The 65,339-nt window shown below is 46.3% G+C and overlaps 4 protein-coding genes across 9 annotated transcripts in view; 2 read left to right on the forward strand and 2 right to left on the reverse strand.

The window, feature by feature from the left end:
• Positions 1–4,885, reverse strand: part of LOC125751827 (monoacylglycerol lipase ABHD2-like) — a 13,424-nt gene extending 8,539 nt beyond the window's left edge. The window contains exons 1-3 of one of the 5 annotated variants that reach the window (XM_049031198.1): positions 4,640–4,885; positions 1,242–1,313; positions 913–1,126 (exon numbers count right to left, since the gene is read on the reverse strand). In XM_049031198.1, the coding sequence (XP_048887155.1) occupies positions 913–1,121 (209 nt within the window). In that variant the 5' untranslated portion in view covers positions 1,122–1,126; positions 1,242–1,313; positions 4,640–4,885. Of the gene's footprint in view, positions 1–912; positions 1,127–1,241; positions 1,314–2,577; positions 2,913–2,963; positions 2,992–3,600; positions 4,039–4,312; positions 4,336–4,639 lie in introns of those variants that run through there. The other 4 variants (XM_049031201.1, XM_049031197.1, XM_049031200.1 and 1 more) reach the window with 4 other exon arrangements.
• A 1,794-nt stretch (positions 4,886–6,679) lies between these two features.
• mfge8b (milk fat globule EGF and factor V/VIII domain containing b) lies at positions 6,680–22,210 on the forward strand. Of its 2 annotated transcripts, none has more exons than XM_048969307.1 (10): positions 6,680–6,919; positions 11,830–11,955; positions 12,094–12,225; positions 17,587–17,700; positions 18,105–18,286; positions 18,887–19,042; positions 19,119–19,263; positions 19,804–20,006; positions 20,085–20,240; positions 20,592–22,210. In XM_048969307.1, the coding sequence occupies exons 1-10, from the start codon at positions 6,847–6,849 to the stop codon at positions 20,733–20,735; spliced, it is 1,431 nt and encodes a 476-aa protein (XP_048825264.1). In that variant the 5' UTR covers positions 6,680–6,846; the 3' UTR covers positions 20,736–22,210. The 2 variants fall into 2 exon arrangements, with proteins under 2 accessions (XP_048825264.1, XP_048825265.1); XM_048969308.1 differs by having other exon boundaries at positions 19,822–20,006.
• Positions 22,211–25,645: 3,435 nt separating this feature from the next.
• Positions 25,646–30,738, forward strand: hapln3 (hyaluronan and proteoglycan link protein 3). Its single transcript, XM_048969525.1, has 5 exons — positions 25,646–25,736; positions 27,314–27,474; positions 27,871–28,239; positions 28,907–29,209; positions 29,414–30,738. Exons 2-5 carry the CDS (start codon positions 27,354–27,356, stop codon positions 29,695–29,697), a joined length of 1,077 nt encoding a protein of 358 aa, XP_048825482.1. The 5' UTR covers positions 25,646–25,736; positions 27,314–27,353; the 3' UTR covers positions 29,698–30,738.
• A 2,966-nt stretch (positions 30,739–33,704) lies between these two features.
• On the reverse strand, positions 33,705–53,180 carry acanb (aggrecan b). The gene is made up of 18 exons (XM_048969521.1): positions 52,840–53,180; positions 43,851–43,936; positions 43,316–43,699; positions 42,693–42,867; positions 41,846–41,973; positions 41,456–41,749; positions 40,954–41,349; positions 40,686–40,860; positions 40,372–40,499; positions 39,999–40,292; positions 39,812–39,907; positions 38,132–39,619; positions 37,848–37,961; positions 35,304–35,462; positions 35,138–35,220; positions 34,568–34,712; positions 34,280–34,462; positions 33,705–33,994 (listed from the first exon to the last, which is right to left on the reverse strand). The coding sequence occupies exons 2-18, from the start codon at positions 43,927–43,929 to the stop codon at positions 33,900–33,902; spliced, it is 4,416 nt and encodes a 1,471-aa protein (XP_048825478.1). The 5' UTR covers positions 43,930–43,936; positions 52,840–53,180; the 3' UTR covers positions 33,705–33,899.
• Positions 53,181–65,339: the final 12,159 nt, after the last annotated feature.

Genomic DNA, 65,339 nt, shown 5'->3' on the forward strand with positions numbered 1-65,339 from the left:
AGTGAACGTCAAAGGGAAGGTATTTACAAAACTATAAAAAATATATATATATCTGTGCCAGACAGTGAAAAATGTAATGACTAACATGATCTGGATCCATGTCATCTTGACCTTTTACCTATAAAACACTCCCTGGGCAGTGCGCTGAACTAAAAGATTAAGAGGTAATCATCTGTGTGGGAACCGGGCTAAAGGTCCAAGACGCCCATCTGACTGATAACACGACCAGCCACTTTAGTTTTGGGAAACGGAGGCTCCGAAAGAACGGTTTCCGGAAAACGACGAACGTAACAAAGCAGCTGCCTGAGAAGAAGGATGTTATGCAAGTGCCGTCCCTCTCAGCATCTTCGTGCCGGAGGATTCCTGCGTTTACAAATAAACTGCCTGCATTATTAATGGAAACAATTAAAAAGCTTCGCCAAAGCAAGCAGAAAGCAAGTGTCAGATAAAAGCCGGAAACCTCAAAGGTCAAAGACCCTTCGCTTCGAATGACCTGCGCGGCCAAGTCTATTAGTCACAGACGTGCAACGTCTCAACATATCCAAGCATGTTAGAATAACCATGTAAGATAAGAGAGAAGAATCTTCTGCTGAAGGAAACGTGACTGAAAGGAGCATCTCTACCGAGGGAGATGAAACTCAAGGCTGGCAGCAGGATCTCCTGCTTTCCCAGGCATTGGCCAGTTCCGCTGCTTCACCACTTTTCTCTACCAAACAAAATCCCGGCAAAGAACATCCAGTCCTGGATTTTGAAACCATAGTTCCACAGCCAGTGGGTGCGAGTCCTCCAGTAAAAGCATCCAAGCATAAGAATTAAAAACACAACATTGTTTGGGGAATGACCGAGCGATAACAATGATAGCGGCATTTTCTTCACGCATTCAGTATGGGGGCAGGTGGGAAATGGGCTTACTCTTTGGTCAGGAGGGGGCAGGACTTCAACAGGAAGCGGTTAAGGGGCGTGTCCTGATAAGTGAGGTCAGGGGGTGCCGTGGGGCTCTTCAGATTCAGAAGACGAACGATGACGTAGAGCACAGTGGCCACGGCAGCCAGCTTCATCCCGTCGAACATGGCGGGCATCTCCGGAGAGATGAGGTGTCCTTGAGCCTCCTGAGCAGACATGTTGACTGCGGGGGGACAGATAATCGGGAAGGTGAATCACATGACGTGCGCGATCCAAGCAAAGATCTGCACACTCAACAGCAGAAGACATGCACAGCTACAAAACACCGGTCATCTTACTGGTGATTCGCCCTGAATTTCGCTACGGCATCCAGCACGGGGTAGAGCGGAGTCACAGTGATCTGGTCCAATCTGCAAGAGAGAGGAGTACTTCAGTATTACTCAGGTCATGCAGACGAACAGCGACTGGCAGAATCACACTCCCACACAGGAAGCAAGCCGCGTCTCTCTCTGCACACATGAGTAAACAGAAACAAAACCAAATGAAACATCCGATTACCCCAACTAGAGGACATTCTTAAGACAAGTTGAAGTCTTTTAGAGAAACTTCCCTAACAGAAGCTGGATTTGTAGTGGTGCGACCAATTTCCCAGTCACAAAGACTGGTAGAAAACCGGTTCAGATTAACTCAGCGCCCATTATATGGAACCACTGGTAACCAACAGCTCGCCAGTCTAGTCAACAAGACACATGAGATAAAATGCACCAACAACTTGATTCTGTGACTAATCAGGTTTCCTGTGAAATCTCACTTCGACACGCCTTGGCTGCTATCGGGGGTGAACTAAAATCGTCTGTGATGAGGAATGAAATGCCGCAAATACTTTCAAGAGGTATTTTGCTCTTCATTCCAGCAGCTTGGCAGCTTTCACTGCTTCTATAGAATCAGGTTTGCGTGACTGGGATCGTGTCACATTTAAGAACCACACTGAGGACTCCATACTTCTCCAGTACCATCCGAACGGGAAGCAAAGGCAGATAATTCTACAAAATGGGTACAGAAGTTCAGAAGGAAATGGAAATCATTCTCCTGTGCGACGCAACCTGCCAGACCATTTTCTGGAGAATTTAACCCAATTAGCAGAGGTACTTTTTGCTGGACCTGGAAGCCTCTGAACATTCGCAGACTTAAATATCAACAAAAAGACAAACATTCGCTCTCCATAGTTAGCGTGGTCAAGACTGACACGTCCAAAAGCCACATTTACCGTATGCAGGTGCATGTTAGCTGTACTTCTTAAAATCTCTAGTCCCATGCAGTGTTTAAAACGTGAACATTTTAAAATCAAGTTTACAAAGGTATGCGGCCAGGACAGGAAGAAAGAAACAGCATTTAACTTCTAAATAAATCATGAAAACATTTGAATTCATGACTTAAGGAATTTTAACAAGTTAAGCAACGCGTTATTTTGATAAGAAAACGGCATCACGCATATACATCAGAACACGCAGGGGGAAAACTCAACTCAGTTCTCAGACTAACACATATACTAAAAGGACACAAACACATAGCAAAATAAACCACGATTCTGCGTGGATTTGAAAATATCCGCAATACAAAAATATTGCCACACGAAATAGTAATAAATAAAATAAAATGAGACGCTGGTGGGACCTTGCGCGTCGCCGACTGCCGAAGTGCAAACAGCGGGGCACCGGACACACCGAGCTTCCTGCAAAGCGCGGTGCTCCGACTCAACGTGCCTTTGCTTTCCTGTGTTTACCGACCACAGGCTGCCTCCCACCCGATCTGAATCGTCTGTTTGCGGGCAAAGCCATTTTATCGGCTCGGTGGTTAAGAGCCTCCCGCGGGGCTCTAAGGAAACGCCGAGAAGCGCCTTATTGATGTCCTTTGAAACTACAGCCTTTCACTACGGCTCGGAAAGCGGACATTAAACATTAACACGGCATCCAGTAAACACGAGATCCAGGACAGACAGCTACAGGTATGATCAAAATAAAGTCCCAAATCAAGTTAGAATGGAGAACAGAGCTGTTTACCACGAGAACTTCCGGGGCACTAAAAGTTCCACAAGTTCTCAAATTTTTCATTTTCCGCTGCTTTTATTCATTTACAACATGTGTTGCTATTATAACAAGTTGATTCAGGCAGCATATCATTATTACAGGTTAAATTAGGTTGCTATATAGCTTATTGCAATACCTTCATTTCCTAAATATTAAGCCGATTCCAAAAAAAAAAAAAAAACTAACTTCCTCTTATCAAACCAGTCAACAAGAAAACTAGAGACACTTAATAACGCATATTTAAAAAAACCCAATATGCGGTACAGTCCTAACTGTACAGTAGCTTTGGTTAACTGAACTTTACACCATTTAAAACACGTCCAGTTGCCGCTGTGAGCTAACTTACACTTAAATGTTTTCTTTAAAAAAAGCATAACAAAAACAATAAAATAAAGCAATATGGACCCGTTAAACATATCTCTTTATCAGGCCTAACCAGGAGTTTTTAAAACGTTCTTCCAACAACTCACAACCAAAGAAAAATTACGGAAAATTGAACACTATGCTACTTCTGTTATGAAAATCACCACAATAGAAATATCAGGAAATATGTTTTAATGATGATGAGGCCATTAACCGCTCCCGTACGCAGCGCTCCTTCACGCCTTACCTGCCGACACCTCACAGACGAAACACTGTGATGCTCGGCCACCAAACCGATGTACCTGAGGGTGACAAGTCCTTTAACCGTAAACTCCGTCCCATCAAACTCCCCCCAAGTGCATAAGAATGAGAGACGGAGATGGAACCTCGCAACGCAGTTCATATCCGCGTACGAAAGGCTGGTCCGCCCCCGGTATGTTCTCATTAAAGCGCTCGCACACAAAACATCAGCCATTAAATGTACCAGCTCCACACAGACAGCGTATAGAAAAAACTACACTAGATATTTCACGCGTCTTTCAGTTAACGTGACACCAGACAATCGTCAGTTCACATAAAAGAACGTAAACTGATGACTGTCATTTTTTAAATGTATTTATTTTGTATTCCGGGCTAATAAACTAGGACAATGCATACACCCAATGATCCCCTGACAACTGGCATGTAACATTAACCAACTTCGACTGGGAATCACCCAGAAACAGTCTGTTCCGTGTTACATTATTCATCGACCGTGCGTTTGCTAAGTCGGACGTGTAAGCCGTATAGCATGTAACTAAAACAAACGACTTTTAGCCATTTCTAACCACACCAGTCAAATAAAAAAACAATTAATGACACCCCTTCAGTTCACCCAAGCCCACCCTGGCAGACATTTTAACATCCGCCTCGGGGTCCCGTCTCAATTCATTAGTTAAATTGTGATATATTCCGCTTACTTTTCAGATCCCAAATGTGACACCGCATTCCTGCTTTAACTTATTTGACGAGTCTGGCTAACCAGCAAAATAAAACGTAAAGGAAGCTAAGCTACCAAATTAAGCAGATGACATTTTATAGAAAGCGATGCCAAGTCCAGCTGGGGTGAAACCGCCATATATGCAAATCGCACTTTAAAAAGTGTTACAATGTATCCGTATAAATGAAGACAATAGCGCGTTAAATAATAACAACCCAGAGCGCCACCCACCACGGTGGACGCGTGCAGCTCCATAGCGGGCCGATCTCTCCCCAGGAAATCCCCCCTTCTGAAAATGCCCCTTTACCTCCTCGAGTCTCGCCTCCCCAGAGCTCTTCTTCGCTCCTTCCTCTGCAGCTTGATCACTGTTGACCCATAGTTAGCCCTTCGCCGGTCTCTAGTGCTTTCCCTGCCGGAACCTGGGCACTTGCAGCCCACTCCACAACCCCCACCTCCAGCCCAGTCGACCCGGATCGTATTCAGAGGGGGTCCAGTCGCAATCACGTCATACGCGAATCCGTTCCAGACCGTCCTTCAGCAGGCACCGAAGATCCTGGCGTGCATGGAATAATTGCATCAAAACTTTTTGCAGCAGCGGTTACAGCAACTACACGAAGGACTAGAAGAGCGCGTGCTGCCCTGTCTTCAACTGAGAGTTTAATAGTTTTAGGATCACCAGTTGCCTGCCCCATAAATTTTTTACAACGCAAAATACTTTTCATTGTTCGAATCTGGACTTCCTTAAGTAGCACATCATCAACACTGGTGCAAAGCTAACGCTATTTTTATAACAGAGTTTAACAGCAGTTTGCATTTATTTTAATTTTGGAATATGGGCTTAAATACATTATTGTGCCCTAACTTCAGGAGCTGGGAGTGAATAAACAGTTTCGAATAAGTCACTCCTTTTCTCATTCATCCCGTGTCAAACTGATGTGATTAGTAACTGACTTTGAACACTGAAACGACAGATTGGCTTCTTCAATGCGCGACACACTGGGGCATGTTTTTGAAGGACGGCTGCTGCCGGGCGGCCACTTGGAGGCGCTATTCATTCACGTTAAAATCCACCTTCTGTTTCATTCCGGTCCGTACACTTTGATATAATTCCTGTATTTACGAAGAGTAACAAATTCAACTGATGTTCGTCTTTTAATGCGGACTGCTATTTGCTCTTAACACATCGGGTGTAAAACATACCTTTCGAGCGCAATGAAAAGCAAGGTTTTTATGATGTAGTGAAACAGGTGAAGTCATGCCCTGTTGTCTGCCTCAGATAGGGTGGAGCGTTTACTGATTTACTCAAAACCCCAATATTCAACCTAAAGTTGCCCCATTGGGTTAAATAATATTCAAATGTAAAAAGAGGCTATTTGAAAAAAATGAATGACGCCAAAAATCATTAAGCTGTATCTCGTTACCTACGTTAGAATAGAGGGTTGTTTAATAATAGGCCAACATTTTAAATTCTGACGCACTCATATTGAGCAATATACTTTGATCATCCGCAATAAATTAGCACAAGGACAAACTTAACAATAATAAACGTTTTTGTCCTTTATTAGACGAAGTGCATTTACTGACTACTAGTACATTCATTCACAGGGCCCTGCTGAACATTTCAATACACGGTACAGTGTACGATTGCGTATGTGAGAAGTAAAACAAGAAACATCTCTCGGCCACTTGCGCGTCTGGAAACCAAACAGAGAGCGGCGCGTTTTTGAAACACCATCTGGGAAGCAGCAGACAACTTTTTACTGGTACTGAAGAGAAGCATCGATGGAGGAAAATCCTGCCCTTAAAATAACGGCAGCTTTGATAACCTCTAACGCAGGTCCGTATTTCTGCATATCTCACCAATAACAACGCAGTGCTACTACAACGTAATCAATTAAAGTTGCTTAACAGATGCAACTAACGGTTCGCCTGCTTGGCATATCTATCTATCTATCTATCTATCTATCTATCTATCTATCTATCTATCTATCTATCTATCTATCTATCTATATGTGTGTGTATGTGTGTATGTATGTATGTATATATATATATATATATATATATATATATATATATATATATCATCTATACTCTGTGCATTGACAGTACATATTCTTATTCTTATGCTACCTTTAGGCCTATAACTGCTTTGTGCTGGGAAAATAAAATCAATGTTCTTAATATCTAATCCATTAAGGGTTTTTTGTATACAATAGGCCTACTTAGGCTGCCTTATTTGCTAAGGAAAGTTAAGCAGAAAACAATCGGTACTGAAAAGACAGCTGCAGTGTACGTCCAGAATTTAACCCCCCCCCCCCCCCCCCCCTCCGTCCCCACCCCCGTAGCCGCCAGTACTCGGAGGGGAGAGTCGCTGGATGGAGTCCGCTGTCAGTCCGTCGGCCTGGATGAAAGGACGCGCACGGCTGCCCGCTCTGCCGACGCGCTGACATTACCGTCTTCAGGACGCATATTTAAAGCTGCTGTAGTTAATAGCCCAAGTGAAAGCCAAGAAATATGAGAAGTCGCGATTGCTCTGTTTCCTTCGCACTTTTAGGTATTTATTTAAGTGCTATTTATACAGTCCAAGGTAAGTTTTCCTTTCTCTTCTTTGGACTTTAAATTTCAGACATATTCATACATATTTCATACACATTATAGCCTGAAATTGTAAATAGCCCACAGTGGAATATTCTTTATGAATGTTTGATAGTGCAGTCGTGGTAACAATGCGCGGTCGGTGTTAATAACTGTTAAGTAAGTTGTGTACACTGCCAACTTTGCAAGTGCTTACGAAGCAGAGTACAACGGATTGACAAGTAATCCTTAGGGATATCACCGACACGACCTGAGCTGAAATTCGGCAAGATTTCCGACAGGAATCAATGTGTATATTTTCTGCATATCTCTTTGATGAAGAAATTATTTATATTTTTTTCATGCTGTAATATGAATTAATCCGTTACGCGCTGGACTGTAGTATGATTTTTGAATCAGTTTATAAGCGGTTCAACGTTAACAATTAGGCTACCTTTGTATGGGACAACTACTGTATACCGGTTCCTGTCTTAGCCGTTTTGTTTTTTATATATTTGGGTTTAAACACCTCCTTTATGTGCCAAGTAAAAAGCCTTTTATATTTGTAATTTAAGCAGCTATTTGCGCCTTTGTTCTCTTGCATTCACTCGAAAGTTCCTTGGAGAGTATAAAATGAGAGAGACGCTCTCCTGCTACAAACAGTGCAGCATTGAAATGCGCTAGACGTTCTGAGAGCCAGTGAGCAGGGGGATCCAAAGCAAGTTTCTCCGGGATAAACATGCAGCGCCCTACTTTCAACAGAACCCCCGGATTATTTTTGCCAATGTGTGATCTCACGGTCCTTCGATGACGTAGGTTTTTGGGATGATAAACAAGTGGAACTCAAAGACGTTTTGGGGTCCTGGGGCCAAATATTTTCAGAGAGGTACATCTCGGTTTGGCGAAGCCGCCGACAGTCACGGAGATCACCCTGTCCGAGCGTAACTCAGCGCGGGTTCTTTGCACCTGCAGCAGTAGAATATCTACTGGTTTACTAATTAGATGGTATTTTGCAGGTTTTCACGGCATTTTAAGTGTTCTTAAAGAGACTCCTCGATGCAGGAACGTAAAAGCTAATGAGCATAGGAAGGTTATACACTAGGCTCAGAGATCTTATAAACAGGCTTCAGGAGTTAATTTCAACCTTTATAATCATATACTCTGATACCCAGTGGCGTTGTTTTGGTTTCAGTCCCCCTAAAATGTTTTGTAGCCCCACTGGTAAGTGTGTAATAAATTACTTTGCCATCAGCCCCTCGGCCCCCCAAACTTAGACTCCCATGCCCATTCATCTCTACACCCCTGATGATGACAATGCCACATCATTACCAAATTCTTGGCCTCAGAGCTTCCTCAACTTTTGCACAGTATCTAAAACAGGATGGTATGTATGTATAAGGAAGATATGATTTAAAAACCGACTAGTGCTGTGTAGTTACATATAATTATGTGAACACATACATGACATGTGACTCTGAAATCTCACCATTAAGACTCCACGTTCAACGCACTGGAGAAGCGACGTCGTGTGCGGAATTTATTTGTAAGTCTTGGTGCTGTCAAAGACTAGGCCTATTTGTGTACTTGGCAAGCTTGCAGCCTAATGCGATGATCTATTTTTGTTACGGACTGAGGTAACGGTTTGTCCCAGTGAGGCGGAGATCCAGGCTTGTAACTGGTTTGGTTTCCAGTTATCGGTCTTTCGCGAAGGCAGCCCAGCCTGTTTCAGTCCCAGCACGACTGGACACGGAGAAGGAATTCAGTAGCTTTCTGTTGCTCCTTCGCTTTGGAATGAACTGTCTTCTAAGCAACATATACTTCATGCTAATAAAAAATACAGGGAATACTCTACTGATGATTAACTTCTTAGGGAAGACGACCGTAATAATAGAAATTGAAATGGCAAAGGTACATGTTACAATAAAGGTGAGCATCTGCTTATGTCGATGACATAACACCTACAAAACCGATTATAGAGTTAATAGATTGATCTTAATCTAGACTGCGGTTCCTTATGTTCATGTATTTGTGCCATGTATCCCCTGTCCTAGTGTAATTCCATCCATCCATCCATCCATCCATTTTCCAAAATGCTTATCCTACTGGGTCGCGGGGGGTCCGGAGCCTATCCGGGAAGCAATGGGCACGAGGCAGGGAACAACCCAGGATGGGGGGGCCAGCCCATCGCAGGGCACACTCACACACCATTCACTCACACCTATGGGAAATTTAGCAACTCCAATTAGCCTCAGCATGTTTTTGGACTGTGGGGGGAAACCGGAGTACCCGGAGGAAACCCCACGACAGGTGTGAGGCAACAGTGCTAACCACTGCACCACCATGCCGCCCCCCTATCGAAATTAATCTGGCATTTTGCTTGAATTCTTTTCTGAAATGTTAATGTTAAACCGACTTCCTCATGTTTAGCTTACCAGAAAAGGAAAACTCACGGTGCTCGCATTGTACCGGAGCTTTCCTGACATCTTGCCCAGACCCGTCCTGGCACTCTCTCCTCGTTCCAGAGTTCTAAGCCCATTTTCTATTTAAATAGAATAGTGTGGGTGTGATCCGACCTGGGTCAGCCCACAGCATAAGCAATCCTTTACGGATGCTTAGGACCCAGCGGCCAACCAGCCCCTCCCCCCACCCAAAATGACAAAATAATCAAATTTAGCTTAGGGCCCCGAAAAGCACTGAACCAGTTCTAGGTCCGACAGTCATTTTTATTCTTGTCACCTCCATCCCAGCGAACAATTTTTTTTTCTAGGGACTTTAACCGAGCATTACGATTAAGGCATGGAATGTTCAAAGTGTCCATATAGATTTCCTTATGTTTCCTTCTACTATGTCATCCCACTACCACAATTACTACTAAAACTAAGGCTAATAATGTCAAAATGAATAAAGCGCGTGCTACAACAGCGGGTGGCGCTGTTTTGTTGTGCTTTTAAGGTCATGGGTTCGAGACTGGGTGATGTATTTGCAGTATACTAATATTGCATTTTTGGAAAACAATAGTTTTATTACAAAATAGTACTTTTCATCAGTAATTATGCTAGAAAGATACTCAGATAATAATGTTTCTGTGCTAACGCTGAAAGAACCTTTGTTAAAATGTGTAAATAGCATTTCATTAATGTTAAAATGAAAACGCTCTCAGCCAATTTTGTGAAGACCTTTAAATAACATTAGCTAAAGTTCTGGGAGTGCTCCCTGTTAGCTGGGATGGTTTCAGTCTTCAGAAGCTATATTCGGAACAGTTGTACTTTTTTTCTAGTGTCTTCTTCTCTAATCTGATTTATTTCTGACTTGTTATTTAGTGTCAGCCTGATCGGTTCTGGTTGCCGGATGTGTGCTTCCCCCACAGACTCTCTGGGCGTGAGCATGCGTTCGGCTTTGTGGAGAAATGAAGGTTCTCTGCGTAACAGCCCAGTAATCTTCTCTCTTGGAATGCCAAGGTCTTCCCCTCTGGCCTAAAATCCCATCCTTCTGCGTTCATTCTATCAAAATGCTGCGAGACCATGATGCTATAGTCCGACTTGATATGGACTGTTTATTAACTGCCAAATAATAACCAACTGTTTAGTTATGTGCTGTTGGGTTATAGGATACAAAGTAGCCTATTCATATTTTCAAAGTAACTTTTCACTTGTAATTTTAGCATAGTTCAGTGTGATGACACAATGCCTTGACTGGGTGGGTGTACAGTCCTTTGGGTGACATCAAGCAGGTTCTGGAAGATTCTGGAAAATTCTCTGTTCTTGGCCTTGGTACGCATTTGTAAATATTTACAGAAACAGAATCACATATATTTCTTCAGCACATGTATACATATATAGAAGCAAAACAGTATATTCTTATTTATAATCTTGTTCAGAGTCTGGAATAATACTAAGTTCCATGTTATCAGATCTCTCTTAGTTTCCTCTGTTCCCCTGATAGCAGGGTAACACCCTACAGGCTTCCCAAAGCATCTGTGCAAAGTTTCGCAGCTCTTCACATTGCCCGAAAATTATTGTTATTATTCATCGCAGATACAGACAGAACACTTTAGAAACCTCAAACAAGGTTATAATTAAACAGGGCTGGCCAGGGTAGTAATAATATACTGATACTGTTGTGATACTGTGTGGATTTACGGGGAATTAAATATTTTGCAGCTTAGTACCTGAAGTACATAGATGTATAATTAGGTGTTAGATACATTTCATATTTTATCAGAGATGACCACTGTCTTGGACTAAGTACAGTATAGTCTGTGAAGGGAGAATTTCAAGTTAATGAGATAAACTGAAGATCCACTGCAGTGTTTTCCTCAGACATCCCCAGCCATTCTGAACATCTCTTGTGGTTCACCTTTGTCACGACTTCGACTTGAGGGCAGGCGTGGTAGCGAAACAAAAGGTGCTTTATTGAACTCAAAATAACAGAGATTACACACAAACAGGATTGCAAGGGCTCAAAAACAGGAGGAGCAGAGCAGGGAAAGGCAACAAGAGGGTTCAATGTCAGTGACTGGACTGGGGAACACAGGACTGGGAAGCACGTATATATGAAACTAATGAGGGAGCTAGGAGTGACTAACACAAGGGTTAGGAACAAGAGGTAAGATAAATGAGTCGCTTGTTAAGGTCACTTTAGGGAGGAGACAGGAGGGGGGATATTAAGAGAGATGTTTGAGAATCCTTGCTTGGGTTCAGTATGTAATAGTTAGTGGTAGTGGGTGGTTAATTTAAAGTATGTGGTTTAAAGTAATTAGATGGATTTTTTTGTCACCATAACTACAAAAGCCATCTTTTTTATATAAAGGACCACTGTGATAGGTCAGCTTTGTCAAGTAGTCAAAGCAAAAGTGTTTTATTTGTATTTATTGATGTTAACCTTAGTTTAATACGTAATGGTTTTGCTCTGCACTTTTCCTAGGTGACTACTGCGAGTTGAACCTCTGCCAGAATGGAGGGACGTGTGTGACTGGGGTGGGAGAGGCCCCCTACTTGTGCATCTGTGCAGAAGGCTTTGGAGGAGACACCTGCAACGCTACGGAGAGCGGTATTCGTGGGCGGGGCTTGCTCTCCCCTCTTATTGTCCTCTAATGGAAATGTGGCACGTCTGATAGAGGCCTGGCGGTTTTCTGCTTAGCCGAAGCTAACGGCATGCTAACTGAAAGATATGCCCATTTCCTCTTAGGCCCCTGCAGCCCCAACCCCTGTAAAAACGATGGCATCTGTCAGATTGCCACTGAGTCGCGGCGAGGGGACGTCTTCGGCCAGTACGTCTGCAGGTGCCAACCTGGATTCGAGGGCATGCACTGTCAGAACAGTAAGAGATAATGCTCAACATTTTATTTATATTTTATATAGTCCTCCAAAGGAGACCGGTATAAAAAGCTGCTTATAATTTAATGCTGCATGTTCAACTGCACGTTTCCCTGTGGCTCCAGGATCTCGTCCCCATCGGGGGACTTGAACTAACAACCTGCTGAAGTCTGTTGAGATACTTCTTATGTGTCTTTCTGACGTGTTACTCTGAAGTGAGTTGGGTCCCGCTGAGGTCATTTCTTTGAAAAATCCGTGGGTGTGGTCCTTTGGGCAGCCGCTCCATTAGCGGCTGGCAGGCCTGGACGGCAGCCGGTGTGGTTTCCATGCACGACACATGGCGGAAACTGAAGGTGAAGCCAGCGGCTTTAAATGAGTGTTCTCTTCGTTCTCTGCTTATTTGGATTTTATATTTATAGATTTTTTTTTTAAGATATGAAAATGTGGCTGACTAAGTGCACTGCCAGCTGTGATTGGTAGAATTGCACAATGCTGGCATCTCATACGCACACACACACACACACACACACACACACACACACACACACACACTCATATCTTTGTGGGGACCGTCCATTCATTAGTATGGGCAAAACCCTAAACCTAACAATGACACCCTTAACCCCTACCGAGCCCTAACCCTAACCCCTACCGAGCCCTAACATTAATCATAAGTAACCAAAGCCAAAAAATGGTCCCCACAGCGTCAAAATAACAGGTTTTTATCACATTGTGGGGACATTTGGTCCCCACAATGTAATGTATACCTGGACCACACTCACAGACACACATCCTTTCTTTTTTTTATCATTTTACTTCCACATTCTCTCTTTAATTTAATTTATGACTCTTAGCCTCACCCACAATAAATGCAAAAATGATTTAGGAATCATATCAGTTTTAAGACTTTTTTTTAAAGAATATTAAACAAAAAATATTTAAATTTCAAAAGATGACGTCGTACCCCTGAGAGACGCCCGGGTCACAGTCCCTCCTTAAAAGTCTCACCACATGGTTAGGAAAACATGTGCGGACGTACTGCAGTGCCCACGCTGGCCGTGACGCACACACACTCGCACACGCACACACACACGCACACTCTCACGCACACTCAGCAAGCCTCTCCCAGCTACACGCAGCCTCCCATTCCCGTGTTAACGCCAGCTGTCAACCTCTCCCCCCCCCTCCCCCCGCCACAGTCGTGTTTAGAAGTTACGGTTTTTAATTTACCCTCCACGGGTCTCTGTTTCAAAATTTCCAATTCTGCCCTATTTAATTTAATACGTTCTTCAAGCCTATTAAAAAGCAGACACGTTGTGTGTTTACTGCCCCTGTGGTAACTTAAGGAACAAAATGAACAGAATTTGTGGCCGTGGTGAACGACGTCGCCCTCTGCTGGGATTTGATGACTCAGGCTGACGTGGTCAAGGCCCTTTTCTTCATCCTGTGCCCCCTCCTGTGCCCCCCAACAAATCCCAGTCACTGTTTCTGGGCTGCCACAGATGTGCTGTACTGCAATCTGTCCGAGTTCACAGCGGAAACCGCGCCCCGATGCTACTTACAATTGTTCTACCTGACTAACAGAGTGGCGTCTGTGAGCGGTGTGGTGGCATAACGCAGAATTGCAGGCATGTGTCAGCTGGACATCACTGCCCCCACAAAGACCAGTCTGTGGCACAGCCTGGTGTGGGCCTTCCTCAATGGGCCCCCTGGGGTCATGGGGGGTGCCCTGCTTGAACGTGGCTGGCCGCCTGCACTTAGCCTCCTAAACAGTCTATTGTGCAGTGTTAATAGAATAGAATGGCGTTATTTTATCGGTCCCTGTGGGAAAGTCCTCTTTCCTCTTACCCCATCTTACTCTCCATGAGACACAGACACACAGGATTGGTGAAAGCAAGCTTGGATCTCGCAGCACAGGGTCAGCCAGCATATGGCCCCCCAGGAGCTGGGGGTCAAGGACCTTAATCAAGGGCCCATGGCTTTAAGACTTTTCGGGCAACACTTCGATTGCCGATCACCAAGAGCCTGCTGAGCTACATACCGCCCCCAGTAAGAAAATATATGCCTCTATAGGAGCTAATGATGAGCATATGTTTTCATTTCAGTAATGTTTATTATTAACTGTTTGCAGAGGAGTTCGTATTCAGCGTTTTGCTAGAATAACCATCCAGTCTCTGTCTTGTTTCGTAATTATTACGAATGATATTGGTTACTCAAAGCTAACTAGTGCTTGGTTTTAATGGTTGAGCTTTGCTCTCTTTGGCCTTTGAAAGTTCCGAGGAGAAACCTGCAGGCTTGTTGCTGTGAATGAAAACGTGCAGCTTGTGATATTTCATCTAAGTTGTGATGCACGAGACCGTGCATGTAGCTAATCTTCACACACTTATTAACATGTGCAGTTACAGCTATACATCACCTGCTCACTCTGACTGGACAACCTGCAGTGATTATCACCTCAGCACTAGTGTCTGAGATCCAGCTGGCAGTTGGAATTCTGCAGTTTTTAGTTTCAAAACAAGAGCTACTAAAACACAGTGGGCTGTAGGACACTGCAGGTCTCCTGTCACCAGACCTTCAGAGGTTACAGCAGATAAATCAATCTTAGTAATTAAGAGAGATAGTCAAAGTCAATGATTATTTTCATCCCGCTTCTCCTCTGTATCCAGATCAGCAACCACTGCTCTTTTTGCATTTAATGCCCCAACTTGATTAGCATATGATGTAACCTAAACCACACTGATTGGTAAATACTCTTTTTTTATTGATGTCTGTGGGGATTATGTCTACCCCAACATGCTCTCTATAGGTGAGCACAGGCTGTCCATGAAGGGCTGCCTCCCATAGTGGTGCACAGGAAGATGGGGGGTTAAGGGTCTTGCTCCAGGACCTGCAGATGTGCCGAGGCCGAGAGCAAACCGGCGACTTTCGGATCACAGACACAGAGGCTCAGCTCAGTGAGCCACAGATCGCCCCCCTGATCAATCTTGCCCCAAGCATGACTGATGTTGTTTAATGGCCAAGTACCATCTTTGTCAGTTGATTGCGATTTTGGCTTGATTGAAGTGATCAGACTATCAACACCGATATCAACACTCCGGAAGGTTCCGTACCGCCATTAACAGCAGTCAGTGTGACTTTACTCTTTCTACACTTTGCGTCAGTCCAGATTATGTCCCATTGTTTTCCTGGGAAAATCTGTCTTTGCTTAGACCTAACGAACTTGTTGAACTTGCTCTATAAAAAACCAGTCAGTCCGTGTTAAAGGTTTAAAGGTTAAAGTGTGGAGATCACCGAACGCATGTAATGGGGAAAAAACAAGGTACAAAATGTGTGAAAAGGAGTGTAACAATGCATTGGTAAGAATTTACCAATCCCCCACCCTGGGTAATAGTTAAAAATGAACAAAAGGTGTTATCTGTGTTCTGTTTGTGGTACGTAGGACAAGAATCTGGGACCAGGTGGTGTGGGGGAGGGACAGATGTGGCTCTATTTTTTTCTGCCTGGCAGTAGATCATCTCATCTATTGTTCGTGACAGAAAGTCCCACTTTAACTCTCCAAACTGCCGCTGTAGCCTGAGACCCCTCCTTGGGCTGCCTTGTGATGGAGAGCGAGCCACCTCTCTGGGGGGGGGGGGAAGGGGGCTCCGCGAGAAAACGGCTCGTAGGCTGATAGACGTGGCCGCTCAGCCGAGACAGATCCACTTAACCGATCCGGCCGGGGAAGAAGCAACATGAACCTCTGACGTCACAGGCTGTGTGTTAGCAGATTGCTGTTTGGGTCTGTCTGCTGCCTACACTAGGCGTGTAATTCTGCTGATCTGTGCTTAAGGCAAAGGTACTCATTCATATTTATGATATGTTTAAACACAGGAGCAGCATTTTTACATTTACATTACATTTAGTTTTTTACTTAGTAACACAACATACAAGTGAGGCAAATAGCATAAAAGTAGCCAGGCTGAGCTTGCAGCGAATACCCAGGTACAAGTGTAAATAGAGTTAGGAGTAAGAGCTACACAACATCTTCCAAACAATGCAAAGACTATTCGATAAGCAGAGTAGAGGGATTCATGTAACACATGGGGTCAGGGGACATTTTTGAAGATGGAGAGAGCATCTGGTGACTGGATGTGGCTCAGCAGATCATTCCACTGTGTTTTGAGTTACTTCTTTCTCTTTTCATTTTCCCGTGTGTCTTTTTCCATCCGTTTTTGAATGTACGTTTTAAAAACTCAAGTAAGAGTAAATGGCACCTAAGAGATGTTTTGAGCAAGAGCACCACTCAGTGGACGCTTTAAGTAAGTGCAGCAAGCGACGAGTCATGAATTGAATTGTCATTATTGCTGAATGGCGGCTGGACATGCAGAGTCATGGGCTGCGGTGTCTCGAGTTTCCAGAATTTGGTCGTTCCAGGGAAACCTTCACCCATGGCCCAGGGCGGGTCCTCCTGATAGAAGCCATCCATCCATCCATCTTTCCTGGGTAGGGTTGTGGGGGCGGAGTCAATCCCAGGCAGCATTGAACACAAAGCTAGGTTCACACTGACAGGGATGCCAGCCCATCACTGAGCATGCACTCACATATATGTGGAACAGATTCGTGCATAGGGTAAGTTAGACTGTAATCATTCTGTTTTCATAAGTGATTAAATGCACAAACTTACCCAGGGGTCTTTGCTAAAAAGGGCTTTTTTTTAACAATTTAATAATAATAATAATAATAATAATAATAAATATGTTTTATTTAAAGGTGCCTTTTAAGGCACTCAAGGGCACCGTACAAAAAAAACCAATCCACACAACATACTAACATACATACTAACTTCTGTACGTGTATTAATACATTTAAAGTGACCATAATCGAATAAAAGTTACCTACATAAAGTTACAATTAAAGTGAACAAGCAATTTTAAAATGATGAGGCTTGAACTGAGATGTGAATGTAGAGAAACAGTCAATACCATGAATATGTTCATATATTCTTAAATTTATAATGCTTGCAACTGACCTTAATGCATTTCATTGCATTTTAACCTCCTAAGACTTCATTTTGTGCCAGTTTTAATTTTCTTGCTATATATGTTTTTAACCTTCTGTAAAGCACTTTGAATCACCAATGTGTATGAATGCCGCTAATTAATTAAATTCGCCATGTCCAGCCTTGCCTCAAAGTGCCCCCCATCAACACTATTTACCTTTGCCAATGGGGAGGGGGGGGGTCTCTGAATATTCATAAATCCCAGGGACCTCTGACTTTTTTTCCAGGGACCTGCTTTTTATCCAGTCGTGGTAGTTGTCTCGTGACTAAACAGCCGTCCTGGAAGTGTCGTCGTAAAAGCTTTTGACCACCGCTGGTCTCCCGCAGATGTGGATGACTGTGCGATCCAGCCCTGCAAGAATGGAGGAATCTGCCGAGATCTGGACGGGGACTTCAGCTGCAGATGTCCCACGCCCTACGTTGGGAAACACTGTCAGCTGCGTGAGTACTCGCCCCTGCCCCCACCATACCCACGGCCCGCCACCGCTCAGACATGTAATCCCACAGAGCTGTATTCCAAGTTAAGCCTCTTTCGCGGCTGCTGGGGAGGCATCCAGTGAGAACCGGGGCGAATTGAAAGTTTTCCCTGCTGGAATAAGCCCACGTCTCTAGGATGGTAATAGCAGGACATACATGGGAATGCTGGGCTTCCCAATAAGACGATTAATCGCTGATTTCAGGCAGCAAAGGGCCCATTGTGTTAGCAACAAAAGCTAGAGGGAACTGAGCGGCATATTTTGGCCAAATAACAAGCTGTTGTTTTTCAGATGCTGCCTGAAAAAATAATTACTTACTGTTGGACGTTTAAAGAGAATAAGATGGGGGTGATTGTGTCTCTGTTCTAGGGTGTATCTCTCTGCTGGGGATGGAGGGGGGCGGGATTCCTGAGTCTCAGATAACGGCTTCTTCAGTCCACTACGGGGTCCTGGGCCTGCAGCGGTGGGGCCCTGAACTCGCCCGACTCAACAACCAGGGCATGGTCAATGCCTGGACCTCTGCCACGCATGACAAGAATCCTTGGATACAGGTGTGTGGCCTGTAGGTGGTGTGGTGATTCTCAGCACATGCCTGTAGACACATACTGAAGCCTAGTGATGAGATTTGCAGCAGTGGGGCTGCTATTGAATTGGATAATTCCTGTAATATACACAAGGATAAATAGCGAAAAATCTGCTAAAATTCTAAAATTCCTACAAAAATATTTTCCAAATTTTTATATGCATGGTAAAAAAAAATACCATTTACAACAATTTAATTATGTTTAGATTTTATTTGGCAATTAAAATATTTCAAAAGGAATTTTAAATACTTATATGAATGCTTTTATGTAAAATGCTTCAATTATGTTGACACTATTTGTTGTAATATAGTTCATAATATTTGCATACAGCTCCCTCCCACCTGCCCAGTGGGTGTGGCTTTCACACAGCTCTCTCCCACCTGCCTAGGGAATGTAGCTTTTGCACAGCTGTTCACCCTCCTATCTAGTGGGCGTGGCTTTCACACAGCCCTTCACCCGTCTGCCCAATGGGCCTGGCTCTCGTCCAGGAGTCCACGTACCCAATGCCTCCCACAGTTCTCTGTGCCCTGACAGCCCCTCTCCCCTCCTTGTTGTTTCCCCCCGCAGATAAACTTGCAGAGAAAGATGCGTCTGACGGGAATCATCACCCAGGGGGCCAGCCGCATGGGCATGGTGGAGTTCATTAAGTCATTCAAGGTGGCTTCCAGCTTGGATGGCGTGACATACACCATGTACCAGTCTGAGAGCCAAGGGGGCGAAGAGGTGATTAAACGCGGCCTATCGACTTGTTTATCCAGACATGGAGCCGTGGGTCATCTAAGCATGAGCTCTCCGGCAGGTCTTCATCGGAAATGTGGACAACGACAGCGCCAAGACCAACCTGCTGGACCCCCCCCTGGTGTCACAGTACATACGCATCATCCCTGTGGTTTGTCACCAGGCCTGCACACTGCGCATGGAGCTGATGGGCTGCGAGCTCAACGGTAAAGACACTGGAGGCCCGATGACATCACTAACTCCGGACCTGTCAGCCACTCATGTTCCAGTCTTCATCTGTCGTTAATTGTAATTGTAAAGAGCTCTAGCTGAAACGAGAGTGCTGACCTGTGCGCAGCTGGTAATTTTATTAACACTGACAGGTGAGACCGGCTCTGTGGTTAAAATTCTTTTGGTTGGCCCAGGTAACGACGTGAGGGTGTGAAAAATGGCTTTACTGCTCCAGTCTTCCAGCTGCAATGAGATGAAAGGGTCACACGTCCAGATCTGGATTCTTGTTTTGACTTGCGGAGCTTAGTTTAGCCGGTGACAGCGCTTGCATGATGAGAGCAGGCGCTCTCGTTCGTTCATCGCTACTCACAGTGCCCTGCAGCTGCCAGCCATGCCTGTCTGACACGTGGGTTTCTCCGCATGGCCCCCGCTTGCACGCCGGCTCCTACGTTGGTGATTGTGCTTGTCTGTTGGTTTGCTCGTGCCCACATGCCTGCCGCATCCCTATCATCCTTTCTTCACTGTCTTGTTCACAGTGTATTTAAACATGGCAGGTTGCTCTGAACATTTGGGCATGAAGTCCCGCCTTATCTCGGACGGCCAGCTGTCGGCCTCCAGCGCCTTCCGAACCTGGGGAATCGACGCCTTCACGTGGCACCCCCACTACGCCCGGCTCGACAAGCAGGGCAAGACCAACGCCTGGTCCGCGGCCAGCAACAACCGCTCGGAATGGCTGCAGGTGAGCGCGGTCCCGTTGGCCCCGCCCCCATTCTGTGCACATGCCCCGCCCACAGCCACATTAAACGCCTTGCTGCAGGTGGACCTGGAGACACCGAAGCGGCTGACCGGCATCATCACCCAGGGAGCCAAAGATTTCGGCGTGGTTCAGTTTGTGACGGCCTTCAAGGTGGCGTACAGCAACGATGGGCACTCCTGGACTGTCTTTAAAGACCAGAAGACCAAGACAGATAAGGTCAGTACGGTACATCCCTGAACCTGGCCTGCAGTCTGTTGTGCCTCACTTCCCATCATGCATCTGTGAGAACACCCACGCACAGGCATTGAGGCAGGACATGTGGTCTGTCTTCGTATGAAGTTTCCTGTGGGCTGAGAGCGTATGAGCTTGCTGGTTTGTCATGCGGTTTTTAGGCTGGTGATGTGACTGCTGGGATGGGTTCTCTCAGTGCAATGTGGTTTAACCTCATTTTGTGAACTAAAACTGGGCCCTTGAGTCCGTTTGTAAAAACCAATGTCAGCATGTATTTGTGACTCCATCCTGTGAAAGTCCCATCTGGGTCTCACCACCTTTCTTTGTTTGGTTCAGATTTTCCAAGGCAACATTGACAACAACGTGCATAAGAAGAATGTGTTTGATCCGCCCTTCTATGCCCGATTCGTGCGCATTCTTCCGTGGGAGTGGCACGAGCGCATCACCCTGCGAATGGAGCTGCTGGGATGTGACGACTAGCTCCGCCCAGCCGCTCGGGGCCACCACCTTGTCTCCGCCCCATCCTTGCCCCCGCCTTCTGAGTACCGCCTCCCTGCCATGCCTGCACTTGCTGTCCTCAACCACAGGGGGCAGAGTCTCACCTGTCCCAGCTGCCCGTGAAGGTTTCATCAGCCGATTGCATCCTCTGAACTTCAACTTCCTCTTCAAATCATGGCAATAAATCCCAGGATCTCATTTTCAGTGAGAAACATCTGATGAGTATTAATGATATACACAGTCCAAGCTGTTCAGGGCTGGACCGTGATGTGATGTAACCTTTGCTGAGACGTTTGTCATCTTGTCTCAGGGACTTTGTAATGCTGCTTGTTTTATTTGCTGTCTAGCTAAACAAGCTTATATCGTGAGGTAGTGAATCATTATTGTAGATATCAGAGGGTAGATGTTTTCTAATAAATTTATTTTAAAAAGGCTCACACAGCCAGATGGTTCCACTCAGGCCCGGCCTCGTCCACAGATATCTCCCGCTGGAGTTTATTCAGCCCTGGGTAGAGATGAAAGATGGCGGTCCTCCTCGTGCTTTCAACAAAGTCCATCTTCCTTTTCTCTCCAATGTAAACTTCCCGCTGGAACGGCTTCACAGAGCCAAGATTGAGAGTCGGCTGGGGGGGGGGGGGGTGTGTTCTGAGTTTCCGAGCAGACCCTCGCAAAGGTGTCCCTTACGACTGTCTCACAGACAAAGTGAAAAACACCAGATGATGCAGGTTTTAATACCCTTAAGAATTCTGATGTCACTCCCCTGAAGGCTCTCACTGATGTAGGTTGTAGATCAGAGCAATGGGCTTTCTGATACCACTCAATGCGTTCAGAGTCATTCTGGTTAATCGCAGCGAATGACGGCTGCCGGTGTCCGGATGCTGAAGGCCGACCTCCCGGCGGCTCCCTCTCCGCTCGACCTTCTGCGTTTGCTTTACTGCCTGGTTGCCAGTTCCAACATGCCCTCCACAAACTTCATGCTTCGAGCATGACGCCAACCCACCCGCCTCCCGCCCACCCACACCTCCCGGCCTGTCATCCACAGCCCCCGAGGAGCGACGGGCCAGCCCCCATGTTACCTCCAAACCCCGCAACTGCGAAAAGTCGGTCAGAATTGATGATAGTTTACGGGTTTTACCAGCGGAGAATCAAAGGTGTGACAGGAAAAGCTTGGATGGGGATTTGTTTTCAGGGCGTGACACACAGTCAGAGAGATGAAAGGGACGACCCCGGCCGTGCAGAAAGTCACGTGAATTTAATCGGAAATGCCTCCTTACACAATACAGTCACTCTGAAACACACCGGGCGACTGTGTGTTACGCTGTTAAGTGATCCGTTGTTCTGCTGTCTGATATGCAAGAGAAATTTTCAGAGAGTGTGTTTACCCTATAAAACAGTAACATGTTTAGTTACTATAGTTGTTACTGCGCAGAAATGTTTTAATAAAATCACTAACCAGAGTCCTGTTGCTGGTGTTTAATATGATTCATACTTGCATAGTACTAAGGGTCAAGATATATTGGTTGGGGGGATGTGATAGATCTATTAGTGTAAATGCTTTGTTGTAGCTGTTAGACATTAGACAGCTGGCAGGACTGGCGTTGTTGCAGACTTGTTGAGGATTTACTTTATACATTTATTACCTGTTGATTTTCACTGGTGATTGTTCCCGAGTCACACTGATGTATATCTGGTGAAATGAGCCTCAGCCTGTGGCCAGCAGGTGGCGTACTTAGAGGTGAGTCTTCAGGATGCCGACTGCGGTGCCTTCAGGTGAAGTAATGATGCCGAAAGTGCTGTGTTTGTACGGCGCTTCTGATGCAGGTGTCCGCTAGTCGAAGTAAACGGACGGTCTGAGGTTCAAAGGTGTGTCCGTTTCTGTGCATCTCTTGCCTGCTTTTCCAGGTTTAAGTTACACAGACGTCGCCGTTAGTCGCACACAGCCGACTCAACGGGATCAGATCAGACTTTCGTCATGATCCCAGCCTGCCCTGCTGATGCAGGTAGCGGGCCCGGTGCCGTGTGGAATTCTGGGTCTGGGACTTCCTCACGTGAGTTGCGATGGAGGGGGGAGGCCCGCATTCCAGCGAATCCCAGTCAAGAGGCATAAAGAAGGGAGACCCATCTGCTACCACGGGGGGCAGGGGGTTGCTTTCAGGGAAAAGGAGAAAAAGCTGGGCTCATCGCGTTTTATGAACCGTAATTACACACTGCCTCACTCATGCTGCTGCTTCTCTCACCAAATACAAACGAGGTGCGTCTGTGACCCCTGTGAGTTACCGCCTAATCGCCCATAAAGCACTTGCTGGGGTTCAGTCCTTCAGCCTGAGGCTGGACCTCTGGGTTTGACCCAGTCGATGTTGAAAGGCAGGCGGCTGAGGTCACCCTGCCAGGCAGTGACCTTACCAGCATTAAAACTGAGCCCCAACACAGTGTTTGTAACATTCCACATAGAAAGGTCCTGTGTGTTTTTGTCACCGCCTAAAGACAAAAACACACACACACCCTCCAACCACTGCAGTCCCACATCCTTGAGTAACGCTCTGGCTTCCAGTTTGGTTTGAAACCTTTTAATTACATGACCGTTCCACCCTCTTTGGGAAGAATTCTTTACAAAGCCAATATGGGTCCCAGGGTAGCATATGGGCAATGACAAACGAATGCCGTCACACTGTCCCACCACAGGGGGAACCTCTGTGTAGGTCAAAACACACCCATATCCTTTTTTCCCCTGTGAAAATCTGCCTTGCGTCCAAATACTTGCACGACATGAAGTGTCCTCTCAGAGTGTAGTTTATTGCGCAAATTACACCCTCCCACATCCCTGCTATCCGCGGCGTGCCGGTATTCTGGGCCCCCGGCAAACACTTTCATCTATGTCTTTTTTTCTGGAATAGATGGAGGGTGAACTTCAAATATACCTGCCTGTTGTGCCTATGAGGGAGGGGAACCAGGGCCCTGAAAGCCCCCTGCTGACACTGCGCTGGAGGCCCATCGGTACTGTGATATTACATGCCAACGCTCCAGATTTCCTCATGTGTGAGGACCGGTCCCTGTCCTCTTCCTTTATGTATGTCAGTTCCCCGTTTGGCCAGCAGGTGATGCTGGCCATCCCATGGTCTCTAGCTCCTACTAGTGTATTCCCCTGTTCCCCACACCGTTGTGTAGCAAACTGGGCTACGTGGGTGGCCTATAATCAAGCTCCCCTCTTGTCAGGTGTTCAAACTATGTTTAGCATTTTACATCTGTGTTTCTTTGTACATCTTGTGATGTTATGTGTTGGTGTATTTCTGTCGGTTCCTTATTTTCGCTCCCTGTTGTTCCATGTTTGTAGTATTGTTTGGTGGCCGTTGTTATTCTAGACTCCCTGGTGTTTGTCCTTTTGTCTGTTGATTGCCCTCACCTGTGGTTCAGTATTCCTAGCTTACACTGTAAGCAGTGAGTGCCCCACACCTGTCTCCTCTATCATGTGTATTTCAGTTCCTGCCCTTACGCAGTCATTGTGGTTGTTCTTGCATTAGCTCCAGGTTGCTGTTTGCTTCTGTGTCCCTCTCTGCCTGACTCCTGTATGACTTCATGCCAGTGTTTCCCAAAGCACGTCACAGCATTATTTCCCCTTTACACCTTATATTTTACTCCTGCTTTGGTTTGACCCCAGCCCTAACATTCTGGCATTTTTAGTTTTTTTTTTTATATAAAATTGAGGCTATTCTTGTGGGGACCCTAAGAATGTCCCCACAAAGTAAAATGTTACTGGTTTTTTATCACATTGTGGGGATATCTGGTCGCGATGTAAAAATTACACGTACACACTCGGCAAAGTCTAATCCTCTTTCACAGCCTAACGCTAGCAGGTATGGCAGTGCGGGACTGAATGGGGTTTCGGGGCTCAGCATCCTGCTCTCACCAAAGGCCACTTTGCAGCCTTTTCCTCGCTCCCACCGGTGTTGACAAGCAGCCATTGACCGCGGTGGCCCTCGCATTTGTGAATGACAATAGCTTTGCTAAAATTATACCTGCGAGGAACGGCGGCTGCACGCAGAGGAGGCTGCCTGATTCGGGGTCGGTCACTCGCAGCGGCTCCGGGTTCAAATGCCAGCATTGCTATTTCCCTCCGCGAGGCAGCCGCTAATCTCTCGAGCTGTGATAGGAAACCATGTATCTGGAGAAACAGATAAACTCTGCTATTCACACCTAAGAATAACTTTTTAATGGTCCTGTGGTAATAGTGGAATTCTGTCCTGAAGTTTTGCACTCGTAACATTGCATCGACTCAGCTTTACAAAGGATTTCAAGCCATTTCCTCAAAGTACAAAATAGCACAACGCCGTTTTTAACAACAGTCAAACCACAGGGATTACACTTGACGGGGCACAAATACTTCGCAATAATTCATTACTACTGAAGAACAAGGTATTCATGAAGAACAAATCATGAAGAAATATAGTCCTTACTTGAGAAGATGCGTCACAATTCATTAAAGACTAACAAACGTGAGATCAGTATTTAACTTGTGCTTTTCATGACTTGTTCCTTCACTAGTTCATAAAAGTTTGCAGAATTAACAGATACAATAACGAACATATTAACTGCTGGAGATAAAATATGCGTCATGATTCATTAATGATGAATTAACTAAAATGTCCGTTTAATGTATTTTCAGTGGGAGTTCATCCACCCACTTGAAATCTAGGCAATAAAACAGTGACGTCCAGGTGTAATCTTAAGTCAGTGTTACTATTTATTAACAGGGCACTGGGATTTCATAGTGATAGCGTTATCTTGGAGGAAAGGCGCTGCGTCTTTAATAGGCGTTAACTCGCAGTTTGGGGGAGGTGGCGGAGGGAGGGGGGCTGATCCGGCGTATGACGTCATAATACACTATTTTCTCTCAAAGGTCAATTAAAAGCAACGCGGTGACTGTGGTTTACTAGACACAGACACAGCTGGAGGAGCGAATCACACCCGAGGATCCAGCTCGCATCTGTGAGTAGTTAATTCACAGCATATCACTCTTACAAATGCAATGCCGATGCAATGGTCAAAGAAAACATGCAACAGTTTGTTGTCATATATTTGATGTAAAGTGTCGTTGATGTCCGGAAACTTACTGCGGTGACGTTTTCAGCATATATAATAAAATTGTAAATAAATACTGTAGTTCACTTCTGCAAGTATAGCCTACATAACGTTACTTTAAAAACAACGTGTTAATGAATTTCTTTTCGTAATTTTTACACAATTATTATTTCATGTTTAGGAATCAAACATGGCATCAAATGTCATACTCGACGGACTTGTTCTATCTAGGACTACGGCGAGTTTGATGTTAGATATATTGCAATTTACTGGTGATTTTTCTGTTGAATAAAAGCAGAGTAAATCATACCTGCCTAATGGCACCTCGGTAGAGTCCATGTGGTGTTGCAGCTGACAGAATCGTTTATTATATAAGTTTGAATGACCTCTTCCATGCGAGCTCTGCTGATGAGTGACAAGTTTAAAGAGAGCAGCAATTATCGCACTACCTGGCAGGTATCGTGTGTTTATCTCAGTTGTAACATTATAGTAGCATATTCTGCAGTTTGAGGTCAGTGTGGCACAGCCTGGATGGTGCTGCTGCGAATCACAGGTTAATACGCATTTAATAAATGACGTAGTCTATTCATAGAAGATCCATCTGCTAGCAGTACTTCTAGGGTTATATAAAGAGGTCAGTTTGCTGTAAGTCCGAAACAATGCTTTTTTAAAATTGAAATATTGAAACATTAGGCCTGTTATGCAGTGCAGCCAAAATGCACCGCAGCGGAGCTCAAACACAGACCCCTGTACGGCGCTCTTTTAGACTGCCCCATTTTGCAGACTCAGTGAATCCTGCCAGCTCTTTTCTTTCATGCCCCAGCAAATTCCACAGTAATTGGGGGAATTGATTCATTCTTAATTTCACACAACAAAATTGCATTAAAATATTTTATGAAAATATCGATTAATTCTTATTTTTAACCTCTTCAGAATAAAACGTCACTTATCTACAATAACCAACCATAGGTTTGTACTCGCCGTCAAAAGTACTAATGAGTACAAGCCAAGGGCATAACATGGGGTTGAGCATTGGGAGGTGGGGGGGTTGAGCTTTCCACCCATTTATGGTGTAGTATTTGCTGGTTTTGATTATTGAGGGGTTAACCCACCATTCCCCTCATAATTTACCTCCATGCCTCAAACTGTTGAGTGTAATGAATATAGTTGAAAAGTTTGAAATCACTAGCAGTGAGTTGCACCAGCTAAGCGTAAGTAAGGTTGGGTGTAAAATGTACCTTAGATCATACGTTGAAACTATTTGCGTGGTGCAACCGATTATTTTTAGCAGCTAGTAAACTCGAACGCGGGGACCAGTTTACATCCACCGCAGGAGAATTCCCAGGCACGGTGATTTGTGGGCTACTTCTTTCAACGACGACACGCTGCTGCCCCCTAACGGTCACACTCCGCCTTTCAAGACGAAATTGTCTCCTGAGGGATATGATGCAAATTGTTAATCGCGGCATTTGTTACTGCTATAGATCGGAGCTCAGCAGAGTCATACAACGTCGGGAACAGATCATGAGCGCCCGCCTATTGCTAGCTGTCCTGTGGCAGCTGCTCTACCTGTGCCAGGCTGCTCCAGGCTACTCCAACGGCTTCTTCTACCATGACATCATGAACGGCAACGGAAATGGAGAGAGTATGTAGACTAAGCTCTGCGCTTAATCACGCAGCTGTTTTAATGTAATGCAATACTGCAGCCCTGAACTGCCCGTTCCGTGTAAGACCCCAGGGAAGAGGGTTTCGACAACTAATAATAAAGGCTGCAGAGGTTCAGAATAATTAAAAATGTCATTATTGAAATGTTATCCGCCAACGCAGAAACCCTAGACTCCATTGAATAACGATTTATTTAATATCCTCTACAGACCTTCACTGTCATCCAGGCTGTTCAATGAAATCATATAATTTTCCGGTTTGCCCATGAGTGAAATGTATATTTGAAGTCCCCCCCCCCCCCAATCTCTGCATTATTACTGTGAGTAAGGCATGCCGAGTCACATCACTGATCCCCTTTTATATCTGCACTGTACAGTTCACTTCAATGGTGTGAAGCTCATCGTGGAGACTACGGAGTCGTCCATCTTCGCCGCGCAGGGTGGCAACGTGACGCTGCCGTGCCGGTACCGGTACCAGCCCGAGCTGCGGAGCCCCCGCCGCACACGGGTGAAGTGGTCCTGGGTGCCCGCCCTGGGGGGCAGGGAGCTCGACGTGCTGGCGGCCATCGGCCATAGGCATCGCACCTTCGGCGCCTTCCAGGGACGTGTTCGCCTGCTGCAGGACCCCCCCGGAGAGGCGTCTCTGGTGATGGCCGAGCTGCAGATCAGCGACGCCGGGCGCTACCGCTGCGAGGTCATTGATGGCCTGGAAGATGAGAGCGCCGTTGTGGATCTGGAGCTACGCGGTATGAACGGTCGCTATAAGCGTCTCTCTCTGGAGCTGTGCGGTATGGACGGTCGATATAAACGTCTCTCTCTGGAGCTGTGCGGTATGGACGGTCGCTATAAGCGTCTCTCTCTGGAGCTGTGCGGTATGGACGTTCGATATAAACGTCTCTCTCTGGAGCTGTGCGGTATGGACGGTCGATATAAACGTCTCTCTCTGGAGCTGCGCGGTATGGACGGTCGCTTATAAGCGTCTCTCTGGAGCTGCAACTCGGTGGGTAGGGTAATCTATAGTTTAAAGTACCCCCAAGATTGCAGGCTTAACTCTCAGGAAAGGCTAGTCTGCTGTAACTTTGAGAAACATACTTAGCCCGAATTTCCCCAGTAAAATATGCACCTGCTTAGATGTGTAAAATGATGTGGACAATGGCGCCGTAAAGTGGGGACAGAGCAGTCGGGGGCCCTAAAAAATTTGGAATATAATATGATTGATCTGGGTCCAAAATCTCTAATGATACCCCTGTATGGAAATAACAGCAAATCTATCTCAGATTAGGAAACCTAGTTATTAAAACAATGTGTGTTGAAGTAAGTTACCCATTAAAAAGAAATATAACTGCACTTATGCCTTAAGCTATGCAGCTAGAAAATGGTGGTGATTAAAATATCATTTTACACTATTGGTAGGTGTCGTATTTCCCTACCAGCCCTCCAGAGGGCGCTACCGGCTGAACTTTTCATCAGCTCAGAAGGCATGTGAGGAGCAGGGTGCGATGTTGGCCACCTTCGACCAGCTCTTCAGTGCCTGGGAGGAGGGACTGGACTGGTGCAATGCTGGCTGGTTGGCTGACGGCACGGTGCAGTACCCAATCACGGCGTCACGCACACCATGCGGGGGCCAGGGCTTGGCCCCCGGCGTGCGCAGCTACGGAGCCCGTCACCGGCGCCTGCACCTATATGATGCATTCTGCTTCTCCCCTTCCCTGTTCGGTTAGTGTCCTGCCTGCTGTCTGATTTCTGTGGGGCCATGGGAGTGGGTGGGGGGGGATTCAGCAGGTGTATCTTTAAAAACATTAAAACAACAGAAATATTCAGCCTACAATTTGACATATATGTGTTTTATGCTAACTGGGTGGACTGTTTCCTTCCCTATGAGCTGACATGCTTGGTGTCTGTGTGCTGCGCCCCCTACAGGTGAGGTGTATTTCCTGCAGCACCCTCGGAGGCTGAACTTCACGGAGGCCTCGCAGGCGTGCGAGGAGGACGGCTCTGAGATCGCCAAGGTGGGTCAGCTGTACGCGGCCTGGCGCTTCCTGGGCCTGGACCACTGTGATGCGGGCTGGCTGGCGGATGGCAGCCTTCGCTACCCGGTCTCCACCCCACGCCCCAACTGTGGCCCCCAGAAGCCGGGGGTGCGTAGCCTGGGCTTCCCCGGCCAGCATCAAAAGTACGGCGTCTACTGCTTCCGAGCCCCTTAAATGCTCCTGCTCGCCTCACCCCACCACACCAGTGGGGCCTCCGGGACCTCATCAGTCCCTCTACAGCTGTGACATCACCCTGAACCTTCCTCTACTTCTGCCGAGTTGCACTGTGGACTATCCCCTAACCGCTGGTGCCCCTGGTGGTCGCCTGGGTGCACTGCATGTTGTGTCGGCACCATCCCACTGATGTCATTCCCAGTGGAAACTTTGGAGATGGAGATGAACAGAACCAGAGGACATCTGCTTCGGGTGATTGTAGCTAAAATCTCCTACACGGAATATTCATGAATGTTTGAAAATGTTCTACCTATATTTAACCTCACGTGTCTTTATTGCTGTTCTGAACGAGTGAAATACAATCTATCCTTTGTTTTACCACTAATAAGCCCCCGATACAGACTATATTAATTTTTGCTTGCTATACCTATTTCCAATCAATTATTACCTGAGTATTTAGAAAGAGAACCTGTTTTCTTTTCAGAATTATCTGTGAAGTATCTCTTAAATACTACGCTTCTTAAAAAGTGAAATTTTCTATGCTTATGACTTTTGTATAACAAAATGCTCAGCCACCATTGCTGATTAGCCGGAAATTGTTTTATTGCCTTATATTCTGTGTCTCCTTTGGGTGAAGTAGTGTTTTTTTTTAGACAGTGGCATTATCTTTTGTACACTTCAAAATATTATATTTTTGTTACTATACACTGTGAACCTGTACTGGGTAAGCAGTACAGAATATAGATGGATGAATGAATGATTACAGCATATAAGTGGACACTGTGTCTGTGATTGTATCTCTAATTATTTCTGGAAAAGATTATTACTCAGCTTTAATAGTATAATCCCGTATGTCATATCTTCTAATCATCTTTATGCAAAAATGTATTGCAGTAATAGACATTAAATATGCAATATTCAGGTTTTAATTAGGTTAATAAATACTTGTAATAAAAGCATGGAGATTTGATAAGTACAGAGGAAACAAAGCTGAATACCTTTTACAGATATTAAAGAAGATACTCGTGTATTTTTCATTTATCTGTCTTCTGATCAGATCTGGGGGGGGGGGGGGGCTTACAGACAGGATGCCAGTTACATATATTTTTGTGAAATTAAAATCAGTTTTAAGAACATCGGTCTTTGCAGTTGTGTGAGGCTGGGAGTTTAACTTTATGTGCACTTCTTGAATCCGCCAGCTGAGGGCACTGTAGGCCCACAGTAGAGGCAACGCGGTGACGAGGCGCTCCAGGCTAGCGAGGTGAAACGGCCGAACATACAGACGGTCAGTGTGCGAATCTTAAGAAGGGCTCCATTCAGCGTTGGGGGAAGTTAGCGACTGCGGCCCACCTCCCTCGCAGAGCAAATAAAACCTGTGTAAGGTTATTCTTATAACTAGAAGACACGTCCTATTTACGCCGACCTACCTCACAAACACTGCTGAAATTCAGCTTATGGTGAAATAGACACTTATATTCCATACCCTGCCCATTTGAGCAAGCTGAAATTAATGAACGTGTCCACTGTGGCAAACCTGAATATTTATTTCATGTTAATGGTCTGAGCAGGAGAGGGGATGTCGGACAGGCAAAATGCAACGCATGCCTGCAGGTTTGTGACTTGACTGATTTTTTCCCCTCAGTGATGCTTGCAAACCGCCACTTTTCACAGTCGCCGCACAATAATGACACGGCGGTTGCGTCGGCGGCCTAGAACCTGCCGGACTGACGTCCACGTGCCCTCTGTCACACCGGGGCAAGGCGGAGAGTCTCAGAAGCGAGGTATCAGCGTCTCATGTCATGTTCTGCGTCTTGGTTGTGAAACATACAACAAATTAAGTGAAGATTATGTGATAAACGTCTCTGCATCGCATTGTGTACATGTGAGGATGTTTGTTGGAATGGACTTTCCACTGATGCCCACATCAAAGGCCACACACACACACACACACACACACACACACACACACACACACACACACAAGGCCGTCCATTTCATTTCTATAGCCTAAGCCAGCACTAACCTTAAGTAACCAAACAAAATACAAGACTTTTTGGTATTTTTAGTTTGTTGATGGTAGTCACATATTTTTATAGAATTGAGTTTCACCTTGTGGGGGCAGAAAAAGTGTCAAAATAACTAATTCGGTCCCTACAATGTAATATACACATGACCCACACACACACACACACACACACACACATACAGAGTTCAGTGTTTATGCTCCACACACCAAGGCGAAATTCTGGCCGGCGTCAAATACAGAACATTTTATTTGGCATTATTTGCGACGTCCGAGCAAATTGTCACACAGATATTCAAGCACAAACAGTTTGGCTCTCGCTGCCCCCGGGGACACCCCTGTGCTCGGTGGGACGCTGGCCGATAGCAGCTGCGCCCCACGAGCGTCACAGAAAGGCAGCAGAAAGGCCGCGACCGTTACAGCAACCCCTGGCAACATGGGGGTCCAGGCACATCTGACTCTAGCCACGCCCCCCGGGATCTGACAAGAAGGCAATGCCATAGCCGCCTACGGCAGGATTTTGCCCGGAAACTGGACGTATCATTATAGCCTTGGGCAGGAGTGCTCTTGGTCACCCCGTTGTCTATGCAATGTACTGCAGGTGGATGGCGGCCATCTTGGATGACAGCCACATGTAATAAAATCCTTGGACAGGCTACAGGACAGAGTGAGAAGCAAGGAAAGTACAGGATCTGTACTTGCTGAACCGGTATGTACAGTGTCAAAGAGTATTAGGTGTTTGGGGGGGGCCCTGCCACCCACAAACTGCTATAAACGAGTGTATTTCCGCAGACGTGAAAGCATGGCTGAGAGATTCTAAGCAGGCTAGCTACCGCTGTCAGATTCCTTGGCGTGGCTGGGGGCGCTGGGACTGTACACCGAAAATGTGAAGCCTGTACCCCCCCCCCACCCCCTGTGCTTTAGAACGGTCTCATCGTGACTGATGGCCTCGGGAACTGAGGGAAGCAAAATGAAAACTGCAGCGGCTGGCTGGGTGGTGTAGGTTAGTTGCTGTAACGGGATTCCGGCTTGTTTAACTCCCCATGAGAAATGCTGTGCACTGCACGAGCTCCCCCAAGAGTCGGTAAGTAAAAATGGGTGGGGGGGGGGGGGGGGGGGGTCTAACAAATAACAATGGGAAGGGAAGCGTCCCGCTCTCAAAAACATGGAAATAAAGACAAAGAAGGTGTTACTGGTCTACCTTTGGGTGAGAGACGGGCAGTCTCTCACTCTGCTCGGCAGAGTGCAGGGCGCCACCAGCCCTTGTGCCAATCGCACCCTGGCACTGGGACTAATCAATAAATAATTCAGTGTTCACATTTCCAGATCTACCTGCCCCCAAAAAGCCTGAGGACTGAGCAGAGTGGATCCCCGAAGGCTGAGATTAATCGGCTGGGTCCCTTCCATGCCCCTTACCACTCTCAGGTAGGACTTACAAGTTGTTTCAGTGAAGGGTAACATAAAACAAGCTTATAGAAGGTGCTGAATCAACTACCCCATTTCTCTTCCCACCCCGATTCCCCAAAACATTGTTCTGTTGCTAAGTCTTAATTTAGTACATATAATATTATAATTCCTAAAATTTCTCCCTTCCTGTTCCCAGGTTGAGCCAGCAGGTGTTCGACACACACCTTCAGATTCCCAGATTCTGTTGTCCTGCTTCTCCCAGCTTTTCCGCAGGGACTGGAAAGCCAGGACTCTTGTTGGCGGTGATCCAAGCTAGTCTGGTAACCACAGACGGCACGGGCTGACGGAGGCTGCTGTCAGGTGTGCGTGAACATGAAAGGCTTCGTTCCGAAAAAATGCCGTTGTGGAATAGCGTTGGCGAGAGGTCCTCGGCAGTTGCGAGATCCAGGACGCACCCGTCCTACAATTTTCCAAAGCTCTGTGGTCAATCTACTACACTCAAAATAAAATCCAAATAACAAAAGAAGGAGTACAACAGGTGTTTTTGTGTGTCAGGTGTAAGAAGAAGAAAACCAAATTAAAATCATCACTTTTTTATCCGCAAAGAATGACAATCAGAAACCCAAATGAACTACACAATTATGTCTAACTTGTTTTGGTGTTTGTATATACAAGGTGGGCACTCATGTTATAATCTCTTTGTTTTCAGAAAATGACTCTTATATAATTGTTCGTTTTAAAATGATCTTTTTAAACCTCTCTCCTCCCCTGCTTAGCGGAGTTTGCCCCAGGATGTGCTGCTGGCTGATTCTGATTGGGTCCTGACGGACCTTTTCCGTAGACTTTGCCCACTGCTGCTGCCCGTCGCTGCAAGGAGAGACAAATAAATACATTTCCCATCAGCCTCTGCGCCCAGCGAACCCAAATCAACATCCTATTGGTCGCCATTATAGACAGGTATGTTAAATTAGGGCTGTAGCTGAACGCTACAGGGTGGTGGATCTTCAGGAGAAGTGATTGTGACCACTGCGCTAAGCTAACCGTGTACCCATGTCTGTCACAACACCTACGTACTTGTGCGTGCTGTGTTTGTCGCAGGAGTGGGCGGAGTTTGTTTACAACGGCGGTGAGTCGAAGGTGGCGCGTACTCACGCCCTTTGCACTGCACCCGCGGCTTCTCCCACTGCCCGTCCTCCAGGCAGCGGACCACAGGCAGGTGGCGCTGCACGAAGCCGGCTTCACACTGGTAACGGATCACCGAGTAGACCTCGTAGCGGTCCCTCCTCTTCCCGAATGTTCTGGCGTTTTTCACCTCGGGAGGGGTGCCGCAAAAGACTGGGGGGGAGGGGGGGGGGGTCGGAGGACCACAGAACGGTGTCAGTCAGGCGTGACGCGGTGTGGTGGGGGGCGGCGGCTCAGCGCGACACGGCGGCCTCTCACCAGGACCTCTCTTGCACGTGAATGGAAGGTGGTAGTTGCAGGGCACGTCGTTCCACTGGCCATTCTCATGCCAGATCATTACCACACAGTCCTCACCCGAGTTAAAATAATTGTCCGGCTGGTTTGGCTTCCAGTTCTCATATTGCTGAAGAGGAATGAAACCAAAACAAATGAGCAATACACTAACTAAAGAATGTCTGGGAAGTGGGAGAAGGACATCCTGGCTTTGCACTTGAGCAACCTCAGATGAACTGCACCGTTTACTTGCAAGTCACAACTTCCAGCAGCAGGGGGCGACAAAGAGACCACAGGCATAACTGTTTGAGACCAGGCTGCTGCTGACTCATGGAAAGAGAGGGAAGGGAAACTAGCACAAACTGAAATGAAATTAAATCTAAACACTTAATGGTTTTCTTGGGAGGGGGATACAGTGAGAACAAATATGACGTAAGAGTTGGTGAGACTGCCTCACTTCCTTGGGCTCTGCCAAGCTGAGTGGCACGGAGTTTCCTGAAAGAAACCCCTCCCTCCAGTTTAACGAGGAGTTGGGGGGCAGGAGGAGACACTCACCATCGGGCTCCCGTCTGTCCAGCGGAAGTCGTTTTCTATGGCCTTGTCGCTGAGTCCAATCCACTGGTAATCCTGTGTGTTCGCTTTGGAGGCAAATAGAGGTTTGGGGGTGAATCGAGAGCACAGAGATGGACAGAGTCACTGTAGAGAAACCCTCTCTACTCACAGTTGACAAAGTCCTGCTCCTCTGGAGTGAGGATGCTGACCAGGTGCGAGTTGAGGCCCTGGCAGCGGTTCTCTGCGTCCTGCCAGGGTGCACGTTCAGGGAAGTGCAGGTAACAGCTACCCTGGAACTTCACCCAGCCCTCCTCGCAGCTGCGAATGTCTGCAGTGACAGCAAGGGGGCGACAGTGAGACACACGCGCAAGCCGACCGGAGAGCGGGCCAGCCTTCGTTAGACGCTGCCATGAAGAGTCTTGGTCAGTCCAGATGCGCAGAGTGACCCCCACCCTGACCCCCACCCCCTGCAGTAGCCCCTTTTACCCAAAACAACACAGACAGATTGTCCACAGCCCTCCATGCGACACACAGAGCAGCTCCAACGGGGCAGTGATGTATTCAAGAAGAAATGTATAAATTATCTGACAATATTGCTGGGCCGCCATCAACTCGTCTGGTATTTACAAGATTTATTTGATACTTTGAAGTCACAAATATGCAGGATATATGAGCAGCAAGGGGGCAGCGTGTGCCTCAGCGGGCTATTAGCCTCTCCGCTTGAGATCCAAAGCTTGCCAGTTCAACCCTGGCCACGACACATCAGCAGGTCCTTGAGCAAGGCCCCTAACCTCCAGCTCCCTGGGCGGCTGCCCTTCATTGCCAGCCTGCTCTCACCTACAGAGAGCAAGCTGTGGGAGGCAAAAAGAGAATTTCCCCATAGGGATCAATAAAGTATAAATTATTATACAGAGCAAAATATCATTCTGCACCAATCTATAAAACCAGGAGTTTAACTTTTTATTTAGTTACTTATGTCCAGTAATCAATCTTTTACTGAATCTAGATTCCTTTATGATTTTAATAGTTCAGTTTTTATGTGACCTCTTGTTGAACTTAAGTTTTGGGACAACAAAACAAGAAGATAATGGATTGGTGTCCTGAGATCTGTTTTGCTCCTAGGAAATAAACACCTGCCCATACACCTCCGTGGAGCCCGCAACTAAACATTCATGTTTTTGGGGAAAAAAGGGAAAAAAAACAATGGGTGGATTGACTTTTACGTAATTTTCCTGTAGAAAGTATTCTCATTATGGAAGTAATGACTAACAATTTACAGAACAACAACAAACCCCAGCAGCAAGAGGCTATTAAATCAGACCACCTGAAAGGTCAACAAAATGCGGGCAGAGAGAGGAGCGCTGTAGCGCGAAAGCATAACCTCGCCTAGTGGAGCCCAGACACCAGCGCAGAGCGCACCGCCACACCCGGCGACCCAACCAAACCACTCCAGTGAGTCGTTTGAGAGCTGCCACCGGTTATGTTGTTGTCGTGGGGCGGTTAGTGCGATTAGCTGAAGCCGACCTCGTACCGATCTCGCAGTGGTCCCCTCCGTAGCTGGGTAGGCATAAGCATTTGTAAGAATCCACACCATCGACACAGGTGGCTCCGTTGACACAGGGGTTCGAATGGCACTCATCCACCTCTGTAAAATAGGTGTGTTGTTACCTCTACCACCCTCAGGGGGGCGGAGCTTTTGCTAGCAGGGCAGGGGGGCGGGGCATTGGATAGCATTGATGTTAGAATCAGAACCTTTAAGGTACTGTAACGTTGCTGTCCACATCGTCCCTGACCGACATACTGCGCCCTTCGTTTGCTTTCATATGATGCTGGAGGCAGATTAACGTGTATTAACTACTTGTCATTCCTGCGGGATGTTTGGAGCACCGCTTCTCGCTCCAGACCCATTCCAGGCAGTACGTTTCCTAACGATTCCTAACGTCGCAGCATCGTCGGCGACGTGTGGACAAGCAACTCGATTAGCGGCGGTGAGTTCTGCAGCTTTCTGGTTAGAGGTTTAGGCAGCCACTGGAAGGTTACCGAGCAAGCAGGAAGGTTAGAGAGGAGGAGCAGGGCTGTGCCTACAGGCTGAGGGGCACCGCCGGGCAAAAACAACAGCCGGAAGGTCATCGCAAGGCCTGTCTCAAAGGGAGTCAGCTGACTGAGAGTAAGGAATCCATGGAGACGAGCCAGATATCCTGAAACACGCGGAGAAACACAGAGATGATGCCCAGAAACAGGAACAAATCAGCAAACGATGGAGAAGAGATACAAAGAAGAAACAATCGAAGACGAAAATTCATGTTAACCATGCTTTGAGTTCCTGTATTACTGTGTGTTGCAAAGACCACAGAGCCACACCAAATATACTGACACAGGAATGGATATTGCTTCCCAGAAATAGCTCGAATGATATGAAAAAAAACTCTAAATTCAAAGTCTTGTTAAGACACCTGTATGATAATGTTTGAAAAGCAAATAGGAACTAAGCTGTAAAATAAACTTGGCAACAAAACTGAATCGCTAAAAGATGCAGTGCAATGGTCAGTTATCGTAATTGCAGGATTGTACATCATTTACGAAACAGCACGTATAAAATTCACAGTATTAGCTTCAGTCTTCTGCCTTCCTCATGCACACTGTCTGTAATATTATTCTATAACACAGAAAGTGCTCGCTGTATAGTGATTCGTATGAAATTGTCATGACTTACCCAGTTGGCAGGCATCTCCAGTGAGACCCGGAGGGCACTGGCAGTGCCTGATGTCACCTCGTACCGAACACGAGCCAGGCCCACATGGGTTTGGGTCACACGGGTCGATGAAAGCTGAGGAATTCAAGGTGGGATCTTATCAACAGCAGCTAACAGTGGCAGTGTCAGACTGGAGATGCTTATCTTTAAGAAATACTGAAGAAATTCAGGAAGATTGACGCTGTCATAGGAATAAGGAAACCATGATCAAGTGTTTTAAAATATAAAAGGTTTTAGTAACTAACCATCCGCAAATGCAGGTTCCTGCATTACTTCTGGGATTGGTAGAGAGACGGTTGGTGGCGTGGGGGCAGCACTGGGAACCGGAACAGTGGCGAAGTATTTGCTAATGAATTCCACCAACTCTGAACGAGATTCCTGTGGATTTTCATCCATAAATGTGCTTTTGAGCTCCTGCTCTCCAGGCTTAGAGAAACGGATCAGCGACACGTGATCCTGGGAATTCGCTCCTGAGAAGGTACCCGATGTGACTCCGCTTGAAGAACCAACCTGGTCTCCGCTCCCAGATATAAACACAGATCCACTACCTGCGCCACTGATCTCCACCGGCCCTTTGCCGAGTTCCTGGCTAATCTTGGGGATTATGGAAATCTCAACCATCTCCTCCTCCGTAAGAAGAACGACATCCCCATTCGCAGAAGCACCTGAGATCTCTCCTGATGGTAGGCCGGAAGCACTGGTCGCATCTGGAAGACCAGAAGTACTGCTCTGGTCAAGAAGACTGGAATCCCCACTTATGTCTGGGAGACCTGGAATCTCACTCACATCAGGAAGACCAGAAGCCCCACTCATTTCTGGAATACCGGAAGCCCCAGAAGAATAACCGGAAAAATCCCCGGAATGAACTCCACATACCGCAGAGCCAAACTCCATAAGTCCAGAAGCTTCTTGCTCTTCTACTGGTTGCTTTATCACCTGAATGAAATCAGAGTCCAAAAGGGTCACTTCAGGTAATTCAGTGCCACTTCCAGATGCAGAGCCGCTGAATCCAGATCCGAGGCCAGTGACGTCCCCACTGAAGAAGCCGCTCATTCCGAATCCTGACATATCTCCCGAACCACTGAATTCCACCTTCCCTCTACCCTCTTCTGTAGAGGTCTGGGATTCGGATTTATCTACCATACTGCCATCTAGCAGAATAATCATGGAATCCCCACTACCATCAAGGTCTCCAGAGAAACCACTGATGTCCCCAGATTGTAAAAATCCAGATGGTATCCCACTGTATCCGGAGAGGTCCCCACTTGTACCTGACCCGGATGCCACACCCGTGAAGTCTCCACTCTCTCCTGAACCACTAAATATTGCAGTGCTGCCTTCTTCAGGAATGAATCCTGAAGCGCTCCCTGATCCTGACAGGGCCTCGCTGAATCCTGAAGGAAATCCACTGCAGTCTCCTGATCCTGTCCCAGATGTTAATATCAGGATCCCAGTACTTCCTTCTCCAGCTTCCTGGGGCTTCCCAGATGCAGATCCCTCACCAGACAGCATCTCGCCGCTTCCCTGGAGAATCACCCGAATGTCAGACCCATCTCCGCTGAGCCCAGATCCAGAAACGTCTTCACCCAGACCTGATTCAGTGCCAGACGCCTCGCCGCTTGCACTCCCAGACCCAGAACTCTCCCCAGAGGTGCCGCTGCCACCAGAAGGCAGGTCCGTAGAACCAAAGCCAGAGATATCAACAGAGATAGGAGGAGCTATTGAGGGACTCACTGCGAAGGGGAAATAAAAGGGAGGAGACAAAAATCATTACATCACAGCATCACAAAACGAAACCATGACCAACAACATCTACAAAATAAATTTCAAGTTCTAGAATACTTAAGGGCAGCACCAAAGGAACATAACAATGCCGATTTGGCAGTCGGGTCTTACGAGTGACAGTGACACAGAAAGTTTATTACCGGGTTTTCGGAGATCAGTTACGGATGTAATATTGATCAGATCCTCTTCAATCCCCGTAATGTTCCATTTGGTTTCATTAAGTGCCATGAGATCAACTAAGGAGTGCAGAAATATAGTTAGTTAGTTTTTGAAAAAGGCGCAAATAGAGCAGCAATAACATGGATTCCATTTCCATGGTACCTTTACCCCGTAAACAGTAGGCGTCATATCTGGAGTACAGGTCTGGGTAGCTTGTCTGACTGGGGAAGCTATAGACAGTGTGGACCCCTGCTTTCCCTCCCCCACACTGGAGCGTGGGCTTGTTGATTGGATACCGGACGCTGCGGTCCCTCAGCCAGCCGGGGCGACACTTGTCAAAGCCTTGCTTCCAGGCGGCGTGCAGATCAGCCGTGGAGGCCAGAGTGGCATTTTGTTCCAGGCAGTAGCTCACTGCCTCGTCGTAGGTGAAGCCCTCACTCGAACTGACGTGAAACACCTCTCCTGAAAGAGCACAGATGTATATCGAAGCCCTGAATCACACAAACGCAGGCCGAGTCCGTGCTTTCGTTGGGACTCTCACCTTTGGGGCTGTCGATGTAGCAGTACACATCGTACCGCTCACCAGCAGGCCGCAGGCCGTAGCTTCTGACGCCAGGTGCCTGATTCAAGTCTCCCGAGCATTTTTCTCGTGGAAAAACGATCGGGTACCTTCAGTTGAAACAGCACCAGGATCGTGTCAGTGCAGATCAGCTCATGAACTGCTCTTTCAGATGAGGTTGTGATGATCCAGAGCCCATCCCCGGGTACACACAGTCTAATCGACTCGACTTAAAGAGCGTCATTCAGTCTGAGAAAGAGCAAGGTGGCTGATGGAATGCCCTGCCCCAAACTCACCTCACGGACTGGTCGAGGAGCCAGCCGGCGTCGCACTGGTGGAAGCCGCCCTGAAAAGCGGCTTGGAGCTGCTCGGGGCTGGCGATGACCGCGCCTATGCTCTGGCACGCTACCTGGGCTTCCACAAAGGTGAAGGCGTAGCGACTGGAGCCGGTGCGGTAATGGAACACAACACCTGCAAAATAAGAATGCGCCAATAGTACAGCACCTGCATCCATCACTCAAACTGCAGTTTGCCTTTCAAGTAGAAGTTTAAAATAAGACTAACCGGTGACAGAAGGCACAGACTCGGTGTAATTTTCAGGAGTAATCTTTTCTTCTAGCCCAGGCACAGCAGTCGCTTGAATGATGATCTCCTCTTCAATGCCGGTGATGTTCAGGTAGTCCTCAGTAATGCTCGGGGGTGGGGACAGGGGTAACTCGGTAACATTGTCACCGGCGCCAATGAGGTCCGATGTCACGGTCTCCATTCCGTCCGTGCCCGTGATGTTCACTGGCTCCTGCGTCACCACCTCACCCTTCAGCTCGATTTCCCTGGTGGCGTTCCTGAGGAAAACCTCAGGGCCGTCGGTAACAGTGGCCATGCTCACAAGGCTACTGCCTGCCTCGGTGGTGGTCTGCAGGTCTGAAAAGGTCGTAGTCATGGCCGAACCCTCCTCTTCGTCTGGAAAACAAAATGACCGCATCTTTTAGAGAACCGGGACCATACCATTTGGTACTAGGTCTACCATTCTGTCCCACATTCATACTTCAGGGTCTGGGTCATTTACCTTCGTAGCAGATTGCGTCATAGCGGGACTCTGGGTGGGGGTAGCCGGTCTGGTTTGGGTGGAGGTATACCGTGCGCACCCCGAGAAGTCCCCCTCCGCACTGCGGCCTGGCGATGTTAATAGGGTACCGGACACTCCTGTCTGCCAGCCAGCCTGCGTTGCACACATCCATGCCTGCCTTCCAGGCTAAGTACAGCTGGCCGGTTGTGGCCAACTGTGCCCCCAGTTTCACACACTGCTCCTTCGCCTCAGTAAAGGTGAATTTATCCGGAGAAAAGGAGTAGAAAACTCTGCCTGGAATTCAAGAGGGGGGCAGCTGGAGAAGGACTGAATGTAGCGCGACATCTGCCTGCCTTTTGCTGAGCTTGTGAATAGAGCAGAGTTGCGTACCTGACATCTTTTCTGCGAAACAGTACACATCGTAGGTTTCATTGACGTCCCGCACGCCATACGTTCGGACCCCGGGAAATTCATCCTTGTCACCATAGCAACGTTCTCGCGGCTCATGAATAGGGTACCTTTAGGTTATAGAAAGACACTGTTAAATGATGCCTTGTTCTGCGATTCTGATTGTATCATAGAGTTAGACTTTTTTTTCCCCCTTGGGGAAGAGAATAGGACAGATACATCCTTTAATGTGGCATAAAATCAAGTTCATAGTACATGTCTCTGCAAGTACTGATGTGCCGTGCAAGGTCTGTACACCGCTTCACTGTGTGTGTCTGTGAGAGCAGTGGATATGACGTCGTAAAAAACAGACCCAGACAGGATGAACACAGAGACCCCTCAGTGTAACGGCAGGTTTTCAGGAAAGGCAAAGAAAGGGTTTTTGTGTGCAAAGGAAGTGACAGGCTCAGAAGGCACTAGTGCCGTCTCGTGTTCAAGTCAGCGTGAAAGAGATCCGCATTTCGAACCCGGGCTGGACAAAGGTAAGCGAACCGCTGGAAGAGCCGATTAGGCTAATGCCACTTAAAACAACCATAGCAAATATGATTAGTAGTTTGAACCAACGCAACAATCTTGGACAGTTTGCTATAGTAATTGGTGTAAATGTACCTTAAAAGTACAAAAGCACAACCTTCAACCAGTTAAACTTTGTACTACCTGCTGTTTTAATATGACCTGGGTAATTTGATCTAAAAGTCGTTTTTGAAGTAAAGGGCCCGGTCACTCTTTGTGGTCTACAAACTGGCAGCGCTACTGGAGTGCGCATGTGGTTTGGATGAACGTGACTGACCGGACAGTCTGGTCAGACAGCCAGCCGGCGTCGCACTGGTGGAATCCGTCGTCGTAGGCGGCTTGGAGCTGCTCGGGGCTGGCGATCACGGCGCTGTTCTGGATGCAAGCGGCCTTGGCCTTCTCGAAGGTCAGCGTGTAGCGGGTGGAGATGGCACGGTAGTGGAACACGATCCCTAGGAAAATCATCAGTCAGTTCTTTTAGTGAGTCTTTCAAAATATTGCAAACTTAGCCTGGACGTAAATTAAAGACCGAAGACCGTTTCAGCTTTGAGGCTTAGCTGGTGCAGCAAAACACCCAGGTGCGAACAAACATGTTTAATTATAAATCATTTTAGGTAAGACATGCAACAAAATAACTGTAAATAAAATATTCACAGAACTCAGCTTGGAATAGCATGGCCCATATTGTTTTTCTTATATTTCATATTCAAAATAGTAAAAAGAAAATCAAGATTTTATGGGAGCCAGACTGCAGACTCCAGACTCATGACTTCCTTGGCTGTAGATTTAACTGAAAGATTTCTCTTGGCTGAGGTGACGACCACTTCAGGTGAATCAAATATGAATCCCATCAACTCCCATCAAGAAACATCAGTTAACACAGTTCCAGTGTAACCTTACCTTGCACCTGGATCTCAACATTGTCATTGTTGTCCTCAATTCCATGCATGACCTCGCAGCGGTAGGTGCCGGAATCATTCGAGTGTAGCTCCGTGATCTCAATGGAGGCGTCGGTAGACACCCTGGGGTAGTTGACCATGGTGACTCTGTCTAAATACGTTGATTCAATCTGCACTTCGCCCTCCATGGCCACCAGGATGTCTGTCACTTTGTCCTTGGTCACACGGCTCCACTTGATGCGGTGGGACAGAGGGCCAATGGTGGGCGCGCCGGGATCGTGGACAGTGTTGTCCTGAAAGTAGCACGGCACGAGCAGCTTTCCCCCCAGCAGGGGGCGCAGTGGCTGCTCTACAGGAATGCTCACACTCAGCGGGTTGTCAAAGTCTACGGGGCCATAGGAACAAAGAAGAACCCAACAGTCAAGCCCACGTCGACAGGAGCTACCAGACGGCACATGCACTCACTCGGGGACACCGGCATTCGATCACAAGCGGGATGCGTAGAAACATCTGGAAAACCACAGTTCGTCACTCACCCGTTCCTGACAATTCCTCATAGTATATCGTCGCTGCGATGACGCGCAGATACACACACAGCAAAAACAAGGTGGTCATAATTTACCTAAAAATACAGCAGGAAAAAGTGTGTCAATCATTTGCTCGCAACTAAGTATCTGTTGAAAGGTTAGGTGGAAAAAAACAGCCCCGTATAGAATACAGTGGTTACAAGGTCTCGGGTAAATAGCCATACGCTGTATTTAGCTTATTACTAATCATGCAGTATAACAGTCCACGCCCAAGCGAGGCATCGAAGCAAACCACTGAGGAACCTCTGTTTGAGGGGACACAGGTGTTCAAACTGTTACTGTGGCAAAGCACCAATAAGGCAAGAGAAAGTTTTAAGAGACAGTAAACAGCGGAGAGTCAAGGTCAGGCCCAGAGAACTGGTGAAGAGGGCTGGATGAGAGGACACAGCACACAGGGATTTATTAACATGTAAAATTCGCTGACTGAGGGATTCGGTGAATAAACTTAGATGGCAATTTTATCAGTAACTGGACAGACAACACTTTTAAAATAACTAGAAAAAGTGCGGCTGTCGTCAATACTTTTTAGTTACTTTAACTGGCAAAGGTCCAGTTTGGAGAACCTTCTATGCAGTATACAAACAGCTCACATAGAAAACTAAAGCCAAACTGCATTCCACTTAAAGGAGACCGTTAGTAATCAGCGAAAAGTGAGAGAAAGCTGTTGATCTTTCCACAGCTGCTGTAATAGCTGGAAAAAAATGTATGTTCAGGCTGGTGGTTTTCCTGAGACGCCGTCTGATGCTTTTACCATGTAGAGTCACAACAAAGAATGTAAGACAAAACAAAGCGAGCCGATTTAGTCAATGGCGATGGTAGCGCTGGCTTGAGAAGGCCAGCTAGAGGCGGCTTATGTAAGCATTTATCGCTGACACGAGCAGCTCGATGGGCCGACTGTGGTTCAGGTGTCAAGCCAGGGTCTGTGCGTTACTACAAGAGGCAGTACGGCGTCTAATTTAAACAGCAGTCTGCAGAACAAAGACCGCCATTGTGAGAGTGAATAAAAAGTTGCAGATCCATACAGCTCTCTTCCTGGCAGCGTCAAATGGACAAATTGCTGCTTGACTGTACTGGATTTTTCCAAATTTCTAGAAGTCGACAATCCTCTCTGAAGGCAAGCCTTCCACACACGTTGGCTAGGAGATGTTGATGCTCTGCCCAGAAAGCTCCAGATTCATTGAACATCCAGCTCCGGTCCATGGCACCAGTGTTGCCGCCGGCAACGCCATAACTCACGGCAATTTCTTAATGCATTTATGGCAGTTTCATGCATTAACGTTGCCGTGGCAGCACTGGAAGGCAGTAGCGGTAGGGCTGCTCGATTAAGGCAAAAATCACATCATGATTATTTTGGCCAATACTCAGTATACTTAATACTCGCGATTATTTAACATGATTCCTCATTGACTTCAGAAATATTATGCATTCATTGACCTCATTGAATTCGTTGAATTCATTTTAACAGTAGATTTCCTTAATCTCCAAATATAATTGAACAGAGAAACAAATAAAAAGGTGTCCTGAAAAGTGCACTGGAATTATTAAACCATCACTGCAAAATGAAGTGCAGTGCAATTTTATCTGAATTATTGCGTTTTGACAGTTACTGGAAATAATCTTTGGAAGCCAAAACTGTAATTGAAGTTAATATACAATTAATTGCCCAGCCCATCTAGCAGTCCATCATCACTATGCAGACTCGCCTGACTCGGCTACAGGTGCCTGTCAGTTATAAAGTAACAAACACTGTGCAGAATTACTACTATCAATCTTTTATTATACAAATTACCAGCACACGTGTAATTATCTAATGATTATTTTCATAGCTAGTTTTCCAGTACAGGGTGACAGTGAGTCTTCCCCAGGAAACACTGATCCACATTCTTACATATTTATCAGATGGTTTTACCCAAAGCAACGTACAATTGACAAAGCAGGGTCAGAGAACACCTGCAGCGACTGCGGTTAAGGGCCCAACGAATCGCCCTAGAAGCTACAGAGTCCTGACCCGCATGGATGGAATATCAGACATTAACAAGGTACATACACACTCTACGGCAACTTAGAGACCCTGATCCACTCTAACCGTGTGTTCTAAGAATTCCTTGGAGAAACCCGCACAAATGCAAGGAGAAGCGTAACGGTGACCCACAAACAGCGGGGGCAGGAGTCGAACCCCCCCAAACAAGAACCTGAGAAGCTGCTGGAGCCTTCAGGTTGACGGGAAGAAGGAGAAAGTGACTCAATCCCATTTGTGAACCGGAGGACCCTTCGTGGCATAAGGAAAAGCTGCTTCATGGAAAATGCACTTGTCATCTAATAAATAAAATCTCCCTATTAGGTTCAGGCGATTGGTAAGACGTCAAATCAGCAGAGAAGTGGACCAGCGTGGAAAGGGTCAGTGGGTGTGGGGGGGGGGGGGGGGCGAAAGAAGACAGAGATTTTGATTATGGGGGCCAGACGTTTTTTTGGATGCGACGAGAGTCTGCTCAGCTGCAGAAGGTTCACAGTCAACTGTGAGGAACGTTCAGATCCGAGAGGCGACACAGGCAACGAGCTGCCACTATAAACGGCGACTCCAGCTCAGAGGCAGCCATCGGCAAACGAAGGGGGGCAGAGATGGTCGTCATGGGAACTACTGAGGAGGTGACACTGAAATAACCCTAAACACACCAAAGGGAAAAAGTAACGAAACAGACAGGCAATGGGGATTCAGTAAGTTCGGTAACATACATATGTAAAAAAGAGACAATATGACATTCTTTAAGGCAGTATTTAATATTTTAGCTTAATTAATTAGCATGTGTCATTAGCTAAACACTATAATAAAAGGGTGAGCAGATAATCCATGTCAAGAATGACACATTGACCTAGGACAGGATGAGAAAACTACTGATTCAATTAACAGGACCTGGATTTCACTTCAGCACTGAGCTCTTGCTGTGTGCTGATTGGTCAGTCTCCTATAACCATACATGTGTCACTAGTGTTAATGTGAAACAACTGGATGAGTCTTTCAATCGAGGAAACACAGCAGTCAAAGCACAAGAAGAACTGAACTATTTAGCCAAGCAGAGGAGCCTTTCAGTTGTAAAATAGTTTGTAAAACCTGAAGTAGCCCAAAGTGTCCTGACATGGATTATCTGGTCACCCTAGTACAAGGACAGGCAACCCTGATCCCGGAATTCTGGTATCCAGCCGGTTTTCTATCATACCTGATGAGTTACTATCTGCCTGAGATCAGATGTGGTTCATCAGAGACCAGATAGGATGGAAAACCTGCTGGATACCGACACTCCAGGACCAGGTTGGCTACTCCTGCCCCAGTATCACTACGCTGTGTACCACTATTATACAGGACACCCTTCTTCAACACGTGACCCATTTCAGGAATAGAAAACTCAATTTCATATGATGGAAGAGGGGCTGTTCGTCGACTGAGACCATCCATCCATCCATCCATTTTCCAAACCGCTTATCCTACTGGGTCGCGGGGGGTCCGGAGCCTATCCCGGAAGCAATGGGCACGAGGCAGGGAACAACCCAGGATGGGGGGCCAGCCCATCGCAGGGCACACTCACACACCATTCACTCACACATGCACTCCTACGGGCAATTTAGCAAGTCCAATTAGCCTCAGCATGTTTTTTGGACTGTGGGGGGAAACCGGAGTACCCGGTGGAAACCCCACAACGACATGGGGAGAACATGCAAACTCCGCACACATGTGACCCAGGCGGAGACTCGAACCCGGGACCCGTTGTCATCCTCTATCAATTATGCTCGGCTACTGTATAAACCGCCAGAGAGCAGGTGTAGCTGGGAGACTGTGTTAAGCGAACGTGTTAAATGGCTGACCTGCAATCTGCTCTCTGTGTACTGCGGGGGCCGGGGGCCCCACTCATAAGAACGAGGCTGTTTACTGCCTCCTCTGCTCATCTCCTCGGTGCCTTAACAAACCGCCGCTTCATGTCGAACACTGCGGTGTTCAGTCTTTGGTGGGGGGGGGGGGGGGGGGGGTGGGCGTGTGTGAGCACGGACGGAGGCACACACCCACACGCTCACTCGCACACAAACTACCTGTTCTCCAGTGGCAACAAGAAGCTGCACAGAGTGGCTTTTAAAAGTAAACTTCAGGGTTTCCGTTACTGCTCTGGAATTGCGTTCGGTTATTTTAGGGTAACAGTCCTCCCCTTTAAAATATAACATCATAGTGTTTATCTGCTCCTCCCGGGACATTACGCGGCCTCTTTCCACCAGGCGGCCTACACTAGGATTTAACACCTTCTTTATTGGCTGGTAGGGTGAGGGTAACTCTTACGCCACCTTGTGACCATTGGTGGAATGACAAGGTCTTAATCAAAGTAAAGAATCTCTTAGTCGGGACAAAGTGAACTGAAGAGTAAAACGTGTCTTCTTCTTCTTCCTTACCTATTTTCCTTGTTAACCCTATCGCCTGTTAAAATAGTACGTAGCTATCTTTGAACCTTAAAACAAAAACTTAATAGTATCTGAGTTACTACTGAAGTACAAATTATGAACGAATCATGAACAAATATAGTTACTTAAGATGAAAGATGTCATGATTCATTAATGATGAACAAACATGGCATCAATATTTCAGGCGTTATTCATTAATTATTCCTTCAATATTTCCTTCAGTAGCCTCGTGCACTAAGATCTACAGACGTAACGGATATAGTAACTGCTTGAGACAAATGATGCGTCACGATTTATTAATGATGAATTAACATAACATCAGCATGTGACTTAGTTTGTGGTTAATTAATACATAAGTAATAGCATAATACTACATGATTTGCGTCTCCTCAAGTAAAGTGCTACCTAACTTTACTGACAGTAATTTCCATTACCAGGAAATTAGCACCTAACGTACAAGTTTACTTTAGCCAAAAAATATATATATATTGTCAGGTTTCTCCTTTTGGAAACAGCAAATGTATCTCCTTGGCGCCTGGAAACGCGCACCGCTGCGGAGGTGGATGAATGGAGATCGGCAGGTGTAGCCGCTCAGCGTCGGGCTGACGATCAGAGCCTCCGGGGAATCAGGCACACTGCAGGGAAGCACCCCGCCAAATATTTGCACATCTGTCAGAAGCTCAGACACTGACGATAACCTCAGTTTGGGAAGAAGAGCAAACAGTCCGACAAGCAAATTTCGTGTGGGGTGTCTGGGCAGCTCCAGAGCCCTCCGGCTGCAGACAGAGCCGCCATTGACTAAGGCGCGGTGCCGTAATAAATATTATGTTCTCAGTCTCCGAGATTTTAAAGGAGCGGACACTGCAAATCGTTTCCGACGCTGCTTGCGCATTTCACGTCTCTTTTTCTCCTGAAGACATTTTCATAATTTATATGGCCCTTCTTTTTTCCTCTTTACTAATAATAATTACATCAACTTTCTGCCAGACAGCCGGTTTATAGGGGAATAGTCCAAACGTTGGAAGATCATAAAACGAGTCGATAAATGTTGGTAAAAGTGAACACGGCTTACGTGGCAAACAGTAAACTGCTCTGTTCGCTGGTAATGACGCCTGTCTGACTCGGATTTGAACGGGCTGTTGAAAACCCTATTTAAACCGACCTCATGATAATTATTAAAACACTACAGATGTCAAGAGTTCAACAGAGAGCAGCATAGGGCTAAAGTAGCTCCTACTTGATTAGTTATTACACTCACAAAGTAACTCTGCAGTTAATAGCTAACTTTCATGACACTAAAGACGTCTATAAATCATGAGGTATTAAATTCGGTTATTTGTGGGTAGTTATGTATAATATTATCAAATTAATTAGAACATGCTACAGATCATTGCTCAGATGTGAATAACCCTGGAAAGACATTCCTTACACCTTCCTCAACTGGAAATCCAAGGTCAGAGGGTCGGAAAGACAGGAATTTAACAGCAGTAGAGCTTTGTTAGGGTTAAGGTCATGCGGAGGGTTTAGGGTGAAGGTCATGTGTGCAGGTTAGGGCTGTCAGGCATGCATGGAATAGCCATCCCTGTAACTCAACGTACATTCAAGCCAGATCTTATTATTCAACACTTATTATAAATATACACTTGAAATCAATGTCAGCTCCTGGCGATCAGACGGATGCCATTCACCAAAGTTCCTCCTGCTCTCTGATTCCATGTGGTTCAGAATGGCACGTCCTTTGATCTCAGGACATGTTGTCCGCCAGTAATCAAAAGATAGAAATTAGCACCCAGCTCAGTGAGTAAGTCCAGTTAGGTGGCTAATCGCAAAACTTTAAACTTCAATAAAGCAGAAGGAAAACTTTTCCTTTTCCTTACAAAAATGTATTCAAGTCACAGTACATAGGAAGGTGGCCCTAATGAGGTTTGAAACGTAACACCATTAGCCGTTAGAATATGCGAGCGTGCCGGGGGGGTGTGGGATGACTTACACTGTTCCCATTTAGCAGGAGGGTAATGTTTCATTCCCTCTGAGACATAAGCCAGGAAGCGCAGGGCTGTTTCTGAGTCTGCATTATAGGACCCCACTGCACTGAAGGCCAATGTAAACAGTAGCAGGCTTCTCAGTGAAGGGCTATACCACACCGGCCCAACACAGTCCACATTCAGGCGGATATCAGCAGGCGAAGGCTGCATTCGGGCCACGGGCCGTCAAAAATCAGACCGAACCGCCCGCACTCAGATGCTCCTCTCTTCCTCTCTGCTGACCACTTTCGAGATTGTACCGTCGTCCCTGAAAGACGGGCGACTCTCAAGGTGACCCCCTGGGCTGGTGTCGGGTTTCCCAGAGGATGACATCAGACTCCCTTCGCTCCGGTGTGAGGAGGAATGTGTTCAATTTAATACGATGCACGTTAAATCATAACCCATCACCTGATCAGTGGGCATGGTTCCATCAATTCATTCACATTATTATTCTATACTTACACGGACATTTTTCACTAGATGTTTTTGCCAACTTTGCTTTCATCCTTGTTAAAACACAAGCTTACTTTTGTTTACAATGATTTTAAGGAAAGAGTGACTGTAACTGACTAAAACGATTATTACCACTGGGACACGACTTAAAAAGCCACTTCCGGTATAAATTAACTATCGACACATAGTCCATACCGACGTAAACTCCCGGACCATTTATCGGAATTCCGCATCGCTGCAAGTACTGATTCTGTCTAAAAATCCAGAATTCTGATTCAAATCGACCATCGTCCTTGATCCGTTAACTACATGAGCCAAGAAGGCAGTGCTATAATTAGCGCGGAAACGGCTGGATTTCGGCCTGGTCTGTAATTACGGTGGGGCGGTTTTCCCGTTCCATAGGAGTAGTGTGATGAGGAAATAAACAGAGAAGATGCAGAATGCAGCACAACACTCACGGATGTCTTGAAGGCCGCCTGTCTCTCATCTCAAGGTCACACGAGGATGTCACTCTCAGGAGATACAGCACTTACACCCTGGCAGAGACTAGCATCTCCAAACTATTCACGGTACAGTCAAGTACAATAAAACACGATTTACTCATGATTTACTCGTGATTTACTCGTGTCAGTTTCTAGCTGTTGACTGGATTTGAAATGATCCTGTAGAAACATTTACTTTGATGACAGTTGTGGTGTCTGTAGAATTCACCCTGACATCAGCTTTATAGGAACAATAACCATGGTAAAAAGAATCTCAGACACCTGTCAGTTGCTGAAGGACAGCTGTTAAATCTCACTTCATTTTTGTGCTTCCTGATCCTGGAGCTCTCTCTGTCTCAAATTGAAGAAGAAGGAAACTCTTGTGGTCCCAGTGGGGAAGATCTCTTTTCACACACTTCGTCCATGAAACACACGCAGGGGCAAGTTCAGGTGTCGCGGCAAAAGGGCAGCCACTTACGGCACCCGTCAAGCTGGAAGTTAAGGGCTTTGCGCGAGGGCCCACAGACATGTGACCTCCCCACCGAGGCCGGACTCAAACCCACAACCTTCTGATCACAGACTTTACAATGAGGGATCAAACTGGAGAGACCCTACACAAGCACGGACATTCATATGCAGTCAGGGCTGCGTTTCGCTTCATAAACGGAAACATCTAGCGATAAAATTATCTAATACATGTCTGTTAGAGACCATGGAGAAGACTTCTTCGGATTTGTGGATTTCAGCCCTGTTGAACAGCTTTTACTACAGTGCTGAGACTCACCCACCACCAAATAAACCAGGATCCACTGAAAACAGCAGCAGAGAACCTCACAGTTTCCCACAGATCTTGCGTATTTGTAAAGGCGTAATCTTCTCATGCATGCCATCCTGGTTTGGACACCCTAACCCTAGGCCTAGGCATCTATGTCTGAATGGTTTGCAGTCTAGATCTCATACATCTATGTATTCCTGCTTATAAAATACAGCATTTTCAAATATGTTCTATAGACATGTAAGGTATAGTAAGAATTAGTAACAGCTGATTTGGCTAATTTAAGTAATTCAGGAAAAAATTGATAATTTTGGTTAATGAACGTTACTTAGTCGTTGATCAGTGAGCATTAATTATTCTTATTAATTATGTGGTAAGCAATTCAATTTGCAATGGAATTTAAATCGTTTAAAATATACAATCAAAAAAGAAAAGCAGCACCATAAAAAAAAATTATTTTTTATCTTCTCAGACTGTCGTACAAAAATCGTCTCCAGTAGCTGCGTATATTAAACCAGGTTCAGAAATCGGCATCACCGGCCTCCCTGATTATAGGCTCCGCATCCCCTTTGCAGCTTTAAAACCCTAAGTCTGGAAACACAAACCGAGCTTTGTTTTATAACTACTTTTCCCTTTTCACTTTAGTTTATACTTTTCCACTGCGGCAAAGACGAGTGGTACCTATAAAACGTGTATGTGGTCCAGAAATTACAGGAACTACAAACAACTAAAAACGTACGTGTCAAATAGAACATTCTGGTTACCTTCACTTCTTAGGTGGACTGTGCCCGCAATCCAATTCCCATAAAATAGCCTGTAAGGGCCGATGAAAGTCTTTTCTCGAGGAATCAGAAACTTTCAGGTGCGCTTTATGACGCCGGTCTTCTTTTATCTTAATTATTTTATCCTTGCTCCTTTACTTGCTCAGGAGTTAAGTCTTAGTCTGTGAAGTGCGTCGTACTGCTGTTTCAAGGCGGTGTTAAAATCCCGATGTGCCCCTACAGCTGATGGGCGCAGGTAGAGCCTCGCTCCTCTTGCGTGTGTTTCAGGAGCAGAAAGAATCCTTTTCAAACCGGGAACAACTTTAGCTGTCAGAGAGGGAAGGGTGGAGGAAACCCCAAAAGTGGGAGGGTGGCGGCGCGCTTTATGGTTGCGAACACGCCTCCATATATATATATATATATATCTATGGAGTGGCGTTTGTATGTGTAGCGGTGAGTGACTTATTACACACTTTATATTCTATATTCAAAAAGTACAAAGTTTAGGACTGTTAGTGAAAACATAAAATGCAGTCGGAGATCCGTATATTTTCATTTCCTAGAATTTTTAGTTTTGCTGGTTTTATTTATTTAATTTTATATGAGTGACATAGATTTATCAACTAATCTTTCAGTACAGAGGAGTTTTCGACAGGTGGCAGTACCTGCTTGGGTTTCGGAGACCTGTTAGCTGTCTCGTTTCCTTGCTTGTATTGATCCTTTGTGCTTTGCTTTACGTTTTGTGAGAGTTGTATGAAGTTGAAATTATTAAACGAAAAATTAAGCCCAGATTAAGACCAAAACGGAGGAAAACGTGGACATCGCGGGACTCCTATATTCCCAGCTATGTGCTCTGTCGGTCGGTTGTCCAGAACAACCCCATCCCTGCTCCCTGAAAACTAAAACTGCTGGTTTTGGCGAAACCAAGTGTGGTGAATGCTATACCAACAGTCATGTTCGCAAAACCAGTAGGTGATGAGGTTCGGGAAAACACTGGTTAACTGTATTTCTGGTGCAGTGTCATTTCGCGACTTGAATACTCTGGCATGCAGTGATTTTGGTCCCAAGTCCTATGAGTTCCTCTCCAGAAGATGTTGTAAGAATATGCCCATTACTGTACATCACAGGAATCACTGTAGTTGCATCACAAACCACCGAGTTTATCACATATCTTGCATCCACTTCTCAGTGTTTGGTATCTTAATTATTATCTGTCTGCATGATGCTGTAATTGCTGATTATCTATTGCTTTGGTGACAGCAGCAGCGAACTCCTGCCTTGGTCAGGTGCCAATAAAGGTTCTGATTCTGATACAATTTACAATGTGGGAAACACAGAAAAAGAGTAATTCTGTAGTAATTTTATCATAAGCACACATTCACACACACACATTCACACACACACACAGACACACACAGACACACACACACACACAGACACACACACACTCACACACACACACACACACACACAGACAGACACACACACTCACACACACTCACACACACACTCACACACAGACACACACACTCACACACACTCACACACACACTCACACACAGACACACACAGACACACACAGACACACACACACACAGACACACACACACACACAGACACACACTCACACACACACACACACACACAGACACACACACTCACACACACTCACACACAGACACACACACACACACACACTCACACACACACACACACACACAGGTTTGTAATTATACCTTTGTGGGGACTCTCCATGCATTCCTATGGAGAAAACTCTAATCCCAACATGCAGACCTTAACCCCCAGCCCATCCCTAACCTTAACCATAAGTAACCAAACAAAATAGGAGACTTTGGGGTATTTTCAGTTTTCTGATTGCAGTCATAGATTTTTTTTTATAAGATTGACTCTCCCCTTGTGAGAACCGAAAAGGTGGTCCCCACAATGTAATATATACATGACCCCCCCCCCCCCCACATTTGGTAGGCTGACCACCATGATGCATCCCTGAAACAACCAGAATGGAGAGACTGTTTACCCTTTAGCCTCGAGTGACTCTGGCAGCGCAAGATGCAGGACTGAGGACTGGTCTGTCTGCCGCTTTCTGCACATCTGACCCCCCAGCCACTGGGCCTGGCTGAGGGCCGAGGCCCTTTTAGAGTAGAGAGCCTTTATTGTCATACTTCTCACCCTCACACCTCCCCCCTTACCCCCTTGAGGTGGGACCTGCTTTAGCCTTAAGTGTCTGTGGGGGCCGGTCCATTTCTCCCACCTAAAGGGGTGCTTTTCAGGAATGAAGTTTCGCAGACACACTCTCTGGGTCACAGTCCTCCCACCTCCTCTTGAAAAGACATTTATAAATATCAGCCGTAACTCAAATATATTTTAATTACACTTTAACATTTCAGCTTTAATCGCTTTATTATTATACTTGACCCTTCACTGTGAAGGGCAATTTATCTTTTTAACGTTAATATTAATTTTCAGTGTTCTTTGCCAGCAGTTAATTTCTTCCTCTGTACCCTGTTGCCTTATTTTTTTTTTCAAAATGGCTTCCAGGGTGAGGGTAAGACGTGAAAAAGGCACGTCGCAACCTTTGCCGTCCGTTGGCGGCAATTAGCGGGAGGGGGAGCTGATGGGACACAGAGGTCCTTTCAGTGGATGCCGACGTGCACCCTGGCGGGTCTGCGAGCCAGAGGAGCGCCTCTGTGTGGAAGGAAATAGCGCCACGGCTGATTAAAAACATTATTCACACTAAAGTCTGACTTAGCTCTGCTTGGATCCAGCTCTCAAACATCGGCGTCCAGGCAGCATTTTAAAAAATGCTAACCAGCTCATTTTTTTCTCCAGTATTAATTTTTTTTGGATCTCAGAACAACAAATGACTGTAAACCTACTGTAGAGAGAAATAAATGTATAGTATACATCTGCAAAATTTCACGTAAATGTACCATAGAGGCTGCGTGATTAAAATATAATTAAAGTGACTGAAGTGTAATTAATCTGATAATAACGAGACACAAGTCTGGAATTCCATGGAAATACTGACAGACGATTCCTCTGATAATCATCGATTTCTGTACATATTGACTTCTGGGACGACTTCACAGATTTCCTGTTAGTTACTTTACAATAAATATAAATCTTAATTTTAAATACAATCACACCTAAAATCATAATTTACTGGAATTCATGAATCATGGATATTTTTGTATTTCTCAGTCATGTTTTGTATGTTGTAAAAAAAAACAAAAAACGTCTGTAAAAAATCCTGTACAGGGAGTTTTCACAACGGCTGAGAGATGAGAGATGAATCCGTCTTGAAGAACACTGGATTGCTACATCACCTGTATCTGCACACGTGCTTGTAGGTCAGAGAAATGGATTTTCTGCTTTGCACCCCCTTTCTGTGTGATTCCATCCTGAAAGTCTCTTCCTTCCTGCACTGGGTGTAAGTTAGAGCGCCCTCTACCTTGTGGGTGGAAAATGGGGTCGTTTTTATAAAGGATCACATATGTCATGGAAAGGAAAGCCTGTGATCTCCAGCTGTACTTAACAACTGGTCTTCTTCATATCTTCTTCATTTTGGAAAAATTTTATCAACATACACAGTTTAGCGTCGTATGCCCGCTATAGATGTTTGGCAGTTCACATCTTTACTGGATTATCTTATTCTACAGCCCCAAGTGTGCAGCGTATCAAAGTTAGAGTTTAGCACTTTAGATCTTAGCTATTTGCACACACCCTTAAAGTACAACTAAGTGTCTCGCAGGGCAGCTTGTAGATTAGTAGAAAAAGAGATGGTATGAAAAACCTGCTGACTATTGAATTCGAGCCCAGGTGCGACCCTTGGATGAAGATCCTCAGTGTAAATCCAGATGCATGAGTGAGAGAAACTGCAGGTTATTCCGGGAAAGGGTGTCATCTATGCTACTGTCAACGTTGGTAAGAGAGGCCAACTTGTCACCTATCTGAGAAGAAGGCGTCAGCATTAATTTAGCTGTGCAAATGGTTCCGTCTTTGCCCTTTATGTAAATTTGACCTGAACCGTCGTTTCTCGCCTGCTTTGATTGCGCTGTGTGTGTCACGCTTCCATACCTGTACCTTTGCAGTCTGATTCGCCACCACATAGGCGTGCCACTGTTTGAGAAGCACTGACCACTGCTTGTTTTAGGAAGAAGTACGTTTTGAAGCGTGCCCTGCACTATATATTACCGATCAAGGGAACGGACACAGGAGCCACTGAGTGAGAGGACAAGCTGTTAACTTCAAGGCCGATGTCCAGGGAAGGGCTCTGCAGCTCTGCCTCGTTGGGGTTTGAAGAAAAACTCAAGCTTGCAACTGAAAAAATCTGCCCTTCCATCGAGGAGGTTGTCCAGAGTTCGGAGCCTGTTAGCTTGAACGCTTCATGCTAATAGCAAAAGGTTAAATAAGCCTCAATAGAAAAACACTGATGAAAAAGATATTTTCAATGAGGTAATTCTCCTTTCCCACATTGGTATCGTTCAAGCGCAGGCCCTACTCACTCTCTACTCACCCCAGACTCTGTGTTTAACGTGGAATTGCAAACTGCTCACCGCTTCTGCTTGGCGGTATCACGTTTTGCCACAACCACATTGTACGAGCGAGTTAATGCGCCCTCGTGAAACACAATATGGACATCCGCGGAGGGGCCAAGTCAGGTGGTGGGTTCGTTCATTCACAACGTCGGAGCCTGATTTCCCATCATATATGAAGCGGTTCTGTTTTTCTCCTGGCCCCAGAACCTGCAGCCTGAGCTTATACCTGGTGTAAGCCCTTTCCCAGAAACCAACACTTGTTTCGTTTTCCTGCGCATTTCCTGAAATGATTGCCTGTCGTGTTGTGATCCTTCTCACGGTGCTGCTAAACGTGTTTCCGGTCCTCATCCCAGATAAACTTCTAAATTTCTTCCTCCTGTCCCTGTGTCACCTGCTTCTGTTCTCTGTCCTGCCCAGAGCAAGTCTTCCATACATCTGCAAAAATGTTTTAACACCTTTATTGCAACTGCATGCAACGTTTAACAATCTTTAAGTAACACCTCCATTTTTAAAATTGTGCTATCGTCTGCTTCACACCGTCTGTGGCCAGGCAAAGAGAAGCCTGTTAAGACACTTTCGCGGAACACAAAGGCACAGAGGAAACAGCATATCTGCAAGCTTTTCGGTGTTGAGCTGAAGATCCAGCCTGGAATGCAGAGAATATCATTTTTAAATCTATTTTATGGGCCATAAGTCAGCAAATAACCTAAAAAAGGTCTGTCTGGTGTTGGGACACCAAGGGTAAGTTTACATAGACCGATGACATGTTGGTTTGCTGGTAATGTGACAACTGATCAATGAGACTGATCACTCAGAACTATGCGTGCCTGTGTCTGCCGTCTATGGTCGAGATGCATCATGGGGTGGCGGTGAGTCCTCCTCGATGCCTTTTTATGAAATCCGGTGAAAAGCAATGCAAGCAGCCCACTCATAGCATCCCTCCTCTGCCTGCTCTCCACCTCTCCATTTATTGTGTCCTTCCATGGGGTGGTGGGGGGGGGGGTCATGACCACCACCTGCTGCAGCAAAAGGTGTAGGAACCCTCTGCCTGACTCTTAACTTAATGACACGCGCAAACCTCTCTGAGAAGCTTGAGCAAACTTTGGATCGGCTTGGGAAATGTACCAGGGTCAGTATTTGTGCCTCATCAAAGTGAGACCTCTGGATATGTTTGGAGAAAACGTTTGGGACACTGGATAAGATTTTGTGAACTGAATTCATTTCTTAAGACTCTGATACAGACCGAGCACGAAGCCAGTCATCAGTGCATCGCCTCCATATACATTTGGGTTTGTCAACGCCTGGTCGGCAGCCAGCTACCCAGCAGGCCCCTGCAGGCGCACAGCGACTAGTGAGAATAGCTCACCAAAGTGACCAAAATACCCTGTTTGAGTATAAATATCTCTGAATGAAGATGGCATAGAAGGACTTTAAATGCTGCTCTATTTTAACACTTCAGTCTGTAAAATTTTGAAAATTCATGTGACGCACGAATGAAACTGGTTTCTGTCGTCTTGTCGATACGTTAATTTTCCTGATAATTTTTTACAGGAAGTCTTTCATGCACATGCAAGTATGCATCAGTAGGAATCACCAAGAGTTTATTGTCTGTAATGATTGCTGTGATAGGAATGATTAAATGGCCACTGTTAGAAGACGATTAGGCCGATCAGAATTTACCCATTTTCAGAACCTCGTGCACAAGGACACAAGGGCCTCCAGAATGCATTTTTTAGCTTTCCCACCAGGGGGCACTGCAACTGGAGGAAGTTGGGCTGCAGCAAAATAAATAAATACAAACACATCCACAGAGTGGGCCCCAGCGCTGCCTCCAGCAGGGTCTGTGCCTGCGTCATTTGCCTGTGAGTGGCCTTGGGCGGAGCTTCACAATAAGACCCTCTTTGAGTGCATATCCTTTCTCCTTCACACACTAAAGTATTGACACAGCCTCTCAGAGTCTGTCAGGGTGCCTGCCTTCTCCAGTGGGGAAGTGTGTGTGTGTATATGTGTGTGTGTGTCTGTTCTACTCTCCTGAGCAATAAATGAATGGATATATTATGGAACGACGCCCGAGACCTCCAGTCTACCTGCATCAGCATGCCCGAGTGATTATTAAATATTGACTAAATCATTTTTTTCTGTTTTATAAATACATTTGGCACCGTGCTGCAGCGGCGGTCAGTGACATGTCCTCGGACCAGAAGCTGGAATAAGGGGCTTCTTCAGGCAGCTCAAATCTGCCTCCTCAAAGGACCAAAACCACAGCCTCACAACTTCCATCCATCCATTCATTCTCTGTATCCACTTGTCCTATACGGGGTCACAGGGCTCCAGAGCCTATACCGGGGGGTATGGGCATAAGGGAATAACCTAGGGTGGGGCGCCAATCAATCACAGTGTGTACATACACACACACACACACGCACCAAGTAACCAAGCAAAATACAAGAGTTTTTGCATTTTTAGTGTTTTTCATAGCAGTCATAGATTTCTATAAAATAGAACTTTCCCTTATAGGGGCCAGGAAACTGAGGAAAAAAACTGGAACCGGATATTTATCAGATTATGGGGACACTCACATGCACACACACACACACACACACGCAATCTGCTAACCCAAATTAACCTTAAGCATGTTTTTGGACTGTGGGGTGCCAACCAGAGAAACCAGGAGGAAACCTCTTGACGACATGGGGAGGACATACAAACTCCACAGGCGCAGCCAGAGGCGGAGACTCGAACCCCAGTCCCAGAGACATGAGGCCACAGATGCTCACCGCTCCCCTCTCCATCCCCTTAATCCCTGAAATAATCTCAGACTGACTCTTCCCTTGTGCCAGATTTGGGCCACAATGTGTCGCATTGATGTCAACATGCCGTCGAACAGTTGTCATGAATATGATGTAATGAAATATTGGTGTATTTAGTGAGTTTAGCGGGTTGCAGTTTTTTTTTTTCTTCCAAAAAGACCTCGTCCCAACATTCCCAATCAAGTCATGACTTTAGCCTTTTCTGCATGAATGCCACACCTCTCTTTTCCAAGAAAGCAAGATGGATTACAGGGAACCGAAGCCAGGATTATCCTGGACAGGGAGAAGCATGTCAGTGGAAACGCGTCGTCTAGAGCTGTTTTACTCAGTGAGGTCGTGCGCCCCCGCCCGTGCAGACATGCGTCCATATTGGACCCTGTTTCTCCATCAGCAATGAGCTGCTTCCCCGCATGAGCAGGGCTGTGGTTGGCTATAACCCCACTGGGCCAATTCAGCCTGACTTGCCCTCAGAAGACTCCTGGAGTCTTTCCCCCCCACGTGTATGTGCTAACGTCAAACTTCAGCTCTGCAAAAAATTCATACAATAAAATTCCAGCCACCCCACCCCCAGCTTGGCCCCACAGATAATGCCCTTACTCCAAGAACCGCTCTCAGATGAAGCATATTTCAGAACTCAAACAGTAGGGCAGTGTTTCCCAGCCCGGTCCTCGGGGACCCCCAGTCGGTCCACGACTTTGCTCCCTCCCAGCTCCCTGCCAGACAGGCCACATTTTTAGGGTGCTGGGATGGAACAAAAAGGTGGATCATCTGCCACATGCTGGACGGAGAAATCAGCCCCTCAGAGGGCCACGTCCATGGTCACCTTACCACAAAACCTGTCCGGCGTACAGAACACTGGGAGAAAGCTGCAGATTCTCTGAGTCCCCCAGCACAGAGACCCCAGCAAACTCAACAGGAAGAGACCTTAGCCCTCGCTGACCCCCCTCCCCCCCAGCCCCAGCTTCCCATGAAGCTGTGCTGAAATGCAAGCCTTTCCCCCTGATGCTCAGGGGGGCCGTGAACCCCAAAGGGAGGACATTCACCTCTTTGTCCTGAATAAAAAAAGAGGTTTTTTAAGAGATTCTCTTTGTTTAGTTTTCCTAAATCTATGGTACATGGAGAACAAACTCACATTATTGTAGGTTACGGCTGTTTCGTTCTGAGTGATCGCCAAAACAAATCCAGAGAACCTAGTGTTTGGTATCGCCTCTCAGCACTTTGAGAAACGGACCCCTTTGTGCCACATTCGTTTAAAGGTCCTTGTCTATGCTGCCAGCAGTTTTATTAATCCTGCATGGTCCACAAGGGTTTTGTGGCATCGAATTTCTGACTGTAGAGTACCAGATTGGATATGTGAGATCCAGCAGGGGGCGCTCTTCCCACCAGTCATACAATAAAAGGGCGCTGATTAAGATGGCGTCCATCCAGAGCCCAGGGGTCAGACAGCTCTTGCGGATGGGGGCCGGACTCACACAGGCTCCGCTGACCTTCACCCGTCACTCTATTAAACAAGGAAACACATTTAAGGTGGGGTCCAGCGAATCACTGAACAGATGCTCTTTGTGGATGCAGTCAGGAAATATCTCTGGCTTCTCTCCCTGTGGATGGAAAGTATGGCGCCTGTCTGCTGACCACCTTAAAAAAAAAAAAAAAAAAACTGAAAGTTATGTGCATCATTACAAACTTCACCGAGGATCATCTGATGTTACACTTACCGGATGCTTTTATCTAAAGCGGCGTACAGCAGAGGGAATGGTTGCAATTTACTGCCCTCTGAGCAATCAGAGCCCATCGTCTTTGGGTCGTTAGCATAATGGTCTGCTAGTTCAGCCACAGGAGCTCATTACAGCGGCCATCAAACGTTTTTATTTGTCGTTGTGCAAGAGGATTACAGGAGTACAATGAATTTTAATAGCTGACTACGTCATTTCATGAATAACACACAAATATACAAACATACAGTAATAATCAATAAATAAATGCTACACAAATATTAGACATTGAAATATATATATATATATATATATATCTGTGGGAATTTAGGTGGAGATATTTTCCTTAAAAAGCTCTGTGTATATTGCCCGGCTGTGACGTAACCATGTAAAGATGCGATGTACACAGAGATGAGTTTTAGGTAACTTAAGAAGCCATACAGTAAGTGAAGTTACTGATTGTCATTGTTGACACACCACAGCACACAGTGCACCACAGTGAAATGCATCTCCTCCATTTAACCCACATAGGACATAGCAGCGGGTAGCTACATTTTAGCACCTGGGGAGCAGTACCTTAGGAGTGGTACCTTGCTCAGGACACCTCAGTGGTGCCTTGCTGGTCAGGGATTTGAACTAGCAACCTTTCGATCACAAGCACACTTCCCAAACGTTAGGGCACCACTGTCCCAGAAAAGAGGGATTTCCCCACAAGGAAAACCATTTAGACAAATACTAAAAAGCAAATTTTAAAAACAGTGCAGAAGGGTCAGTCAGTCACAGCAGTGTTACGTGTTATGGGGGATGGAGGGGGGCTGATGTGCCATCGGTAGTTGCTCCTCTAACCAGTAGAAGAGCCAGGCTGAGCTACGTGTGGACCTGTGTCCTTTATTCTGACCGGAAAAGATTAAACAGATGATATATCCAGGGTGGGCAGGGTCTGACACACCCTTGAGTGGCCTCCAGAGGCTGTGGTTAGTGTAAGTGCTCTCACTGCCTGCTGCCTGTAGTTCAGTGATGAGTTCGCCATCACCATTACCATCGTACTGTCCTGGATGGTGCCCTGTGTAACCTGGAATAGACTCCTAACCAGGACACGTAATGACAGATAATAATAATTGTATTTGCATTAAATTACGGGCTGGCATGGTGGTGCAGTGATTAGCACTGTTGCCTCACACCACTGCGACCCAGGTTCGAGTCTCCACCTGGGTCACATGTGTGCGGAGTTTGCATGTTCTCCCCGTGTCGTCGTGGGGTTTCCTCCGGGTACTCCGGTTTCCCCCCACAGTCCAAAGACATGCTGAGGCTAATTGGAGTTGCTGAATTGCCTGTAGGTGTGCATGTGTGAGTGAATGGTGTGTGAGTTTGCCCTGCGATGGGCTGGCCCCCCATCCTGGGTTGTTCCCTGCCTCGTGCCCATTGCTCCCGGGATAGGCTCCGGACCCCCCGCGACCCAGTAGGATAAGCGGTTTGGAATTAAATTATGCAATTTAAGCCTCTTTCAGTTAATCATCCAGCATGATATCTAGTAGCGGGAGAAAGATGTTCGCTGCTGCCCTCTAGTGGCCCCTTTGATCACTGCCGTAAACACTGCTCCAGTTATGCAGTTGCTTCAGTCCCAATCCCCACCACAAAGTTTATGTCAAGATTTACAGGCAGCTGCTGCCTTGGATATTTTAGGCAGCTATAGATGGGATTAGCTCATAAATAATGTACATGCTTTTATATCTCCAGTCTACTTAAAGACTTGCCTTGTCTGCGTCAGCTGTTTATAAAATGCCCCTTTTCATTCGGAGCACATGGCCCACTATGACCTCGCCTCTCCACAGGCCCCCACCCAACTGCACCCACAGTTCCCAGCATGGGGACAGCACATGGGCCTAGAGCCAAACGAAGGCCCTCTATGGACAGATGCTGTTTCCAGACAGAGTCCAAAGGGGGGGACGTCAGGGACAAAGGAACTGTGCTCTGACGTCGGGCATTATGGGCTCCTGCTGGGGCACCGGCTGCAGACAAGGCCCGGCCTGTGGTGCTGGGGGGGCCGACACTGGCAGCCGCTGTGAGAGAGGGTGGGTGTCGCTCACCGTTCTGGGTGAGTTGTGTGTGTTTTCCTTGTCCTGGACACACCAGTCGCTCCTGGGTCAGTAACCTTTACACTGTCTTTTATTCTCACCTTCCTTTTGTGTTTTTATGTTGTTAGAAGCAAACATATTTGCTTTATATGGGTATAGCAAGGAATTCTGGACCCCCCAACAAAATGTCACCTTGGGGCCCCTTGGCGGGGCCCCTCGGCAGGGCCTTCATCAGCGATTTTGGGCTCCATGAAAGCAGGCCCCCAACCCAGACCAGTCATATTATGTTTGTGATTTTAGGGCCCTTGGAATCAACCAACCCCCCCCACCCCCAAACAGCCCTCTCATGGTGGCCATGCTGCCATGTCAGAAATTACATACTACACACAATATACCGGTACTACAGGCAGATTGTCAGGCAGTCTGTCAGGCGTGCTATAACCCCTAAAAAAGTGAGAAATTGTAGTCAGGCTATTTTTCCTACATAAGCAAAAATATCACTAGAGTGGGGGGGCCATACTGATTCCATAAGACATTTGATGAGACCTTTCTGATTTTTCTTGAAAAGAATCACGGAAGGTTCGTCTGAGTTTAAAAATAGCGGCCATGGGAGAAGTCTCACATTACTCCCACACTAAGAGACTCATGCCATCTTTAGACGTGATTTCTGCGAGACCTACACTGCTCCTCCAGCTGACTTCCCTACCTGACCACCTCTGACGGGTCAAGCTGAATTTACTTCACAAAGAAAACGAATCATTTCTACATTTCTGGCAGCTGTAATTACAGCCACATAAATAAATAAATAAAAAGTTAATCACAGATACACTGAAAATGTCCAGAAAGATCGGTGTGAGTCATAACACAAAAGAATGTTATGATCTTTCTAGAGAGATATATAAATTAGGCAAGTACATAAATTACAATAAGTAAATGTTATAAACAAACAAACAAGTCCCTAAAGGCAAAGCAGCAAACGGACAGAACAGAACCAGGCTTATTCCTCCAAGCATGTAGGGTATTCCTCAGGCTGAAGTCCTGGCCTGAAAGATGCCCCGCTAACCGGCCTGGGGGGGTCGGCCGTGGTTTTGATGGCCTGACACTCAACAGAGGCCCAGCAGGAGTGAGAAGTGCATTCGACCGGGTGGAAACTGTAATTTTACATAAAATTGGGGGTTGTTGTTGTGTCAGCTTGCGTATTTACAGTAGTACTAGGTTATAATGACAGTCTCGGTTTTCACGGGCAAGTAAGGGTGCTGATTTGAAGCCACTACTCTGTATTGAGATGATATTTCAGCTTTATTTACATGTTTTATTACTTGTTTCAAGCACCATTAAAGGCTCTTC

Source organism: Brienomyrus brachyistius, chromosome 11 (genome assembly GCF_023856365.1).
Source record: "Brienomyrus brachyistius isolate T26 chromosome 11, BBRACH_0.4, whole genome shotgun sequence".
NCBI lineage: Eukaryota > Metazoa > Chordata > Actinopteri > Osteoglossiformes > Mormyridae > Brienomyrus > Brienomyrus brachyistius.

Excerpts from the sequence above, each read along its gene's own strand:
- mfge8b (XM_048969307.1), top strand. The coding sequence starts at position 6,847 with ATGAGAAGTCGCGATTGCTCTGTTTCCTTCGCACTTTTAGGTATTTAT. Across the intron at positions 6,920-11,829 it reads TGCTATTTATACAGTCCAAG|GTGACTACTGCGAGTTGAAC; the intron begins GTAAGTTTTCCT and ends CACTTTTCCTAG. Across the intron at positions 20,007-20,084 it reads ACCGCTCGGAATGGCTGCAG|GTGGACCTGGAGACACCGAA; the intron begins GTGAGCGCGGTC and ends GCCTTGCTGCAG.
- hapln3 (XM_048969525.1), top strand. The coding sequence starts at position 27,354 with ATGAGCGCCCGCCTATTGCTAGCTGTCCTGTGGCAGCTGCTCTACCTG. Across the intron at positions 28,240-28,906 it reads TGTGGATCTGGAGCTACGCG|GTGTCGTATTTCCCTACCAG; the intron begins GTATGAACGGTC and ends CACTATTGGTAG. Across the intron at positions 29,210-29,413 it reads CTTCTCCCCTTCCCTGTTCG|GTGAGGTGTATTTCCTGCAG; the intron begins GTTAGTGTCCTG and ends CGCCCCCTACAG.
- acanb (XM_048969521.1), bottom strand. The coding sequence starts at position 43,929 with ATGACCACCTTGTTTTTGCTGTGTGTGTATCTGCGCGTCATCGCAGCG. Across the intron at positions 41,974-42,692 it reads CTGTCTGACCAGACTGTCCG|GTACCCTATTCATGAGCCGC; the intron begins GTCAGTCACGTT and ends TATAACCTAAAG. Across the intron at positions 39,620-39,811 it reads AACTGATCTCCGAAAACCCG|TGAGTCCCTCAATAGCTCCT; the intron begins GTAATAAACTTT and ends TCCCCTTCGCAG.